This window comes from Peromyscus californicus, unplaced genomic scaffold, assembly GCF_007827085.1.
Source record: "Peromyscus californicus insignis strain IS unplaced genomic scaffold, ASM782708v3 Scaffold_4__1_contigs__length_199733344, whole genome shotgun sequence".
NCBI classification, from domain to species: Eukaryota; Metazoa; Chordata; class Mammalia; order Rodentia; family Cricetidae; genus Peromyscus; species Peromyscus californicus.
The window spans coordinates 30215484-30287572 of NW_026294562.1; the positions used below are offsets into that span (position 1 = coordinate 30215484).

Below are 72089 nucleotides of genomic sequence, written 5' to 3' on the forward strand. Positions count from 1 at the left end.
TTGCCACCTAAAGATTGTATTTCCCAATCCCTCTTGTAGCAGCGATTGGGAAATACATGCTAAAGTTCTGACCAATTCAGTCTAGACCTCAGTGTCATGTAGTAGCTTCCAATAACTCTCCCTAACAGGATACTGGGAAGTGACTTTCCTTCCTCTTTATACCTCCTTCATCCTTCTATTTGGAATATAAATCCTGGACCGTGATGTTGAAACCATGCAAGTTAAATTAGAAGGACTAGATGTTCAAATGTGGTGTGAGCCCAGCATCCTTTTGCCTCTTGTCATTATGGGGCTTATTTAAATGAGTGCTGTTAGGTATCCAGGTATTAGCAGGCTTGGAAGTCACTGAGGATGGGCCTCTTCATAGTCAACAGCTTGTAAAAGCAAAAATGAAAATGTAGGACTCGGTTTACTGGTCAAAAGAATGGACTATAATAGGGCTGGAGAGGTAGCCGTTTAAGCCTTAAGAGTGTGTGGAGTTCTTTCAGAGAACTTAGAGTCAAACTCAGTTCCCAGCACCCACTTGGGGTAGCTTACACAACCACCTATAACTCTAGTTTCAGGGGCTCTGACACTGTTTTCTGGTATCCGAGGTCATTCATGTGCATGCTCCCTCCCCCCACATACACACAGTTAAAAATAAATAAATAAATATATTTTTTGAGAATGGAATATGAGAATATGAGTATTTTTCTCTGTCCTTGGATAGAGACATGACATTCTGAATTGCCCAAAAGGTCACTGATAGATAAGCATCTAAAACTCTGATTACTATTTAGCAGAAGGCTTTCGGTACAAAACAAGTCATACCTCTGGCCATTGCTCACTTCCACCCCTTGTGAGTATTTAACTTTATTCTGTAATAAATTCTTCCTATATTCTACTCATGCTTTGGGTATCTCACTGAATTCTTTTGATGGAGGTTGTAGAACTGGATCATTAAAGAGAGTCCAGAGCAAGCTCCCCATGCTATTGTTAGTTGAACTTACTTTCATTGCCAACCATGCCTAGCCTTTCTTAGTTCAGAATGTAGTGTCTGGAAGTGGGATGCTATATGTAGAAGAAACCAAGATATGTGTTCTTATCTTAACACAGGGTTGGCAAGCTTGTAGGCCAGATAAATGTTGAGAATGTGAAATAGAAACTGGTCAAGCAATCTAGAAGCTGAAAATGTCCTTGGTTCTGCCCTGGAGTTCCAGAAGGGAGCTCTGATTTCTTACCTCTCATTTCCTAAGTGAGAAGCCCTGCCTGGGAATTATGTACACAGGCCCATGACTGTACTCCGGTCCTGATGCTCATTCATTCTGGTGAGTAGCTTTGAAACTGAATCTCTGAAGTTTCACGGTTAAAATGAGTTATGTATATCCCCCTATTTTAGCCAGATTCTTAGGTGATTTTATGGTCTCATGTCTTGAGGGGGTAGAAAGCCAGACAGGCATTCTGGAACTTGAAAGCTATTAGGAAAAGACACTTCTTGAGGTCAACTTTGGCTTATAACTCCTTTTCCCCTGTAACACTAGAAAAGGAAGCCCCTCTTCAGGATTTAAATTACCATATGTTCTGGGTTTGGTAGGGGCCCAATAAGGCAAAACTACTTCAGTCTGGTCAACAGAATTCAGATTCTACCTCTGGCCCAGGGGAGACTGACATTCTCAGCTACTCAAAGTGTTCCATAGTGTTGTCTCCTCCTTTTAAAGAGATAATCTAGTTGGGGTTGTTAACCACACGACCAGGAGCCCACCCCTAGGAAAACTGGTTCATCTGAAGACATGCTAAGTGGGGGGTGGGGTGGGGACTAATTATCCTCTGTATGAGATAATGCACTTATCCTTCCTGAAGCCTTCTCTTGGTGCAGACACTTGGAGTGCTTCCGTGAGGGTGAACTATGGAGCCTGTCCAGTTTTCTGAGACCTGACTTGGCGAAGTGTAACTTCTCTCTTTCTCTTTTCCCTCTTTTTTTCTTTCAGATACTGCCCCAAATCCTAAGCACACTTTCCCTGGCACTCCGGGTTTTCTCGGTCTTCGTCTGAGGCCCCCTCTCCTGTCATGTGGCGGCACACCGACCTCCAAAGATGCCGCGCCTGTGTTCTTGAACCAACTCAGAAGCCGTGACTTTTGCTCTTCTTCCCCTCCATCTTCCTTCTCCCGGCATTCGCTGCGATTTACAGCTTCCCTGTCCTGTTGCTTTCTCTACAACTCCAACAGTTGTTACCGAGCCTCCTTCCCAGTAAGTCCACTTCTAGACTCTTTCATTCAGGAGACTAAAGGCTTCAATTTCCTCAGTAACAACATGAAAACATTTTAGGCTTTGCTGTCCCTGTGTGATCAGACAGCCACAAATTCTTGCTTTTTATCTTTTCCCCTAAACAGCTTTTTTTTTTTTTTTGATTTTTAAAAAAAGAAAAAGAAAGAAAAGAAAAAAAGAAGAAGAGGAAAAGAAAACATTCTTCACTAAGCCCTTTACAAACGGGAACCATTTTTAGCTCAGGGATCAACAAACAGGATTTGTTCCCAGAGGACAATTTCCTGATGAATTCTTCCTTTTCACTAAGGATTAGCAGATGCCCCCAGGCAAATGTTGACTTCTGCGCACACTAACCTGTCTGAGGTCTCTTTCTATTTTGGTTTCTGGGTATTTCTTTCACTTTCTTGGTTGACTGGAATAGGACATAGACTCTCAGAGGTCACACCGTGAGGTAAGGACATGCACGTGGAGAGCTGAGAGCTAACCAAGAACACATGGTAACTACGAGCCGTTTATATTCGGATGCGTCCTGAAAAAATGGAAGTTTAGTTTTCAGGAAAGAAAAACATTAGCAAGCCATGTTGATAATTTCTAAAACTTTATTATGGAACTGAAAAACTCAATTAAAGTCATATCACCATCCTGAAACCCCACAAATTGCATCATTTCTCATTTCATTTGATTTATGATTCTAAGGTGACCAGTATATTTGTATTTTCCAAAGCAATGATCATTTTCCCAATAAGAGAATAATACAATTTTACTACATTACTTGGATCATTTAGTTCTATAAAACATTGTACTCCAAGTACAAAAATAAGTGCTATATGCACATTCTTTAATACTGTTTTTTTTTTTTAGTTATATTTCTTTTGGTACTTTAGATAAATCCATATAAATAACAAGAAAATGAAAAGAAGCAAGAGATTGTTAACACCTGGAAATTGGAAGTACAGTTTGCTTAAAGCTTCCTTCTCATTAAAAGATAAGAGATAATAATATCTGACTATATTGCAGCCACAAAAATTAGTTTAAAGAAAGAGATTTCTGCATGAGAATGGCACTAAAAATACCAGTGATTAAATATTTACCCAAGTTAATGATGACCGATTTAAATAGACATGTTTGCAGTTTGAGCTCCCAAATACGTCCTAGGAATTATAGTGGAAAACATATTTCAAAATTGTGTGTCGGCAAAATGTACGAAGACCGCACTGCAAATCATTTACTGCCAAAACATGGAGATATGGCTTGTTAAATAAAGTTTTGAATTTTATAAAAACAAGCATACTTATAAAACAGAAATGCTTAATGACCCAAATGTTTTCAAGTAAACAAGCCTGGTGCCGACTGATCAGCACCTTAGATCACTGTGCACATTCTTTACAGCCAGAGTTAAAAGTTTTCCAGAAACTAAACCTTTGTTTTCTACCTTTGTGTAGTTTTTGGTATTTTTCTGGGGAGAAATACTTGAAAACTCATTTGACTTAAAAAAAAAAAACAATCATCGCTCATGTTGGGTGGGAGTGCCGGAAACATAAAGGTTCAGGGTAGAATTGGTTTATTTTGGGGATCCTGATCGAGCGGTACAGCTGCCAGCAGACCCAGTCATGTTCAGTTTGGAAAGCGTACAGCGTGCCTGGCTTGGATTCTGTGCCCACTGCAGAAAGGAGGAGAAACACGCGTGTCTGCATTCCTTGCTTCTGGAGGAAGGGTGGGTGCATAGTAACAGACACATTCGGTCGTGAATGAAGAGGTGGGGCCAATCAGTACAGCCTGTAAAATTCTCACCATTAGTAAAAGCGATGAACGGAGGGCGAGAATTTCATGAAACGGAACACAGCCAGTAGACACCATTTTCCATTAAAAAGTGTTGAAAGCCTTGTATAGGAGAAGGGGGGAGAGTTTCGGTGAGGAAGCTGGAGAGAGACAGGAAGAGTGACGTTAAATGCAAAGGAAATTGTGTTTGGGAACATTTGGGAAGCAGAAGGGAAAAGGCAAAATGGAAACATTTACAGGAGACATTCTTTCTAGTTTGAGGTGTAACGAGCTTAATTGAAGGAAAGGGAACCAGCAAAAGCTCTGAGACTCTTCTGGTGCTCTGGGAATCTTGGGAGGGTAAGCAAACATTCCCAAGAGCCATCTTTTATCTTATCCCCCGTCCAGTCTGGTCTAGATGGTCCTGGTTCCGTTCCGCCAAAGGAAGGTGGGACTCAGTTCCACAGCCCAGGGACAGTGAGAGGAAACTGGGGCTCAGACAAGCAGGTGAGAGGGACCCCGGAGGGAGGGTGGCTCTCAGAGGACTTGGCAGAAAGGTGATACATTCCTTCAATTCACTGTGGTCCTGCACCAATCAGCGGCTGAGCCAGTTAATTCCAGCTGAACCTGAACTCAGAAGAACCAGAAGTCACAGTCTAAAGACTACAAAACCAAACCAAGAGAGTCACCTCAAAGCCTAAGTGGGGGAGGGTGTTGCCCTAGGGAGATATCTGAGATTAAGAGGGAGGCACTGTTGGACTGGAGAGATGGCTCAGTGGCTAAGAGCACTGACTGCTTCTTGAGAAGACCAAGGTTCAATTCCCAGCACCCACATGGCAACTCATAACTGTCTGTAACTCCAAGATCTCACTCCCTCACACAGACAGACAAGCCGGCAAAACACACCGATGCACATAAAATAAAAGTGAATTATTTAATTCAGTCTCCAAAACGATTGACATTTCCCTGGATTTGATTGGAATCGGCCTGATTTTAGATTCTAGAATTCCATGAAGGAGTTGACAATATTTTCTGTACCTTTGTGTTTGTTTGCCCTTGAGTTCTACAGACTTTCACAAGGGCCACTTCTTTTTTTTTTTTTTTTTTTTTTTTTTTTTTTGGTTTTTCGAGACAGGGTTTCTCTGTGTAGCTTTGCGCCTTTCCTGGAACTCACTTGGTAGTCCAGGCTGGCCTCGAACTCACAGAGATCCGCCTGGCTCTGCCTCCCGAGTGCTGGGATTAAAGGCGTGCGCCACCACCGCCCGGCTGGGCCACTTCTTTTTTAAAAAGGGAATTCTAGTGCTATGTCTCCTAAATCAATAATACAACGAGAGCAGTGATTGTATTCAGTACTGGATTTTGACTTTCTGTTTTGAATATACATAATCTGTATCAAAGCGTCACATCCTTATAACCTCCATTTCTGGCTATAGAACTTCCCCCCCCCCTCCCATCACTATCAGATGTTCTGAATACTCAGGAACATTTTGGCAAGTAACACTTTTACTGAACTCTGAAGGGATGGTCTCTAAGCAACCACGATGGGTATCTTTCCTGGAATAGTTTCACTATAAAAGGATTCAGTCATGGTAAGGGCTCCTACACACACTGAAAGAAGATCAGAAGAAGAGCAGGACAATGATTCTTGGTCGATTTAATATGAACTGGGTAGAGAATTCAAAGCTAACCTAAACTTAATATAACTGTTTGGAGCTGGTTGTGGCATTGTGTATCAGCAATCCCAACACAGGGGTGCCAGAGGAAGGAGGACCACAAGTTTGAGGCCAGCCTGGACTACAGAGTGAGAAAAACAAAACACATTCACTTTTGTCTTTGAAAGGACTTTTTGGCCAATTTCTGATTATGACAATATGATAGTATGACTGATTTACTTTACCAGTGTTTGAGTTCAGCAAAATGAGTCTGAGATGAAAACAAATAGTATGGACAAGTCAGGATTTCCAGACAAGAAAACGTCATTTTTCACTCCAGTACTCAGTGCTGGCATGGTTTCTGTGATCCGGGCGGCCTTGGGCAGGGTAGGAATTTTGAAGAAAAACAATGGCTTAAGGTGTTGAATAAATACAGGGCTTAGATTTGTCTCAAGTGTATTTGAAACACATCATATTGATGTCTAGGAAGTCCCCAGAGGCTGCAGGAACAGGAAGATGCTCATCTCTGATAGATTGAGGGGAGAGACTTTTCACACCAAAAATGATAATGGAACCTTCAACATTTCAGACAGTTTTCACGAGCTCAGGTCTGGGATTATCCTACATTGTAGACGATGGTGAATACCTCTTTATGAAGCCTCCTGCTTTTTTATGGTCTCTTTTGATTTTGTGAGTGGTGAAGCAGCTGTGAGCCAGTAACTGAGACAGGGGGTTTACTGTCTGTGCCTTGCTATTGACTGCCTAGCTCTGCCTGGCCCCAGCTCCTGGTACGAAGAGAGCTTACACCAATTTGTAGGGTTTTATCACTTTCCCAAGACACTCAGGATCCTTGGAAGAACAACTTTTGCTGTCAGTGGCTCTTCAGATTTCTTTTAAGCTAAAGGCTCCTTAACATTTGATTTTGTTGAAGAATACTATTCACTTTTCATGAGTAATACAATGAGTAAGTCACACAGTCTCAGGAAAGGCCTTGCCTTGGGGAAGGAATGGCTTACGATCACGAGAGATCTAGTTAGAGCTTTGTATCTTCTACTGAGCATTCTGTGAGTCTTATTCTTAGAAGAAAAGGATCTTCAGAAGGCTCCATATGCATCTCCTCGGGTAGTCACTGCAAAAGTAGGGTAGACCTCATAGGTTGTATATGCCGCTAAATCTTGTCCAAGCGTCACTGCTTGCTTGAGCTGGGCTGCAGACACAGAGGCAGTGGCACTGGGGACAGCATATCCTGGAGGAGGAGGAGGAGGAGGCAGAGAATATTTTATGAAAAGAATTCAGATTTCCCCCCTTTTGGGTACATTGCTTTAGCAATATGAAGAATTAGCATGTTGCTTAAAACAAATGATATGTATGATGAAAGTGTGCTCTGAGCAGATGCAGTATATGGACCCAGTTGTGTAGAATAGCATTGGTGGTTTTTATTTGTTTTTTGGGGTTTGGTTTTGCTTTTTTAGGTTTTTGACCTTAAAAAGGGTCTTTTTTTGTAGCCCTTGCTAGCTATCCTGGAACGCTCATGTCAACCAGGCTGGGTCTGGAACACATGGAGATCCTCCCGCCTCTGCCTCTTGAGTGCTGGGATTAAAGGCAAACACCACCCAGCTGGAATAAAACAGGAAGATTGAAGATGACATTCTCCAGAGGGAATCAACCTTCCCTGTGTCAGGCTTACTTCACATCAGCAAATAGAGATGTCGGAGAGAGGATCCAAAAAACAGAAAGGTGCCATATGTTGCTGGCTAGCACTACAGAACGTGCCCAGGGATGTATATACAGGAATGTAGACGTGAGGCAAGCTGTTGAGGTGTTAGCAGGGCATAGTAAGGGTGGGGTCTATGGGTCTGGTTCTGCTGAACACTACACTGGCCGAAAAACTTAAAATATTAAAAAATGTCAGGGCATGGTGGTTCATGCCTTTAATCCCAACACGCCAGGGAAGTAGGGACAATGGCAGGAGAATCTCTGTGAGTTTGAGGTCAGCCTGGTCTGCATAGGGACTTCCAGACAGCCAGGGCTACAGAGAGAGACCCTGTTTCAAATAAATAAACCAATAAATAAACTGCTTTCACACAAGATGAATAACTAGAGACAGAGTATTCTAGTAGAGGAGATGCTGTACTGTTTTTAGAGTGGCTTAATTATCACCTCAAAAACAAGTAATTTTTTAAAAAAAGATTTTTTTTTTGTCAAAAACTGCAATCTGGTTTATTTTTATCTATTACAAATGCAAAAAAGATCCCTCATCACATGAACCCTGAGAATTACACTTTTGGTTTTCTGTAGAAAAGTAACACGGATTACACTATAAAAAGTCTTTGAAATTGGCACAAAACGCTGTTGTAACGATATAACACCAGTTTTAAAAGTTCAGTAACTAATGGCGGTAGCCTTATATGGATACATGGAGAACTGTAAAAGCTATCTCATTTGACCAATGAAAAAGATACCTTTTCTTTCTGGTTTTTGGATAAAAACTAAAGCATGCTTTCCCTGGCACTCTAAACTTTCTCATTCTTTTTCTGAAGAAGTCCCACACACTTCCTTTGCTGTGTGGCTATTTGTGGCTTACTTTCCTTCATCCCCATTTCCCTCCTGGAAGCTGCTTACCTGTTGTCTGTCTATCTATCTATCTGTCTATCTATCTGTCTATCTATCTGTCTATCTATCTATCTATCTATCTATCTATCTATCTATCTATCTATCTATCTAAACCTCTAATGTAACTGTCCTCAAGCTTTCTTTTGAACGCATTTTTAAATTCTTATATTAAACAGACTAAGAACCTTAATGGGAATCTCAATTTCTCTGGTGACACCAGGTTCAGTGATAGACTCTGTCTCAAGGGACGAGATAGAGGGGTTAGAGAGATGGCTCTGTGGTTGAATGCATACTGCACGCACAGCGGGTCAGACTTTGATTTGCAGCACTCATGTTGGGTGCCCAAGTGCCTGCAACCCCAGCTTCAGTGACTCTAACACTCTGGCCTCTTCAGGAACCTGAACTCATGGAAACACACACACACACACACACACACACACACACACACACACGTAAAAGTAAATCTTTATTTAAAAAAAAAAGAGGTGAAATGTGATAGAGGAAAGCAGCTGACCCTGACTTCTGGCCTCCATACACACTTGCATGCAAACAAACATACATATATAAACAAACATATATATATATATATATATATACATCATATATAAACAAGCATATATCTATTATACATACATGCACACATTTGCATGCACACACAGGCATACAGACACAAACAAAACACAAAAAGTAGAAACAAACTCCAAACAGCTACTAAAGGTTAGCTGATAGTGGCCAACTTGCTTAATTTTAGAAGTCCTAGGATTCTATATCTGTAATATAAAGGGATTATGTTCTCACACAACTGCAAAGTGCCAGGGGGTGTCACTGGGGGAACATAAAGCTTTCTGAGCACTTCAGTGAGTACCCAGCTCATAGCAAGAGCTCAGTTAAATACCAATTAATACTAGTACCAAAGTCTCTTAATAAGAGGGAAAAAAAAAAACAAAAACAAAAAACCACTCCAAATTGACCGGGACTCAGGGGTGTTGGTTCATTCAAGGTCACACAGCTGCTTAAAGCAGAGGCAGGTGGGAACCAGCTTTAGCTGCTCTAGCTCAGTTTCCCTGTCTCTTTTCTTTGGACACATGGTGCAAGTCAGAATTAGTCTAGGTGAGGTTCCTACCAAGGAGGGATCCCCACTCATTCCGCAGCCTGCAGTGTCTGCCACAACTGATGCCCCTGCCCAGTACCTGGGAACACAGTGGCGGGTGTGACTGTGCCCGCTGCAGACCCAGTGTCACCTCCTTCTGTGGGGATGCCGAGGGTCTGTAGAGTGTGCTCTGCAGCGTACGTCTTCGCTTCATCCACATAGGCGCTTAGCTTCGGAGGTGTGAAAGGCTGGCTGGAAAACACAGTCAGCCATTGTTATTTTTATTATTACAGGTAATTATTCAGAAACCTCAGTGCCTAGTCAAGTGAAAAACCAAGGCAATTTTAACTTTTAAAGATGATTGCATGTTGAGAGTCTATGTTGCTTTCCCCCTCCGTTTGCCATAAAAAGCTTCTACACATACACATACACGGGGGTATTTGTGAATTGATCTAGCCCCTTGGTAGCCGATGGTTTTCCTGGGGGAACATATGTAATTCTTTTTTTTTTTTACTATACGACTCTTCTAAGGTATGTGTGCTCCCTAAAATATATAAACGCAGCCTGGAGGTGAAATCCACTAACAGATCAGATCTGTGATAGAAAATTGGAAAGGTGGTTCAGAAGGTTGTGTAGTAAGCGGCCACGTCACGAGGGTCACTTGTGTGGACCCAAACGCTGCAGGAAGGAACTGTTAGAGTTCTTTGTTCCCCTTCGGTCTCTAGCCAGCCCGTATCCCCTCAGTCAGTTACTCACCCTATGAAACTTTGGGGCTTTTAGATGCCATCTAACAGCTGGCGCATACATCCCAGCTCAGCATTTTGCTATTTCATTAATTACAAAGGAGTAGGTAGCAGACTTGAGTATGCTATTTGAGTGATGATCGAATACACTTAACACATAGACTAATCTTATTCTAAAATCTCTATTACTAGGAGCTGGAAGAGGGTACGCACATTGCGGGATTCTGGCTGGCCAACGCTGGGATAGTTACTTTGTATAGAAATAACTGTCTTTGGTCCTGTCCAATGGCAGAATGCAGCTGGTACACTGGCTGTCCCCAGTTATTTTTCTGACAGATTTCTTCTAGTATCTGCAAGAGTTAAAAAAAAAAATGATTTCTTCCCCAAATGTCACATCTGCATCACTTCTCTAGCTCTTAGGCTCTGAGTTCTGAACTTCAGTTTCAATTAATAGAAGAGAAAAAATGCCACGTGACTTAACGACTCATAAAATTTAAGTTGAACTCAATCTGAACTCCATTTAAACTGCGAATGTCTATTATAGTTTATAAAATTATTTTCACACCATTCACTCCAATAGTTTTAGTTTAGGCCATCACACACACACACACACACACACACACACACACACACACACACACACGTGCACACGCACACACACATCACACATAACACACATTCACTATAAGCTTAATAATTCTTCATGATGTTTTGTGTACTTATTCCAGTTTTTAGGAAATTGGTGCTGTAGCACTGTGTGGGTGGATTTGCATATTATCTCCCCCCAACCGCCCCGCCCAGACCTTGTTCACAGTGTCTTAGGAAAGTTGACCAGAGGAGGTATTTTTACTTGGTGCCATCTGTCATAGGGTTTTTAACCTCATTTTTGGAAAGTTTTGAAAATGTTGTTTTCTTGATTTATTTCATTCATTTTTACTTTATACATATGAGTGTTTTGCCTGCATGTATATGCTTCACATGCATGGTACCCTCAGAGGCCAAAATGTCTGGAACTGGAGTTACAAACAGCTGTGAGTCACTATATGGGTGTCAGGAACCAGACTTGTATCCTCCACAAGAGCAGCAAGTGTCCTTAACCACTGAGTCGTCTTTTCATTCCTTGGGTCAGAATTTATTAATAAACACTAATAGGTATTCACAGTGGTGATTTCTTTAAAAAAATTTACTTGGCAATGTACTACTTTAAACTACTTACGACAATCTGTTTTTATTATCCATCTGCATGTTTATTTACTGCTGTAATCACCCCAAACTGAATCTTTTCTCAAAAGATTCATGTTTTCTTTACCCTAAGGCCAGTTTTGGTGATGCTGAGGTTCTGATCCTCTGTTCACAAGCAGAGTCAGTATCTATGTCTCACAGGACAAGAATGGTGCAACAGAACACTGCCCCCTGGCTCTCCAGAGCCTCTTAGTCTCTTAACTTTGTTCTCATGTTAACCCAGCTGCTCTCTGTCATGACATTTTCCAGTTTATTAATTTGAAGATTGTGTTGATTTTTTCCCATTATAAAAAATCACTTGGTGGCATCTTTTATTGTTTATAAGATGTGAGTGTGTTCTGAGGTTTCTGAGCAATAGTCACTTAGCTTTTGATAATAGACCAGCTGTCTACCCATTTATGCCCATTGAGCAAATATACTGAGCAGAGTGGCTTCTGCAGCTGCTGGCTGGGCAGGGCAGTTCTTGAACCCTATCTACTGATTGGAGATTCCTACTTCTGGGAGATATGGGGGTTAGTTTCCAGCCACAGTGACTGGGGTGGTATGGTCTTTGATTTTTCAACTATAGCTGTAAAAATTCAAAGACAAATTAGACAAATTAGTTAAATACCTCTCATTATGGCCAACTTCTTACCTGCATTTAATGTATAAGCAGAGAGTTTTGCTCAGAATGACTATTTTCATCACGATACCTGGTTTCATTGTAATTATCTGTTTATGTGTCAGTATTATCCCACTGGGTTGTCATATGATTTATGATTACAAGGATTTTTATTATATTCATTTCTGCATTCCCAGTGTCTAGCACACATGGCACACCAGAGAAGCCCAATAAATATTATTTTTTATACAAATGGTTCTTGTTTACCACTGCAATAGACATTCTTCTGTTTATTTTTTTCTTAATGCCTGGGTAGAATCTGAAGAAGCATTACTTAAAGGTACATGAAAGAAAAATATTGTCAATACCCCCTCTTTCATTCTCAGGTCGAGCTCTTAGATGCCATCTTTCCCCCTTGCTCACACTACTGAGACTATTTCTTTTAAGCTGTAGTTCTACCTTCCTCCTGAGGGCGGGGACATTTCCCTCAGAGTCCACAGACTGTAACTCTAGACATTCAGCAAGAGTGGTTTCAGATGGAGCAGCACATGATGCATACTAATGGGATAACCTGGGCTTAACAGGGACTGAGTCTGTTTTGCTTTAATTTTCAAAAATTGGAGCAACTTTTATAACATTTGTTTTCCACTACTACTGAATGAAACACAGACTACTAAATGAAAGCAAATAGCAGTTACCATCATGACACTGCCCAATAAAAAGCATTGTGGAAGGCTTTATGTAACTGATGGCATTTTATAGTTAAAGATTTATCTAGATTCCATGGTGGAATGTCCTCTTTCTTTTTAGATTATAATACAATGATAGCATTTCTCTCTTCCCTTTCTTCCCTCCAAAGCCTTCCACATGCCCCTCTCTACTCTTAAAATTCATGGCCTTTTTTCCCCATTAATTATTATTACATGTATATATGTATATATACATATATATTCCTAAATAACCTGTTCTGTCTGTATGGTGTTATTTGTATGCATGTTTTCAGGACTGACTGTCACTAGAAAACCAATTAGTGTTTTCTTCCCTGGGAAAGGCTACCTTTCTTGTTCCCAGTTTTACTCAGTTGCCTATAGTTCTTTGTGGAGGTTGTGGTCCAGGGGACTTTTCCCCATCCACTTTCGCATGTCCATTGTTGTTGTGGTTCTTTTAATGTCATGTTCCCAAGAAAAGATCTAAACAGTCTACATAATGTTCCCAGCTATGACTCCTCATCTGGTCTCTTCTGTGGCTGACCAACCTGCTTCACTAAGCATTTGTTCTAAGCTGGGGTCTTCACTTCATTGTATTTTCATTGAAGATTTTAGTTGACCCTCTTCTTCAGTTTTCTTTGTTTGTTTGTTTTGCATTTTGGTGAATTGTGATGAAACAAAACAAAGGTCCTTTTGGTGCCAGAGTGGCATCTAGTCTCAGCAGCTCTCCTGATACATTAGGCTGAGTGTCACAGAACAGTAGCCCAAGTAAGCATCAGTGCAAATCATTTGGACGATGGTCCCTGGCCCAACTTAGCCACCTCTGGAGTGATATTACCTACCTGAGGAGCAAGTTTGATTCCTTGTGGTTTTAAAGAGACAGGATTCATCGGGGTGAGTTCCATCCCAGGTAGAAGGTCATAGAGTTTGTCTTCCCGCTTGTCTCCTTTGACCTGGTAGCCGCGACCCAGGCCTGTGTATGCCAAATACCCACGGCCGCCCAGTCCTCTCACTCCCGCAGCCCCTACAGGGACATTCATGTAAATTTCTAGGAATGTAAGAAGGCATTAAACTGAATCAAACCACCAGAAAATCACCCTGAATCTTACTGTAATAGAAAAGTTAGCCCAAGTCACATTGATTATTGCCATGAGGATGGACAGATAACCAAAGATTCTCATGCAATGAAACTCAACATCAGGTAAGGCCCACCATAGAATCTTAAAGCTCCTTGGGAAGAAAACAGTCCGTTCCAGGAGATTGATAAGTACACAAGCCATTTAAAATTTCACCAGAGAGAAAAGTATTTTAATTACCTTTTTGTCAATATTTTTTGGAGATTCACTAAGGTTCAGTATGAACTTATTAAAACATCCAAACATAATATGACCACCTGAATTATAGTTAGTCTGGTACAGAGACCATTACAGTGATTGTTGCTCCACCAGTAAGCCAGAAGGAATTTGATTATCACAGCCCCAGAGCGTCATTAGAAAAACAAGTAGAAGGCATTTTTGTCTTTGTTAAGGTCACCATTCTCTCTGCCTTGCGTTGTTGATGTGGGGTTTACATTTCCATTGAGTTTCATACATAGATTCCTTTTGATTTTTGTTTTGCCATATTGCTACATTGATTTCCTATTGTTGACATAAAGGAATAAACCATTAAGTTGATCACTCTTTGCCCATAAATATTATTCATTGATTAGTTTTTTGTTAATGCTATGTATTATTTTCCCTTGAAATGGAGTTTGCTTTTTTTCTACATCACAACTGGTTGATAACATGTTAGATATATGGATTAATTAATGATGTATTATATATATGCATAATGTTTCAATGGCATAGCTTGTTATAATACATAGAAAGTATTTTGAATAAAACCTTGATCATTACTTTTATATTGCAAATTTGGTAGGGGTGATTGTATTGTGAATGTAGACTTTTAAGTCCATTGAAGAGGCCTTAAATTTCTCAATTCATTTTTCCCTGAAAAAGAATGCAATGCAGTAAGGTAATTGTTTCCACAATAACCTGCATGGGCCTCTTCTAAGTCGCCCAAGAGTGGATTTCAGTACATCATTTATTCCTATTTTCCAGATTGCTGTCATATAGGGAAAACAGGATTGGGATCCAGAGAGTGTTAGCCACAATGAAGAAAAACTGCAGTGGAAAATACCACATGGCAGAGGCAAACTAGCTACATTCATATATACATACATCTGTATGCACATTCATACATATACACGTATATAAATTTACTGAGCTCAGAAACCTGCTCAAACAGAGAATCTGTGTAGGATTCAATTATGAAATATTTCCTGTCTGACAGTGAGATTGAGTTTGGTTTCTATTTTGAATTTATTTAGCTTCCTATATACTAAAGAAACATTAATTTTTAATAGTTTGGCTTTTTCAATGTTATCACACACACACAGCCAGATGTGGTGCACACCTGCCATTATAGTTCTCAGGAGGCAGAGGCAGACATTGTGAGTTCAAGACCAGCCTGAAACATATGTTAAGCCCTTGTCACCAACATACAGATAAACAAATGAAATAATAAAGGTATAACACACATATCTGGAAGAGTGTTCAGATGAGAGTGTCTCATATATATAACCATACAGATGTTAATTAGTGATTGGCATACAAAAGTGGTGTCTATCAAGTACATACGTGCCTTCAAGTGATTTTGCTATTGTAGTAGTTTCCATTGGACCATGCTTCTCTCCCTTAAAAGTTCTGTAATCAGTCTAATCAGGTACATATTAGTACTAGATGGTAGTCTAATAGAGAGGAAGAAGTAATGGGTATGGCGCTAGGTTGAATTCTGGGTATATTTTATGGGTCCATGCAAGGATCTAATTTGTATACTAGGCTCATTTGCACCAATTTCTGACAAGTATTTTTCAATAACCAGTTGTAATGTGGAAAAAGTAGATTCCTAAAAAAAAAAGAGAGATAATGATATATTTGATTTTTCACAAAGTTTTCTAGTCTTTTTCTCCCAGTGAATCCATCCAATCTGTCTAAGGCTCTAGAACTATAGTTTATAGTTCATTTGAACCACAGTTTATCATCATTTGAAATTGAAGAGTTAAGGTAAATCTGGCACTAAATAGTGTTACCTCTGATAGAAGGGGCCCGGATGAGGGTCCTGTTGCTGAGATGCCCTTTGGGAGCTGGGAAATGAAGACTTGGAATGGCCGCGTAGGCTTGGGGGGTATAGAAGACAGGAGCTCCAAGGTAGGTTGTGGTGGGGTCATAAACATGGCCCAGAGGGTAGGTGTATTCTCCTTGCAGCATGGTGTTCCTGCCACCTGTGCCCCGGGTGTACCTAACGTAACTGTCCTTGTCCACTGGCTTGGCCAAGGTCACTTCAATTGGGGAACCATCCAGCACCTGTTTCAGAGAGCAAGGAACAGGCAAACTGAGAAACAGTTCTGACTACTCAGTATCATGCCACATGCCTGCCAGCCATTTGCTGTATTTTCACTGACTTGCAATTCTTCATGTTTTTGTCTCTTAATTAGGTTCATGCTTCTGTATAAGTTGACTGTTCTCTGAGTGGTTTTGTTGGTAATTGCACAAGATGCCAACAGGTTTAACAATGCTATGTTGACTACTGAATTTATAATATAGAGACAATCAATGAGATATAAAATTATTCAATATTTTCTATTATGTATGATATATGTTTTTAAAATTACATAGTTACGGAAGTATAAGAAGTTCGAGATCTTTATGGGTGGAAAACAAATTACACAGCACAATAAAATGAAGGTGATGGAAACCATTAAAGATATCTTATCACTTATCAACATCATAGTGATGAAGTCCTGTCAGGCCTTTCTGAATGGCTCATTAGAGCAGCTCCATAATAGGTGAGTATTTCCTGGGGAGGGAGAGGAGCCTAGGTAGATCCTAAACTAGGTAGAAACTGAACTGTTGCCTTGTCTTTCTAAAGCAAATGTTTGCCTTGTTAATGTACAGGGGTGGCAAGAGTTGGGGTATAGGTGAGAGGAAGACCAAGAACTCTCAGGTCAGGTACAAATTAAAACATGCCCTCAGGAATTATTGCAGTAGCCAGGCAGATGGCATACACTTTTAGTCTCAGCACCAGGGACGCAGACAGGAGGATCTCTGTGAGTTTGAGGCTAGGCTGATCTATAGAGTGAGTTCTTTGACAGCCAGAACTATGTAGAGATGCTCTCTCTGTCTCACAAAATCAAAATAAATAAGCAAATAAATAATTAAAAAAAGAGATAAAAAAAGGAAAGAATCTTTGCAGTGCCTGGGGGGAAAAGCCTGGGTTTGGAGGTCAGAGAGCAATTCTCTTTGTCCACTGTGTGAGTCTTGGGGATTGAAATCAGACCACCAGATTTGATATAAACACCTTTACCCTCTGAGCCATCTTGCTCGCCACCCTGTGCCATTTCACTGGTTTCCTTGAATTATAAATATGATTAATACCTTACAATAGACATTCAAAATCTCACTTTGTCTAATAAACATAAATACCCATAGGTATACTAAGAAGCCTGGGGATTTTTTTATGTTATGCTTAAACAGTAGTTATTAGTATTTACTAATAATATTTATTAAATTCATAATTAGCTATGTATTTGTAAGCGTTGTTATAGAAATGTCTAGGTACAAATAATAACAAAATTTCCTTGTTGGATAAAATGTGTTATTGGCTTGAGCTATTTTTGAAAGAAAGCAGTACGTTCAAGGTTATTGATAAGTACACAAGCGATTTAAAATTTTGTTATGGGGAAAAGAATTTTAATTACCCATTTGTTAATGTTTTTTCTGTAGATTCACTAAGGTTCAGTATGTGCTTATTAAAACATCAAAACAATATGACTGTTTGAATTACAGTTAGTCTTGGCATAGAGACTGTTACAGCAAATGCTGCTCTTTCTGGCAGTAAGTAAGAAAAGAATTTGACTATCCTATCCCATGCCTTCCCCACCATGATGGTCTGTCTCTTAAACTTTGAGCCAGAATAAAACTTCCCTTCCTTAAAAAGAAAAGAGAACAACAAAAAATGGTAATAGCTTGAACAGTTTTCCACTGGAATTATTCTGATATATTACTTAGCATTGGGTTTTGTGGGAGGCCATCTCCCACCTTTTACAGGGTTCCTATGAGGAGGAGAGAGGCATAAGGAATTTGTAGACAGAAAGATAGTGGAGATGAGACAGACAGAAACACAGGATAGCTTTTGGAGGACCTGGGTCAAAATCCACTAGCCACTTCTGTCTCTTCAAAAGGGCTTTTTATAACAATGACAAGGGGTGGGGCAAAAGACCTCCCCGTTGCTAGATCAAAGCATATTTCACAGCCAAGTGCAGACCCTTCCAAACACCTGGTAACCACATACATGGTCAAGCCATCCCCTTATGCAGCCCTGCTGGGTATAGCAAGCTCAGACCTCACTAGGAAACCTTTGTGAGCTCCCACAGGGTTTACCATTGTTGGGCCTTCTTAGTAGACACTACGTACATTTAGGCATGTTTACTAAAAGAAAGCTAGCTTACAAATTGATTTTGAAGTAGTAACATTTTAATGATGCTAACACGATAATCAATGAAAAATAATGTTTTGGTCATAGGTACATTTAAATATGAATTGATTTTACTTTATAGTCTTTATAGTCCCCCTCCTTTTTTTAATACTTCAGAGTTGCCACTTTCTTCCCTAGAAGACTTATGATGATGATGGTACCTGAGGCTGTACACACCCCGGGCTTCCCTGTGTCTTAGTCTATGCTAGGAAGCCTTTTTCTTGTCCTTGCGATCAAATCCCCATCAATGTCCAACCTGCATTCTGCTCTGGGGATTACTCCATATAAGGTCCTCTTCAGGGTTCCTGGGGCCCCTGCATTGTCATTGGATTGGCCGACAAGGAACTCTGGGTATGAGGATAGGGAATGAGACAATAGTAAATTTGGGGTGTGTTTTCCTGGCGACTTCCCTGAGAGGTCATCTTGGGCCCACTGTATTCATTGACCAAAGGCATTTCAGATAAAGCCTCAGGATGGTATGATTCCAGATCAATGTCCCTTTCAAAGGGACCTGCTCTCTGCAGCTCTGTCTCACTTTAGTATTTTACTAGACTTTCAACTCTTTGACAAACATCTTTCCTTTGATTAGTTTGCATCCTGGACACTACTAGCAGATCAGTGGCCTATAGACAGTTTTTTAGTGCTTATTGGATTGATGGAAATACTACATGGGTCTCTATAGACAAATGAACACACAAAGAATGGAGAAGTTGATTTTCCCCTGACCCCACTCTTGATAAGGAGAAGGATTCTAATCCTCCATGTTGGGAAGAACAAATGCTGAGAGCAGAATGATATTTTTTTTTGACCAATGGTCATAAATTACTATATTATAAAGTGGGATAAGTAGAGATAATTGGGACTTGGGGGATATGGTGGTTTGAATGAGAATGCCCCATAAGCTCATATGCTTTCATGTTTAGTCTCAGTTGATGAACTATTTGGAAAGATTAGGAGGTATAGCCTTGTTGGAGGAGGTATGTCACTGAGAGTGGCTTTGGGATTTTAAAAGCCCACACCAGGGCCAGTGTCTCTCTCTGCCTGATCCTGCAGATCTGGATGTAAAGCTCTCAGTTACTTCACTAGGACCATACCTGTCTATCTGCTGCATGTTCCCTGCCATGATGATAATGGACACAGTTCTGAAACTATAAACAAGACCCCATGCTGTGGGATATCTTTCTGTACACTGTGAATATGTGTTGCTCTCATTGGTTGATAAATAAAGCTGTTTGGCTAATGGTGAGGCAGAATAAAGTTAGGCCATACATTCAAACTGAAGACAGAAATGAAGAAGGGTGGAGTCAGGGGAGATGCAGTAAGCTGTGGCCAGGAGAAGCAAGATGTGAGAGAACAGGTAACATCACAAAGTCATGTGGCAATGCATAGATTACTAGAAATGGGCTGAATTAAATTATAAGAGCTAGCTAGCAAGAAGCCTGAGCCATAGACCACACAGTTCATAATTAATATAAGCCTCTGTGTGTTTACTTTATAAGCAGCTATGAAACCGTGAGTGTGAGAGATTTGATTCGTCCAGAGAAACTTCTGTCTACAACCCCAATTAAATGCTTTCTTTTATAAGAGTTGACTTGGTCATGGTGTTTCCTCACAGCAACAGAACACTAACAAGATTGGGGGAAATATCTTGAAAAACTTCAGTCCCTTCTTCCTAAGAAAACTGAGGGTTAGTGACTTGTCCAAGTCAGAAAAAAAAATTGAGTTAGGATTTACTACATAGCTACCTCTTTGTTCTCTGCATCTTTTTCTGTTATTTCTCTTTTGCGCATCACCAAAAGACTGCTGTTGGTGATGGGCAAAGCTGGGATAAGATGGACTTCTGAGATTACTCTTTGGTATAACATGTCCATAACATGCTTGAATGGAGCCTGTATATTTTTCTTTTCTCCTATATTACCTTGCCATTTAAAGCTTTCATAGCTTCAACCGCATCTTCTCGGTTACTGAAATGCACAAAAGCATAGTCTCGGATCTTCTTCACCCGCTCCACAGCACCTGTAGATATAATGCCAGCATCACCATCAGCAAACTTGAAACAGTGATGTGATTAGCTTCCAAGTGTGGAAGCACCTTGTGAGACTCTTTTGTGTGTCAAGGTCTAAAATTCTGTGTAGTCAACATGAGCTTTTGCTTGCCACAAAAATATTTATAATCTTATTCATTAGAAATAGTTATTAATTATGTTTTCCAATTCCTAGATTATCAGACATCAAAGGGTAAGAATAGCAACTTTTTGAAATACAAAAAAGATAATAATAGTCTATAAAGGTAAAGTGTTATTAAATTGACTTGAACCCAGTTATTGGTTGTCTTATACACATATATTCAACTTATTTACTTCAAAATACAGTTTTATCTGGTAGGTTCAAAGCAAGGTATAGGAGTAAGAAAATGCAAGGGGAGCTAGAGCAAGGTGATGTGCTTCTGAATGGGGAGCTACTTCATGCACGCAGAGGAGGCAGGTGTATCCACTGGCTGCTGAAATCTTCCCCAGACTCTGCTGTGGAGAGGAAAAATTGTTGCTCAATAATTCATGGGAGTGAGAGAAGGTAGAATTTCCCAGCCTATCCCCATTGGTCAAATTTCACCCCAGGAGTATAACCCCTGCCTCCAAGTCTGGGTTAGTGTGGCTACGTGAAACGCCTGATTCCAAATCCTGTGGTGGAGCATTCATCCAAGTCTGCTGGGAAGACAGGGAAACTCTAGACATGTGGATGGGCACCCTTGATTAATACCTTTAAGTAGAAAGAACGTTGCTTCTGGAAAAAATGTGAATTCAAAATAACTTATGTCTGTAGTATGGAAAGGCTGGAAAAATTATCTACTAATTCTAACTTGTTTTTGCATATGCACAAGGATTTTCTATAAGGACACAAGTTATACCACTGTAGAAATAGCAAAATTAAACAAGATCCATTTTCTCAGAAACGATTAAATATGATACATTTATACTAACTCCATTTAAAGAGAGCAGAGTAGGTTTCATGTACTAACATGGAAGGATCAAAACCCTACTGTCTGTTTCTAAAATTTGTAACAAGATAAAATATGAGTATCTGTTCTAAGTACCTCAACTGACATATAAATACACACAAATTCAAGTACACCTGTATCCAGAGATAGCTGAAAAGGTGGAGATCGGACTGCTAAGAATGGTTATTTCAGGAATGGAGAGAAGTGTTGGGGAGAATGTAAATATCTTAAATATTTATTCTACTTTTAATTACATGCATATGCGTGTCTGTGTCTGTGGTTATGTGCCCGTGAGTGCAGGTACCTGTGGAGGCCAGCAGATCCCAGGGAGCTCAAGCTAGAGGCAGTTGTGAGTCAGCTGATGTGGATGCTGGGAACTGAATTGGAGTCTTCTGCCAGCTTTTACCACTGGATCATCTCTCCAGCCCCAAGAATGAAAACATTTTAATTGACATAGTTTTATAAATATTAGCCATTTTTATTTAGTTTATTGTGTAAAAACATCCATCAAGCAGCATACCCTGTTTTCATGTAGAAGGACTACTGTGTACCTTGATGACAATGTGTGAAAAAAAGTAGTTATACCAAGATGCTTGATGCTATCTTTTAATTGTAGCTGATCAACTTTGTTTTCAAAGCAAACTTTCTTTTTAATTGATGATTAAGTGGAAACTTATTTCACTACCACTTGAGCACACTGGTTATTGTTCAGCTTACATTAACCTGGGTGTCTTTTAAGTGTCTAGGTTTTCTTCAGTTACCCAGAGTTCTCAGAGTCAATGTGATGTCACACTGTTCTCAGGAAGAAGAGGAAGAGGAAAAAAATCCTCTCCCTATCAAAGTTCAGTTCTCTCAGACTCAAGGCCACTAACACATTTAGTGCCAGTACTCTACCTCATGGTTCAATGACTATGAATTGCCATCCATTGGAACAGTGGGTGACATGTCATCTAAGGATAAATTTTAAAACATTGCAGTAGTTTGATTCTCTCTTCCCTTAACAGTCATCCATCGGCTTCTTGTGACAGTCATTATACAGAGCAAAATAACATGGCTAGACTGAGAAAATTAAATGAAGGTGCGTGAGCCCACAAAGCACAGGGCATATAACCAACTGAGCTTTTATGTCAGTCTGTTTGCCACTTAGGCTCCATTCCATGGCTTGTCTTGGTAAATGAGAAGTAAAGAGTTAGCCAGAATGGCCTCTGTCCTTCCACTCCACTCTGCTCTTCTGATCTATAGTTTTCCTGAGGAGGGAATAATGTTTGCTTTAGCCACAAAAAGTATTGCCTTTGCTTACTTCTTGCCTAGTGCCAAGGATACAAGAGCTAGTCTATCAGTAAGTACACACAGAACCAAACTATTATATCAGTATTTCCATGTGCTCCCAGCACTCACATTAATCATGTAGCATTTATGTTGATAATAGATTTGGGTGTTCTGAAATTCTTGCTAATATTCCAGTCATTATGTATGTTTTGGAGCAATAATATTCAGACACCTCTGCTTATGGAAAGCTTCATTTGTGAACATCTGAGCACAGAAAGTAAATTAGAAGGCCGGGTGGTAGTGGCGCACGCCTTTAATCCCAGCACTCGGGAGGCAGAGGCAGGCAGATCTCTGTGAGTTCGAGGCCAACCTGGTCTTCAAAGCGAGTTCCAGGAAAGGCACAAAGCTACACAGAGAAACCCTGTTTCGAAAAAAACAAAAACAAAAAAAAACAAAAAAACAAAACAAAAAAAAAGTAAATTAGAAGGTAGGGGTTTGGATAACACAACATGGATTTCTCCTGTCTATGAACTAACCAAACCTAACCATACTTAGAGACCAAACAAGAACTAGCATATTCAGGGTTAGATGGACTTAGATTAGCTTCTGTATACTAGCAATGGCCATTTGCCTCACTTTAACATACTTCTTCTTAGTTCTTGCAATCATTTCTCATGGGTAGTCCATCAGCAAAGAACTAGATCTGTGATCAGAACACAGGAACTAGAAAGACAGACTCAAGGTATAGTCACCCACCCAGTAGTACTAGCTTCACCAGGGAACTGAAGAAATACAGATGTGTAGACCTAAGCCGATGAGGTAGGTAATCTGTGTTCTCAGCAGCCCTCCAGGTGAGTCTGTTACTGCTGACCAGTGTAAGGAGTCAGATCTCATAGAATGACTATACTTAGAACTACAGCAGACACCCTAGATCACATAAGGACAAAATATTGATGGCCCTGGGTTTTTGTGGCAATTGTCATTTGTTTTCCAGAGTATTGATGTAACAGTTTTCCCAGGGAAGTCAGGGTTCATATTATACAGAGTCATATTTTCAGGCTCCTCCAAAAGATCTAAACTTTAAACAGAAAAATTTAATATTTTTCTCTTTCCGCAAATTTTCTAATATAGCCTTAATATACTATATCCTTGCACTGGAGAAGAAATTTGTGGTTTTAATTTTCTTCTCTCCATAGGACAGATATCTGCTAGTTGTTTATATTCTCTTGCAGAAGGTGAAGCAGGATGATCTATACATCATACACATCATTATAGAGCCTGGGGGGTTGTGCTACTGGCCCAATAAGTACTCTGGAAATGAGGGAATGTTTTAGGCTGAAGATAAAGAAGGATAATATAGTAATGCTGGGGGTGGTAGTGGTTGGAAACCTGGGAGGAGGTAGGGGAGGACAGAGGAAGAAGGAGAGAAGGGACAAGCTGACATTCATTATTTTCTTACAGCTTCTAGGGTACCAGTGTCTAGGCATATCTATCATATATATGCAGACTGGACCAATAACCACTCACTATGAAAAGAAATAGTCTTTTGGCAGTTTCTCATTCTAACCTCTTTAAAAACAAAAGCAATATTTTAATTAGATGGGAAAATAAGTATTATTCACTCTGGGAAAACAAAGCATAACCCAGAATGGATGAAACATACATGTACACATACTAGTTCCTGGGCCTACACAACTCCATCAACTTTCAGCATTCGACTATACGTGACTTCTCTTAAACACCATTTTTCTCTGCATTCCAAGAGCAGGATGACTTAGCTATCACTTTTCTGTAAATTCCTTCCACACACAGCTCACATCTGTTAATTCCTCCCACGGTGCATGGCATGTTGGAGCTACTGAAGGAGCAGCAGCTGCATGAATGAATGAGTGAATGGAATGAGAACGGGTGTGGAGGTTCATAAAGTTGTTAAATCTGGGGTCCGCCAGCTGCTAGCTGTGTGACTATTTAGCTACTCTGGGCTCTGTTTTTCATGTATTGAAAATACAGACAGCATGAAGGAACCTCCACGGTAGGGTCATTATGAAGGATAATTGGCATGTGATGTGAATATGCCCACTCTAATTCCAGGGAATTTTTTTTTTTTGTAATTTCTGTATTACTTATGGATTCACAGCTGTTGGTTCGTAGGCACACCATGATACACAATGTCAGGAAAGGCAGTGTTCTTGTGGCTGAAGGAAGATAAATGTTTGAGAAATCTTTAAAAGGAAAAAAAAATGGTACTCCTGTCAATTATCTGCAGAGCAAATTATAAACTTATCATCCAATTATACACATAACATCGTATCCACTTACAGTTGTAAACAGACAATCTGAGAGTTTGAAGACTGTCAGAGGCTTAACATGATAGCACCAGAGCCCATGCTTGTCAGAATCTATAGAACTTGCCAGAAGCCCAAGAACTCTCAGTTGTGGGAAGATGTTTCTATAATAAACACAGGCTGGTGTGACTGAGTATGTTCCCAGACATACTGATGGAAATGACTAGAGATGCTTTGGGTTGTTATCTGGGGTAGGTTGCTATTGCTGGCATGCAGTAGGAATGGACCTTGCATTTTGCTCAATACTCTGAAATCTACCAGACTGATTCTTATCACCAAGGATGATTTGTTCCAAAATGTCAGTAGCAAAGAGGTTGGGAAATCTTGAGTTGGTTAGACCTCCAGTAAGAGGCAGGTGTCACTAACATAGTAAATATTTACTTAGTTCTTAGTCTGAGGGTTGGACAGAGGAGCTAATTAAAGGAAGAAGGACTCACAGAGTAATGGGCGATGGCCTCTGGGATGAGTGTTTTTAAAGTACGTTTTGAAGAAGTAATTGCACATGTGTCCTACCTGGTTTAATACTGTTGAATTCTTTTTCAATCATCTCTTCCGAGGTAGACAGCATAAGGTTCCTTACATACAGGATTTTCACTGAAGACATTGTGTCTTCATCAACTTCGACTTCTGGCTCTGCCCAGTCTACTGCAATAGGATGTCCCCACAGCTGAATTCTTCCTGTCGACAATGATCAGAAGAATAATTAATTATTTAGAAATCACAACATCATCTCAGTTGATGCTGATGGTCTTTTAAATTGAACTGACCGTTAAGGTCTTAAATGACTAAGACCACTAAAAAAGATTATTATTGATTTTAAGACATTCAAATAATGTAAGAGTTGGATAGAAAAGACTTCTGTGTGACTAGTGGCTTATCGTAATGATTGAATGTAAAGAGAGGTAGGATGTGGTTTGAAATGGAGAAGACGGGAGGAAGTGGTGGGCACATTGGACTCTCAGGACAGCTTTTATAAGGTAAGGGTAGTTTTTAAGGTGAGATAATAAAAGGGGAGAACAGCTAAGAGAGGATTTGGGGCTCAGACACAGAGTCTGACTCCATGAAGCATTAAGAGGTCTCTTGGACAGCATCCGCTGTAGTTGGATTATATTGTCTATTAGCCAGAGACCAGTACTGAGATATATAAAAATGAGCAAGGGTGGGGGGGGGGGGACAAAGCATTCCTTGTTCTCTGTCCCTCATACTTGGTCCAGTGCTCAGACCAACTGTGTTCCTTCCCCATCTTCTGTCTGAACACGGGCACTTTGGGATCTCATGGAAAACATATTTTTAAAAATCGTAATTCAGAGAAGACTAAGGGAAAAGTTGATAAGAAATGTGTCTCGCCGGGCGGTGGTGGCGCACGCCTTTAATCCCAGCACTCGGGAGGCAGAGCCAGGCGGATCTCTGTGAGTTCGAGGCCAGCATGGGCTACCAAGTGAGTTCCAGGAAAGGCGCAAAGCTACACAGAGAAACCCTGTCTCGAAAAAAACCAAAAAAAAAAAAAAAAAAAAAAAAAAAAAGAAATGTGTCTCATATAGAAAGAGTAGTCATTATCCAAGTTAGCACACATTCCTGTACTCCTACAGTGCTAACTTACTGGACATTTCTCACTGTACTGTGTGTTTCCCATGAGCCTCTCAGTTCTTTCTTATCATGACCTTGTGGAAGGAGGGGGTGATACCCAAATTTTATAGCTTCAAAGTGGGTCACTTGACAAAGGAATTTCCCTTCATTACTCCTCTCCCCTTTGAGTTTTGCCACACAGCAACCATATTCCTGGAGGCTCCATGTTGAAGTGGTGGGGGAGGATGAGAAATCAACTCAATTTCCACATTCTATGGGAAATCTGGGTTGTGCTTTCATTCATTGATTGGAAGCAAGCTGTATCTTGTAGAGAGCACAGAACTTGACAGAACAAAATCAGGTTTCATTAGTGTTGGGAAGGATTTCTCTGTGTAATTATTATACGGGGAAGCAAATATCCATCCTTTTATTCCTTAATAACCAATCATGATCTTTGACAGAGGTGCCAAGAGCATATAATACAGATAGCATTGTCTCTTTAATAAAGAGCACTGTGGAGCATCTGGCACAATGGTACCTGTGAGGCTGAGGCAGGAGGAAATCAAGTTTGAGGTCAGGCTGTGCTAATAACACAATTTAAAAAGCACAGCAAAATTAGTGGGTAAAGTGCATATCCTAGTCCACCTGTAGAAATCAGGGCTTTATTCGAAACCATATAAAAACACTAAGCTGGGGCTGGAGAAATGACTCAAGTGTTAAGAGCATTTGCTGCTCTTTTAGGTGACCCGCTTTCAATTCTCAAAACCTACGGAGTGGCTCACAGCTGCCTGTTAACTGCGGTTCCAGCGGATCCAGCACCCTCTCTGGCCTCCACAGGCACCAGGCACTCACTTAGTACGTAGACATGCATGTAGGCAAGACACTGCCATACACATAAAACAAATAAATAAAAACAAATAGAATTACTAACTCAAATGGATAAAAGACCTACATGTAAGACCTGAAACTTTAAAACTACTAGAAGAAAACTCAGGATAAGCATTTCTTCACATTGATCTGGGCAATGTTTTTTCTTTTGGCAATGATTCCAAAAGGCGCTGGTAATAAAGTAAACAGAGGTAAACAGAGTCAGATGAAACTAAAAAGATTTGCCTGGCAAAAGAAACAAGGGTTTGAAGAGATAACCTAAGGAGACTTTTCAGTAGAGGAAAAAAGTCTGAATAAAATGGCAAAATATTAAGTCCAGGTCACTAAGAGGCTGTGGATGCTCCTTGTCTGTGAGCCTTTGATTTGGAAGCTTTGGCTACTGGCTAGTGCACTATGGGAAAGCTTCAACATGGAAAAGCATCCATTACTTTAATAGATTCAGCAATTTCTAGATTTTACACAATCTTTCTCAACTCAGAAGCTAGCATCCAAATGTTGAAATTTTCTAGAGGACTAACCCCAATACTATTTTGTTTTGTATTTAAGAATGTGTGCAGGAATTTAGGACCCAGAAATAAACTGACAAAACCATTGGTACCTAATTATTGACAAAGGTGTCAAAAACATGCAATGGGGGGGGGGCGGAAGAAAGGAAGGGAGGGAGGGAGAGAGAGGATGTGGTCATATTTTATTTTTGCTGAAATGTGGTGATATTTTATTTGTATGTTAATAAATAAAGTTTGCCTGGAGATCAGAGGTCATAGCGAGCCATAAACACAAGTCAGGCAGTGATAGCACACATCCTTAATCCGATCACATGGCAGGCAGAGTCTTTGTGTGGTCAAGGACACAGCCAAGCATAGTGACACACGCCTTTAATCCTAGTACCAACCATAGAGACCTGGAGGTCTGTATAGACAGGCAGTGAAGAAGAAGTGAGGTGGCTGGGCTAAGAGCCAATGAGAAGGCAGAACAGCAAGGCAATAAAGGCACAGGTTAGACAGGAAGAAGCTCTCTCTTGGGAAGCTACAGTGACGTGGTGAGCTAAGGTTAGTTGGTGACTCTCACTGTTTCTTTGATCTCTATGGCTTTCAACCCTGTATTTGGCTCTGTGTTTCTTATTTAATAAGACTTTAGAAATTTGTCTACTGAAGGAAGAAAGGAAGGAAGGAAGGAAGGAAGGAAGGAAGGAAGGAAGGAAGGAAGGAAGGAAGGAAGGAAGCCGTTTCAACAAGCAGTGCTGGAAAAACTGGATATCCAGAAGAATAAAATTTGATTCATACCTTTCTCCCTGTACCTCCTCCCCTCTGAAATCAACAAGAAAAATCGACTCAAAGTGAATCAAAAACTTTATTTTGAAACCTGAAACTGCTAGAGGAAAACATAGGAAATACACCTCAAAACATGGATGCAGACAAGAACTTTCAGAACAGAGTCTCAGTGGCTAAGGAACTGGCCCCAAGAATCAACAAATGAGATCATAAAAAATTAAGAAGTTTCTGCATGACAAAAGAAACTATCAGCAGAGCAAGCAGGCAGCCCATGGGATGGTAAAATTCATTACCATCTGAAATACTTCAGAAAGATGGCTAATATTCAGAATTTGTAAAGAAAACTGCAAAAACTAAACACTCCCCCAAACTGCATGTCAGCAAACGTGCTAATGAACAGAGGCAGTTCTCAAAAGACAAGAAACAAAACAAAATAAGACGACAAACAGCAAATGGCCATAAATATTTTTAAAAGCATTCAACATCCCTCATACCAGGAAAACATATACTAAAACTGCTTTGAGGTAGCACCAGACTGGGTAATATCAAGACATCTGACAGTAAATGCTGGCAAGCGTGTGGGGAAAGAAGAGTCATTATTCACTGCTGATGGGAATACGAACTAGAATAACCATTATGGAAATCAGTAGGGAGGTTTCTCAAAAAGTTAAAAAGAGAACTGCCATGTTATCCTGCTACAACACTCCAAGGAATATACTGATAGAACTCCGTATTCTACTGGAGATATTGGCGTGTTTGTTGCTGTTCTATTCATGACATTAAGGAACAAGAAACAGCCTAGATATTCATCAACAGATGAATGGACAATGAAAGTATGGTACGGATATGCAATGGAATTTTATTCAGCTGTAAAGAAAAATGAAATTAGGGAATTTGGAGAACAATGGATGGATCTTGTGCTGTTTAGTTTTGGTCAACTTGATGGAAACTAGAGTTATTCAGGAAGAGGGTGTCTCAATTAAGAAATTGCCTCTATCATGTTGGCTCGTGGGCATGTCTGGGGAGCATTTTCTTGATTGCTAGTTAATAGAGGAGGACCTAGACCCCTGTGGGTGGGGATGCCACCCCTGGACACGTGGTCCTAGGTTGTATAAAAAAGGAGGCTGGACATGATCCAGCAAGCAGGCCAGTAAATAGTGTTCCTCTGAGACCCCTGTTTCCATTTCTGCCTCTAGGGTCCCGCTTTTGGTGGGCTGTGTGAAACCTTTGAGCCAAATGAACCCTCTCCTCCCCTAGTTGGTTTTGGTCAGTATTTTATCACAGCCATAGAGAAGCAACCTGGAAAGTCTGGTATTAAATAGGGGGACCCAAACTCAGAAAGACATAAACTGGGTTTTCTCTCACATGCAGACCCTAACTTGGAATGTGTATGCACGTGTCTGTAAATGGGTGTAAATGTGGGTAAAGTTTGAACATCTAAAAGAGAGAGAGAGAGAGAGAGAGAGAGAGAGAGAGAGAGAGAGAGAGAGAGAGAGAGAGAGAGAGAGAGAGAAAGAAGGTTAAAAAAAGTTCTGAGGATGAGTAGGGCAAAATAACATGTGTGATATGAGAGTGGAGAAAGGCTAGGAAGAGGTTATGTAGGGGAACCAGAGGAGGTAAAGAAAAAGAAGATGAGGGGGGAGGGGGATCTAATAAAACACTCTGAAAATGTCACAGTAATATCTAATGCCTGTGTGCTAATTTAAGAAGGAATCTATGCAGGGCTAGGACATAGCTGGATTCTAGAGAGCTCCCTCTGTTAATCAACAGTACCTTAAACAAAAAAAAAAAGCACAACCAAGAAAAACTGTATAAGGGCAAAATAAACCCAGACCTTTGTTGCTCAGCCCCCACCTCCAATCTGGTGGCTCTCACAGTGATCATGAGGCCACTCTAGATCAGTGGTTCTCAACCTGTGGGTCACGACCCCTTGAGGGTCCCATATCAGATACTTACATTACAATTCATAACAGTAGCAAAATTACAGTTATGATGTAGCAATGAAATAATTGTATGATTGTTGGTCATCACAGCATGAGGAACTGTATTAAAGGGTCACAGTACTAGGAAGGTTGAGAACTGCTGATCCAGATAGTTTCTGCCATTAATATGAATTCATGTTCGCATCTGACTGTGTTAAGTTTTAGTGAATATTTTACAGTCAGCTAAGGACCTTTGAATATTTGCCTGCATTGGTCTGATCCAGACTGTTGTTGGGTTATTAAACTCTGGAATTGATGTGGGTGCCCACATGTGTGGCTGGAGCACCTAGCAGAGGTGTCTGAGAAGAATGCTTATGTTTCTTCTCTCCAGGTAGATGGCAATGATTTAGAAACTGGGAAGCACATTGATAGCATGCCTGTCAGTTGCCCTTGGGATGGTGTACTACAGGCTGATGTGTGTCTACAATGTGATAGGTTGAGCAGAGCCCAATTCTAACTAGCCTGTGAGCTTAATCTACATGCAGCTATATCTATGATGAGTTTGTTTAATCTTTTTTTACCCTTTTTTATTTTTATTTTCTTCTTTTTTTTTATTCAATTGTTTTCAGATTTGTTTAATCGTAAGAAGACTCTTCACTGAGGATGCTCTGTAGGATTGCTATTGATCATTGTTCTCCTGATGAACTGATGTGTAACTTTCCAAAGCACATCTGTGAAAACTTTAGGGAACTGAATCAACTATGAGAAAGATGAGCAAGATGAAGAGCTTAAAGGCAGCCTAGCAAGGAAGCTCAAATACTGCAGGCAGAGGCCTGCAGTCTGCATGGAGCACACAGCACCGCTCAGGAGGGATGCTCACCTGGCAGTAGCCTCCTCCTAGCCATGGCGGCTGCACGGTGACTTTCATATTCCACAAAGGCAAATCCCCGGTTTTTGGTTTTATCTGCTGCGCTTGGGTAGACGATGACATCAACAACTCCTTCTGTGACCTTTTTCATCTCCGATAAGATTTCTTCTCTCTTCTTGGTTTTGGGGATTCCTCCCACAAACAGCCGGCAGTTGTCCACACTGGCACAGACCCCTAGGAGACGCCCATTCCTAAGAGGGGAAAAAAGCAGTTTTTATAGGTAAGAATCCGTGTGTAATGGAGCATGGTGGCAGAGGATGTTTTGATATAGACTAAGCCCACTCCCTTCACCATCCCCTCCCCAGCTCAGTTTCTCTGGCAGTACCAGGGCGTGAAACCAGGGCCTTGAAGTATGTCATAGATTTGGCCACTGATCTATATATTCAGTCCTGACCCCCAATCTAAACAAAATTGAAAAGAGCCAGCAAGATTGTTCATTGCGTAGAGGTGCCTGTTAATAAGCCTGTTGATCTGAGTTCTACCTCTAGACTCACATGGTGGAAGGCTAGAATGAATTCCCATAAGCTGTCCTCTGACCTACACACTCATGGTACACATGCGTACACACAAAGTAAATAAAATAAAATAGAAATGGTCTCTCGTCTGTAATACATTTTCTTATGTTAGCTTAGTTGTCCCAGACAAAAGAGCCTGCAAGATGAGCAAAATAAATGTTATTTCTGTTCTATACACAATGAACTTGAGATTCCAAGAAATTAAATGATTTGGTGAAGGTCTTATTGACTCTGAGGGGTGAAACTGGCCCTGGGCCTCTGTTTATTCTACCTTGTGGCATTAGTAAGGTGAAGGGTGCCTTCACTGGCACAGATAGCAGACAAACTTTGAGTGTACATAACTGTTGACTCAACAGTGCTCCTCTGGAATAGACCCTAGCAAACAGAAGTGAGGACCCGGCTGTAGGTATGAAGATAATCACCATCAATTAAAATATCCAAACTGTGAATGAGCAGTGTGGTGGTATTGTGTTCCCCAAAATATTGTGCACCCTAATAAACTTACCTGGGGTCAAAGAACAGAACAGCCACTAGATACAGAGGCTAGAAAATGGTGGCACTCACACCTTTAATCCTAGCATTCTGGAGGCAGAAATCCCTCTGGATCTCTGTGAGTTCAAGGCCACATTTGAAACAGCCAGGCATGGTGACACATGCCTTTAATACCAGAAAGTGATGGCAGAAAGCAGAAAGGTATATAAGGCGTGAAGATCAGAAACCAGCAGCATTTGGCTGGTTAAGCATTTAGGCTTTTGAGCAACAGTTCAGCTGAGATTCATTCTGGATAAGGACTCAGAGGCATCCAGTCTGAGGAAACAGGATCAGCTGAGGAATTGGCAAGGTGAGGTGGCTGTGGCTTGTTCTACTTCTCTAATCTTCCAGCGTTCACCCCAATAACTGGCCTTGGCTTTGATTTTATTAACAAGAACTTTTAAGATTCCTGCTACAGAGCAGTGTCTCACAAGACAGAGATGTTCTAAAGCAGCTTTGTTGAGATAATATTTTCTTGTGTCTGGGCATTGCCTTGTTGCATACCATAGTATTAGCCCTGGCTCTTTTAAAATACTTTCCTGGTTTTATGTGTATGAGTATTTTGTCCACACATATGTACAGAAGAAGGTTTTGGATCTCCTGGGACTGGCATTTCAGACAGTTGTTAACCACCATGTGGGGACTGGAAACCAAATCCAGACAGTCAGCAAGAACAGCCAGTGCTTCTAACTGCTGACCCATGGTTCTTGATCACTCGGTGCCAATGAACAATTGTCAAGTCATCCAAAAATGTCTTCTTCTTTCTAAATGTCTTTTAAGAGAGGACATTGTTGTTTCTGGCTGAGAAGCTCTAGTGACGAGTAGACAGACTTTCATACTGAAGGATGCTTTGAAGCCACTAACAATAGTAACATAGAAGCATGTTTGGCAATTAAAAAGCACTCTACATCACACTGCTCAGGTTTTTTTTTTTTTTAAATAAAGAATATAAGAATAAATACATGGTGCCATTCTGTTTTTAAAAATATGTAGAAAATCTGGAAAGACAATCAAATTTCAACATATTATCTTAGGCAACAGGGTTGTGGATGAATTTGCCTTTTGATATTTTCTATGTGTTAAATATTAGGCTGTGGGTTTTATAAATAGCTCGAGTTACTGAAAACAATGAGGCGTCCTTAACAAAAACTCCTTGTTTGTCACGAGTGAAAGATCTTCTTTAGGTGAGTATGAGACCGGTCTGATTTTCTTGGAACTATTGGCTCTTGATTTTCAGGGGTCACTGTCTGATGATTGCTTCTCTTTTGCTGAAGAGCCAAGGGCAGGAGTCAGACTTGACAAACCCGTCTCACTGTGCCAACGTTTCACAGAGAATGGAGTTTCTTGGGTAGGGGCTTAATAAAGTGGTCTTCCTGTTGTTGTTGTTGTTGTTGTTGTTGTATATTTTGTTATTTCATTCTATTTTATTTACACAGGAGTTCAGGCTAGTCCCAAACTCACTATATAGCCAACTATGATCTTGAACTCCCAATTCTTCTGCCTCCCTGTCTCAAGTGCTGGGATTGCAGTTGTATACTGGTTTATGTGGTCCCTGGATTAAAATTCCAGCTTTGTACATGCTAGGCTCTACCAAATGAGTTTCATCTCTAGTCTTAGTTATATGTATTTTAAATTTTCCTTAAGAAAGCATAAACACCCCTCTCACTTATTTAGAGATCATATTTTTGATGGTTAGTGGGCTGTTCTGGTATCAGTTGCTAGCAGGAGGAGTCTAGGGTTTCTTAATTGTGTGACTGGCCAATATCCTTTCCCAGAATTGCCTGGAGACAAAATACAATTTCTCACAAGCTTAGGGCATGACTTTAATGTCTCCAGAAGCCGGGCACTCAGAGGATGTTCAGTGAATATTTGATGGGGAGGAAGATGATGTGATAACCGTGGGTCTTTTCTGGATAATAGCCTCATCCATCCCCTGAGAAATAGTGGCTGACAGCAAATGTTATTGTTCCTTTCTGGGAGAAAGGTTTTTTCTCTGGCAGATGGACCAAGGCAGAGTGGGATTTCTGACAATTGCTCTTGGCCTCTTCTTCTGACTAGTTCATGTTGAATTTATCCCACCTCCTCCTTGGTAAAGGTTCTCTGTTCCTTTAGCTTGCTTCTGGCTTCTCATTGGAGATTTGCCTGTGATCTTGGTCACTTTCTCTTTCCAAATTCTTTATCACATTTTTTTCTCATTCTTTCCCCCCCACTTACCACTACCACAATTGCCAGTTAGCTTACATAGCACCTGGTTCTTTGAGGTGCAGAGATTTAAGTACTTTATCTTAGTTTATTTCTAGGACATCCTGTGAGTTTTATAGAAAAGACAGTGAGATTCAAGAGGAGACTGTTAATGAACAGCCATCCTGGAAGCCTGAATGTGTTTATTTTCCATACCTTATCTATTTTCAATAGTATTGGCAGGCCCCAGTGGGTAACCATGGGTTGAGTAGATACAGCAAGCTATCAATCTACTACACAACCAAGTCCATGTACATTTCAACTCAAAAGGCACTTTGGGGTAGCTTTGGCTGATAATGTGTCCATATTTCACAGAAGACTGAGGGATAGGACTCTTCCCCTCACTGAAACCATATAACTAGGATATCTGAATTCTGTTTGAGTGGCTACCTTAATCTATCTGAACTGCTTTTTAAAAAATGGTATAGTTTTTAATTTGTTTTTTAAGATATTTGTTTATTTAATTTTATGTATGTATGTGAAATACCTGCATGTATGTCTGTGTACCATGTTTGTGCCTGGTGCCTATGAGGCCATAGATGAGGTTAGATCCCCCAGAATTGGAGTTACAGACAGTTGTAATTCTCCATGTGGGTGCTGGGAACTGAACTCAGGTCTTCTCCAAGAACATCAGGTGGTCTTTAACCACTGAGCTATCTCTCCAGCCCCTGAATGTTTTTATTTGTGGTTTCATTATAACAATATGCTTTTTAAAAATAACTCTGATATTAAAAAGCAAGGTTAAATTATAGTTTTGCATAGCCCTTTCCACATTTGTCAGTGTATATTATTTTTGTATTATGTTTCAAACATCTCTGTGTGAGGTCACCAAGTACAAGGATAAAAGTGATGTTCTGAGAAGTCAAAGGATTTTACCAAAGGTTTCCTGACTGTGAATACAGTCTTCTACACACCACACAGATTTCTTTTGGGTTCGTAGAAGTATGTGTGGAAGGGAAGGCCTAGTTGCTCTTCCTCTCAGATTGTTCTAGAATCCAACCTTAGGATCGATTAAAGGTTGCCACACCCAGTCATTCTTCATGTAGCTAAAGCTGGATGATGGCATTGCAGTCCTTTAATCCAAGCACTCTTGAGGCAGAGGTAAGGAGATCTCTGTGAGTTCAATGCCAGCCTGGGCTACAGAGTGAGTTCTAGGACAGCCAAGGCTAGTTGTTAATTGCTTCACAGAATTATGAGGATGCTTGTAACTTAACGTACTTTCGTATAAGTAGGGAAACCATTAGAGAGAAGAAAGCCACTCTGTCAGTGTTTATCAGATTTAAGATTCTGTCAATTTTAAGTTTCATCTGCATTATAGAAGGGGGTTAAATGTGGAAAACTGGATCCTGGTCTTGGTTACAATGTTCTGAAGTTTTCAAAATTCTTTGAATTGTCTCTGCAATTAAACCCAGGAAATGGATGAAATCTTCACTTTATAGATCAAAGTTGGGGCTGGAGAGCTGCATTAATGGGTGGAGCACGTACTGCTCTTGTAGAGGACCCAATTTGGTTCCCAGCATCCATGTAGGATGGCTCACAACTACCTGTAAGTCTAGCCATGGCAGATCAGATGTCTTTTCTAGAATTTGTAGGCATACACACATACGCGCGCATGCACGTGCGCGCGCGCGCACACACACACACACACACACACACACACACACACACACACACACAATTAAAATAAAGTAAATCTTAAACAAATGAAAATGGGTTGCAAAGAAGCTCAGCTACTTGCTGGCCCTTAAGTGAAGGTTGTTGATCCAGAGATTTGCTGTTTCACTGGTTCTCCCAGATGGCCCGGGGCTTTCTTTAAAAAAGGATTTATGGCAGGTTTTGTCTCAAGTGGAGTTTAGAACTCAGTTTTATAAAAACAGATTATTGGTTTTACAGCACCAGTTATGTCCTGGAGCCCTCCTGTGCCCCATGCTTTTAAATGATATAGAAATGCTGTAACTCTGACCCTTCTCCCGCCTCCACTTTCATAAAGTCACCCTGTATCTTTCCTTGGGTGTCTAATGTGCATCTTTAAGATCAAATGCCTCAAGTAAACGTTTTGCATGCTTCCCACTTTCCCCCAGTTTCTCTATCCCAATGGCACACCATTCTCACAGATACTTGGATCTAAATCCCATGTTATAGCCCCCAGTTCTGGATGTGCTCACACTTGAAATTCCATATCCAGTCATCATGGTCCCCTCTTCCAGCTTCCCCAATATGTCTAGTTCTTAACCCTTTTTGTTCCCTTTGCTCATGATCCCTCATCAAGTCGCTGTCACTCCTTGTCTAGATCCAGAACGTGCCTCACCCTTCTGCATGGTTTCCCTCTTTCAGCCCCTGCTCTACCACAGTTGGCTCTCTGCCCAACAGCCATAACAATGCTTTAAGACACATAAAGTTGATTAAAATTCTTTTCTTATTCCAAGTCTTTCTATCAATAAATTCAGATTCTTCAGCAGGGCTGACATTCTCCAACTGCTTTTAACCATCTTCTCTCTTTCCCCTTCTGGATTTTTCTTCCTGTCTGTCAAATATCAAGTTTGTTCTAATTTGAGGAATTTTGTGTTTGCTATTTGTCGCTTTTCCCCCTTAATAACCTGGTTTGGGGTCTGACTATCTTGACTGAATTTTTCACCCAAATGACAGATCAAATTTTACTTTCACAGACAGTATTTTCTTAAAATGGCCAAATTCAAGTAACATTTTCTTCACACAACCTATCCCACCTTGGCTTTATATTTTCAAATTCTTTATTTCATCTTTTGCATTTGGGTTCTATGGGGACAGAGAGTACCTTGATACAGTTCTAATCTCCTGAGCAGTATTGAGTACATATTAATGAAATTAGTTAATTAATAAATTTATCTCTGTGAACTTTAGCACCTCATACAGTCATGAAATTAAATAAATGTTTAGCTAGATCATTTTCACCAAAGAAAGATATAGCTTTTTATTCCTAGTTTGGCACATTCTCTATTAAATAAATGATAGAAAACAGACGCAGGTGAATTTCTGGATTCAGCTTGAGTCTAGAAGATGAGGAACTTACCGAATTTCATAGTTATTAAGTTGCTTGATTGCATTCTTGGCTTCCTGCTTATTTGAGAATGTCACAAATGCATAGCCTCTGTTGTTGCCATTAAAATCCATCATCATTCTCATTTCATAAATTTTACCAATCTGCGATGAATAGAAACAGAATATTCCTATTTACATATTTATACTCCCAGATGTATATGTACACACACACACATGTGCACACACAGGCACACACAAGATACTTGCTGAACTGCCTTCTGCCATGTTTGGCATTTGCATCCATGGGGAATGGTTTGCATACTTTTATGGTGGCTTCAGATTAGTTATCTAACTCGTGGGGAAAGCCAAATTAAATAAAGAAAATATAGACAAATGGCATTTCAGTCTCAGCTAACAAAATGTGCTTTTGACTGAGCAAATGACCTTTTGTCATACAACTTGGAGATTTATGTAATGTCCTGGGGAGCCCAAGATGCATTTGTCATCTGAAGTACAGTTTCTTTATAGATTTGCCCATGCCTTCTGATTTGTCTTCTAATGTCTCCATGGATTGACCTTTACTTGGTTATAGTCTGCCACTGACATTTAAAACAGGAAGCAAGGATACTCATTTGGGATCTTGCTAAACTAACTTCCTGGCTGTCATTTCCCACTGCCATGATGTCAGAATGAATATAGTGTATTTCATAGGGAGGTCTCTTACGTTGGCAATTTCTAGGTTGAAAATGAATGCTAGCCTCAATACAACTGACAGAGGACCAGAACCTCAGCAAAAGAGCGCTTGCTCTCCATCCCTTCTATTACCCTTCTGCTTACCCTTGCTCTCCTTCTTCTGTGCTCCAGCTATCCTGAACTAATCCAAGCTAAGTGGTTTATTACCCCTAGCTTTTGTAAGCAGGGTGGTTCAAATATGTACAGTAGGCATGTGGGAGGAGATGCCAGTAAGCCTGCCCATTACTTCAGTTCTTGGCTGCCCTCTGCTTAGCCTTACTCTACTCAACTCCAAAGAACTCGTTCAGGAGCATCTATTTCTTCTTGATGAAAGAATGAACATTTTTTTCCTGTTTCATGTGTTACCCATTCTCATTTTCATGTTAAGAATTTAAAAAGTGTACAGGATATTTGGTATGCTATTTGAGATTCTGTGTATAAAACCAGTGGCTCTGAACCAGAGGCTGTACATGGTGACAACTGATTTTTGTCATTTAGGGGAAGAGCCAAATTCTCATGCTAAATGTGCTTGCTGGAAAAGTATACCTGGCAAAGTATTAAAAATTAACTTTAAGATTGTACTTTTTTTTCTATAATTTTGAGTTTAGTATCAAAATGCCATTTGGAACTAGGGAAATATTTTCCTTAGTAATCATATAAAGACATTGACTAATCACGTTCTTAATCTGTTCAGTGCATTACGTAAGGTAATCAATTCTACTTGCAGAAGAAAATTTTATTTGAATCAATATATATAGATACAGAATTAAGCCATGACAAGCATACATAATTCCTTATATGAAATGCTGTACTTTACAAAGTCATATTAAGATGTCAAGTTGGAGCAGTATCTTGATGGATTGCTACACTGTTCTGTATTGTTAGATATATTGAATTTGCAGTGATTCAGCTACCAGGAGAGAGATGGGGGAAGAGATATGAATTTGAGAGTTGTCAGCAATGGTCTTTCAACTTATCAGTTCAACAAGACAAAGAGCTGGGCAAAGGCACTAATAATAAAGAGACAGTCATTAATGGATGGGAAAATTTATTGCTGTCCATGTTTGGTGTGAGAGATGTGGGAGAGAATCATCAAACTGGGCATGTTGAGTGTGAGAGATGTGGGAGAGAATCATCAAACCGGGCACGTTGAGTGTGAGAGATGTGGGAGAGAATCATCAGACCGGGCACGTTGAGTGTGAGAGATGTGGGAAAGAATCATCAAATGGGGCACACTAGACGGCCAAGTGGGTGAAGTACTTGCCGCATAAGCATGCGGACCTATGTAAAGCCAGATGCAGTAGCACACATCTGTAATCCCAGGGCTCCTGCAGGGAGCTGGGAGGCTAAGACAGGAGAAATCTGCAAGCTCATGAGCCAGCTAGCCTTGTACTATGCAGTGGTGGACAAGAGAGCTTGACTCTAACAAAATAAAATGTGAAGACAAACACTGATTCTGTCCTCTGATCACCACACGTATTGTGTTGCCTTCATCCACACTCACGCACACGAACATAAATACACACACACTATATACATACATTTTACGCAGAGATTTTTAAAAAGTTGAAAAATAGTAAAAGCAAACTAAAGAGGATAATATTTTTCTCCTAAAAGAAGAAATTAAATTTGGACTCACTTTTTCACACAATGGTATGAGTTCATCCTCAAAAAGGTCCCGGGGAAGTTTTCCAATAAAAATCTCACAGCCCCTTTCTGGGGGTGCAGCATCCCAGCCTGGTGGAGGACCACCATACTTTCTTTGTCCATTCTCCTGTGTGTCCAGGGAGGATGGTATATGAAGGAGAGAAGAAAACATCAAAATCTTTAGTTTGTTTTCCTTATTTAGAAAATTCATTTTAGTTTAGGACTATTTTAGGAAATATTTGTCATTGTCAAGTAATAGTAGATGACCTTCTAGAAGATAAAAATTAAAGACTTGTCTATGTCTGTGTGAATCTTAACACTTGTCTGTTCCAAAGGCTTGCTCAAGATAAACATGATTGACATTTGTAAAGTGCTGAACTATATGAGAAGTTATTCAAGGATGTCTTTACACAATTTCTCATCAGTTACAACGTTTTAGAGTGGTACTATGCATCCTAATACAGAGGAGTGATTCAGAACCCCACTACAGGTCTAAGCAAGGAGACAAAGTCTGTGGCTCTGTGTCTTTTGTTTTAAGAAATTATTTTTGTCATTTCATTTTATTGTAGTAGAATACCTAATTCTGTTTTGGCTTCTCAACAATTAAGGAGATAAGTAATTGCTTTCCTAAGACAAGCAATGTAGAGACCGTCTAAATAGAAAAACACGAAGATCAACACTTGGAGATGTGAACAGGCTAATTTGAAGGATAGCTGCTGGTGAAGGACTTAAGTCTGTTTCCAAAGATGACAGTATGGTAAGATGTTCCCTAACACTGACTCTTTATGTGGGGAGCAATGATGTTCTCAGTCCAAATAGCACTAACTTCTGCGTTTCTCTCGGACCTAATAGATGTTCTTTTTGGAGAGGAATGTGACTTTGGAATCTGTTTTCCTAGGGGTTAAAGACCAAAATAAGGGCACAACCCAGCACTGCTGATCTGCTGTAGTTCATTATTGGAGGAAGATAACCAAGACACAATACACTTCAGCACAATTAGAACTCCAGATTATCACATTTTATTGTAACTATTAAAGGGCCCGGTTGTTGGCACTCATTAAAAAGTCACCATTAATACATTAGGTAGTTTTGTGCCAGAATGCATAGTGTTGTATAACAAACATAATATACACAGTGGAAAGAAAAACACCCCAGTATATCACTCTCCTCATCCTCAAAAGTAATTACTGGCATCCTCAAAAATAATCCGCCTTCCCAAATGTTTTTGTGTATACTTTTGGAAGGTATGTTTTAGTTTAAAGACATCATTTTGTGAGGTGGCTGCTTATTGTTTAAAATTAAATAAAATAAAGCAACTTGTCGCATCATTTTTATGCTCTGCCTATAGCAACTCCAGTTTTAAGTGATTTTTTTAATTTATTTTCAAAAACGTTTTTTTTATTTCATCAGCAATGGTGTTTTGCTTGCATAAATGTCTCTGTAAGGATGTCAAATACTCTGAAATTGGAGTTACAGACAACTGTGAGCTGCCATGTGGATGCTGGGAATTGAACTCTTAACCACTGAACCATCTCTCCAGCCTCAGTTTTCAATTATTTTGTCAGAGTTTGCTCCAATGCTCTTTGCATCACAGTATTTAAAAGATGTCTGTGGTCAGATTCACCTTTTTATTGAGTTAATTTATATGATGCTGCTTTAAATAATAAGACATAAGGATGCATTGCTGCTGTGGGATGTTCTGTATGGCAAAAGTGTTGCTAATTAGTCAATAAATAAAACACTGATTGGCCATTGGCTAGGCAGGAAATGTAGGCAGGACAAGGAGGAGAATAAAGCTGGGAAGTGGAAGGCTGAGTCAGAGAGACACTGCCAGCCGCCATGATGACAAACAGCACGTGAAGAAGCTGGTAAGCCACGAGCCATGTGGCAAGGTATAGATTTATAGAAATGGATTAATTTAAGCTGTAAGAACAGTTAGCAAGAAGCCTGCCACGGCCATACAGTTTGTAACCAATATAAGTCTCTATATTTACTTGGTCGGGTCTGAATGGCTGTGGGACTGGCAGGTGAGAGAGATTTGTCCTGATTGTGGGCCAGGCAGGAAAACTTAAGCTACACATTGCCTTGGTTACTTTTTGCTTCAAGCCATTGGGCCTGTTTTATCTTACTAAATCTTTAGAGCTTTGCTGTAGAGTGTTTATAATTTCTTACCCTATATTCTTAAAGGTTATCTAGCAGCAAAACTTTAATATCCAACAAGCCTGAGAAATGACATACTTTGTCTGAGTAAAACAACAACAACAACAACAAAAAACCCACCATCCCCCTAAGAATGTAGTATCTCGATCTCAACCGAGAGTTTCCTAAATATGTCAATTTGATGTCTGTGAAATTGGTCAGAGTTTTATTTTCTGGTTTTCTAGCTAACACCTGGATATCAGCTACAGCATGCCACATAGCATTCTAGCCTCAGAGCGGTGTCATGGCACAGGAGCTATTGCTGTCCCATTTTACAGGAGATACAAGGTCAGAGAGTAATTGCTGAGGTCATAAGGTTGTTATGTAGAGAAGCCAGGGTTTGAACATAGGAAGTCAGCCTGAGTTCATCAGCTTGATCCCTACATATCACAGCCTTGATGTTAGAAAGCCTAGGGACTTAAACAAACACAGACAGACGTTCAACTCAACGCATGAAAATATTTGTCCTGCCATTAATCAGAAAAGTGCCCTGCCTCACTTAAAACTCTTTTCAACTTCTAGTCATTCAATTACACAAAATTTTGGGGAGAACATATCTCACCCTGATTATATACAAAGGGGCGTATTATTAATGCTGATCACCATTCCCTCCCTGGGCCAAATCTAGCCATTTGGATGATGGCTATCTCTCCTACATTCTTTCCTGTGCATTTCAGATATTTATAATACCTAACTAATTGTTAGAATACACAGAGTAAATTTGGCCAATATTTTTACCCCTCAGATTGAGGGAATCAAACTCATATTCCACAATGGCCAAATGGCTCTTCTGGAATCTTTGATTACATGAGTTTCCTTTAAATTGAAAATAAATGAGCAATGAGCAGAGTGACCTTGTTAAGTCTCATTTCTATTGTTTTGATTGCTATAGTTGCTAAAAATAGCAATGTGTATGTTATGGGTATGAGAGCTCCATTTGCTTATGTGGTTTGGAAGCTTATTAATTGTGTTTTCATGGTTTCTATAAACACATGAAAAATATGCCCAATAATAGTCTTGGGGATTGCAGAGTCCAACCAATTTAGAGATGCCCTGAAGTTCATGCAATGGGGAACATTTGCCCTGGGAACCACCCACTACGCTTGGAATGCGCCAGCAGGAGAAGTTCAGAGCAATTTGAGGCAGGCACTGGGCATTAGTCACAGGGTCAGAATAACTGTCCATCACTCTGAAAGGACTGATATTTCAGGCCCTATTTTTATAGTTGAGGAGTTTAAAATAGGTAAAGCCAGACTAAAACTGTGCCTTTCTCTTCTGGCTGGTATCCTCAGGGCCTTATTTTCCTCAGCAACCCAAACATATTAATAGTTCAGAAAAACAGACTAGAAATATTTTTTAGAGATTATTTTTTTTTTTATGTGAGAGGATGTTTGCCAAACTCTGGAAACTTTTACCTCTCTTTATAATCAGGTTTTCAAAACTTCCTCTGTTTCTACACCCATATAACTAGATAGAAAACTTTGGGCTGTCTAATTAAAAATCGAAGACTCAGTTCTAGCTATGACTCCTGTTTCTTTTTTAAGTATTGCATACTGAGGCTGCCTTGTAACTTAGTTTAGGTCAAGCATGTTTAGAATTTCCTCCTCCACAGATATTTTACATTGTTCTTCATGATGAAATTATGGCTACCATCTTCTTGACTTCAGATAAAACTAGATAACTTTGTTTAATAGATCATTCTGAGCAATAAATCTTAGCATTCATGCTTAAAGTAAACTGTTTATTTTGTCCACCATGCATCAGAACCTATTTTCCATTGAGAAAATCTAACTCCTAGAGGATTTAAAAATGTCAGCTATTTACTTTTCTAGCTTTCCTTGCAGCTTGGATGGCTGTGGTTTTTGAAAGTAATAAAATTGAGTTCGGTACAAGATTTGTAATAGTTCAAATTTGAGTGTTGAGCATTTGCTGGTTATGGGTACATTTTCTCATCATTATAAATCTGTGATGTGCTTTTGTGTTTCATTCATAAAAGTTTTCCCTTACCTGGCTCCCAAAACCCAAACTTTCATTGGCATCTAGGGGTAGAGCCTTGTGAAATTTAAATACATGTACATATGAGCAATGCATATATATTACATATATATCACATTATACATATATATGTATAATGTGATATATATGTAATATATAACATATTGAGTTCATTTGGCATTGTTCACATGTATGTATGTAACAATAATTTAAAAGGAAGAGATCAAGAGTTTGAGAGGGAGTTGGGGGTAGGGACTTGGAAGAATGTGGAGGCAGAGAAGGAAGGGTAGAAATGTTAATACAGTACTCATTTATGAAGTTCTCAAAACATTTTAAATAAAAAAATCAAAATTTTAAAGATATAATACTTCCTTAACATAAGATTTTCTGTTTGATTAGCTAGAATTTTCTCCTGTTATTTGCACATAAAAGTAATGGCAACAAGATAGCAGTTCATTATGGTTGAGTCAGGCGTTATGTGAGTCTTTGAATGTGTTAACTCACACAATCTTCCCCATGTGTGAACGAGGAACCGCAGACACAGAATGCACCTGAATTTATACACATAGTATTAATGGAAGAGACACAAGTGAATTCTAAGACCACACTTTTAGTCACAACATCGTTTTCCAGGGTTCGTACATTATCAGCCCATATTCTCACTTTATGGGAAACAAACAAAGTTCAGAGACATTACATAAATTGTCTACAACTCCAGCATTTTAGCTTATTGCAGGAAACACTATACTGGAGGTCCCATGTTTCTCAGTTGAGTGCGCTTTAGGACATATTTGTTATTTAAAATGTTTTTGTCTGTGTTCTTTTCAGGTTAATCAGCTTTTTGCTCTCTGTGCTGCTATGCCCGCTTTCTTTCCCAGCTTCAACAAACAGGGAGACCAGATGGGTTCTCCTTGTGTGTGAGCCCATTTGTAAACAGGGAGATCATTTTTGCATGACCCCTTACCTAGTCACTATTAACTTCAATTCTTTTAATGACTCGAGATTTTTATAAGTCTGTAATATTTTTCTCTGGTTCTCTTTGGCTCTTTGTACCTTTTATCTTCTCTCTAAAAGAAAAGAAATTGCACATCTTTTCTACCCAAACTGCTTTAGGAACCTGTGCTTTTTTCCACCTGGCTGTTTGCATTTATCCTCACTCCTGTTACTGCAGATGCTGGCCTATTCATCTGTTTGTGGTGGTGTTTCTAGCTCCTGTAAGCCTGCCTTACCCAGAACAATGATTTTGAGGGTCAACACCTCTGCATGGTTTTTAGCATCAGCACCAATGCATTGAGAACATTTGTCTAGATTGTACCTGCTAAGGGTCATGAGTCTACAGTGTATATTCCCAGCTGTCAATTTGCAAAACCCACTGAAAGATTTTATTCAGACAGTATTTTCTTTTATAGTCTACCTGTAATATAGGTCTCTCATTATATGATAGGTGAGTTTTACAGGCCTTAATTAAGATATACTAAAATGTAAATTCATTGCCTTCGGTCAACAGACTATAATGCTATAGTAGATATTTGTCTTGTTAATTCTATATAAAAATAATTCTATATAAAGTTAATTTTATACAGGATCGTTATTTGCCTGGTTTAGTTTTTTATTTCTCTTGTGAGACAGTGTCTCACATACTACTGTATAGTCCAGGTAGCCTGTAACTGTTATCCTTTTGCCTCAGCCTCCTGAATACTGGGATTAGAAGCATATACCACCATCTCTGACTAGATTGGGAAGGTTTTTTGTATGTATATGTATAGTTAACCTATATACTATCTATGTTGGTATTGTTATCCTTATTAGTTAGTTTTTGTAATCCATACAAGGTATATGCAAGATAATGTGAAATATTATTTGCCTGAAAGCTGTTGAAGGTCCATCACCTTGGTAAATAGTCCCATCTTCATTTTAAGTTATTAATAATATCTTAAGGAAGAAGGCAATCTTAAAAAATCAAATTGATCCTTTTAATAAAATCTCTTGATACTTCTTTTCCTTTGAGGAGCATGTGTTGTTAAATATTTGAAGCATTAAAAAATCAAACTTTCTGTAAAAAATAACTTGTACCTTATAAAGGTTTTGGCCATCCACAAAGATACTAAATTCAAGAATAGACAAAAATCAGAAATCAGAAAACATATTCTGAGCACCTGTATTTGTTTCTATATAAGAGAACATGTAAAGCGTCAACTGGCTTCAGAGGCCTGCTGGCATCCTGTAGAGCAGTTTCCATAATGATGGACTGTGAATCATGTGTTTCCTTTTGGAGGGCTGGGATTGCTGTGCTCTGCCCACCCATGGTGGTTCTGGACATGCATCTTGATGTATTGCTCCAATATCCAGGTGCCTCTAATATTTTAGAAATAAATTGGTGGAAGTCTTGGCAGACACAGTTCTGTGTTTTGGGCTCTCACGACCTGTAATTTAACCAGTAGCCCCCGCTTGTCAGACTACAGACAGTGACTTCCATGTGTGCTTGTGTCAATAAACATGGAGTGCTGAAAAATTTGGCATCAGCAAAAAAAATCTCAACACTGAACGACCAAAAATGAATTTAAAATCAAATGCATGATGAATCCTAGGTGTTTCGTGGAGGGCTTACCTCTCTATTGCATCCTGAAACTCTGCTGCAGCCTTGGTTGTAAACACACAGCATGTGCACTGCCCATTGTGAATACCATCATGCCACAAAGTGCCACTGAGCGCCACCCAATATACCTGGGCTCAGATTCAAAACTTCATATGCTACAAATTATAGTGTTTTTATACTTATGTATGAAAATTTCTCATTTGACAGAAACATAATGGTTTAATTATGGGAAATGACAATATTTTCTTACCCTCATCCCTCAGCATGTAAGCATTACAATTAGTATGTCTTTGGATTTTTTTATGTCAGAATGTTTGATTTTAAACATTTCTGTTTGAATGACTGACTCAAGTGTCATAAAATCATCATTAGATGAATTTTGGCTTGCTGTTGGGACACAATTTCCAAAAATTTCTGAAATGGTCTGACCTCTGCCATTTTGTACTATGTGCGTTTATGATGATGAATTCTCAGCATTGGTGATCACAAAATCAAAATATCAATCAATTCAGAAAAGCATTAACAATGCTCTGTGCCTTTCAGTACCAAATTTTCAGCCAAGATTTAATTCTTCGTGCAAAGCAAGCACATCAACTCCGGGATCAAGTTTGCTTTCATTTTTGATCAATGATAAAGTTATGTGTATATCAAAGAATACTTTTTGAAATAAATAGCACTTAGGAAACTCTTGAAATTGTCTGAAAGCAAAGTCCAAAGTTAAAATCCCCTGTCTGTGTCTCTGAACATTTGGGTCAAGAAGTTCACACTAATTTTTAATTTGATGAAATAGAACCCCTCTTTGCTTCTAGTCTGAGGGAGAGCACCACAGTGCGTAGCTTGTGATGATGCTGATTCTCTGTTGAAGATCTCTAGTGCTAAGTTTCTATTAGGGTATTTAAGGGGCAATTCATTGCTATTTGAAAACAGCCACAGGAACACATTCATTTCATGGGATGATGGGGTTCCCACAGATGTTGGACCCACTCACAAAGGGGTTCACAGAACTGTTCCTTTATTTGGAGGCTTTCACACCACACCAACATTTCTATCTAGAAGAAGCACGGCTCCTCTGAGCTCTAAAATAAACTTGGCCTGTGAGTGGCTGGAGAGACACGTGTGCAGAAACTCATGTCTCCAAGAATTTGACTGGTCCCACTATGTGTTCACAGAACTAACATACATGGTCTAAGTCCTTGGATAGCCCAGGAAGGAGGAGATGGAGAGTACAGACCACAGAAGAGAAAGGACTAAGAAGCTATGTTTTACCATGAAGTCCAGTTTCTATCTCTGTCTTTAGGGTTTATGTGCAGTGATGGAAAAGACTAACTCAATGCTACTCTGATTTTTCTACCTGTCCCTTTCTGAGCCAGTGTAGGTGAAGGTAACTCATCACCTCCGTGGTCCCCACGCTGACCACTTCTTTTATTGTACTCTTTGCAGCCTTTTGCTGAATTGAACTCTTTATCATTATTTGATGACCTTTGCCTTCTTTTACAGTTTCTGATTTCATGTGTGTGTTTGTTATCGGGTGTATGTGCAACTTCTTACATCTTCTTCCTGCTCTATGTGCATGATCATCTTCCTACTCTTTTACTTCCAGTTCATGTACACTCTTCAGGTGACATGAATCCCTGCAATCAGCATAGCGTTGGGTCTTGTGTTTTTTCATCTAGACTGTCTTTTAGCTGAAAACTCAGTCCATTTATATCCAAGTTAATTACTGATTTTTTAAAGACTTATTACCTCCATTTAGTTGCTTTGTATATTACTTATTCATTCCTTTTTTACTGTTTCCCGTTTGGTTAAGTGATTTTTTCCCTGGTAGTCTATTTTCATTTCTTTGTTTTTAAATACATCTGTAATGAGGTTGTTCTTTTGTTTCATTTTGTGTTGTTTTTTGTGTTTGTTTGTTTTGTTTTTGTTCTTTGAGACAGGGATTCTCTATGCATTCCTGGCTGTCCTGGAACTCACTCTGTAGACCAGGCTGGCCTCCAACTCAGAGATCTACCTGCCTCTGTCTTCTGAGTACTGTGTAGTGAGTGATGCATAAAAAAGGTTAATTTTAATTTTATGTGTGATTCTCAAATATTCTATGCATATGGGTCTTTTACTGCATGAATTTCTGTGTAACATGTGTGCCTGGTACACACAGAGGCCAGAAATGGGCGTTGGATGCTTTGGTCCTGGAGTTACAAATGCTTGTTAGGCACCATTTGGGTGCTGGGAATCAAACCCTAGTGCTCTTAACCACTGAGCCATCATCTGTCTCTCTCTAGATTCCTGTAATGAGTTTTTAATTTGTGATTAGCAACAGGCTTATAAAAATAATTTTATAGATTTAACGTATTATTTTCAACCAGTAACTATGATCGTGTTTTTAAAAGATAATTGTTGATGTCGCAATTTATACCTTTGTGTTACATATTTCTCATTGCTAATGTTATTGTTATTGCTGTCAGTAGGACTGTTACTGTTTTGCAGAACTGGACGTGGACTGATCTTCTAGCATATTCTGAGTTGGCCTGGATGTTTACCAGTGAGTTTGTATGCCGTCAGCAGTTTTCATGTCACTCTTAAGTATCATTTTGTCCTGATGATCTCTCTTTAACATTTCTTGTAAGAGAAGCCTGATGTTGACGACTTCTGTCTGCTTCTGTTTGGGACACTCTTGACACCTCTGTCTGAAGGGTGGTTTACTGGACGCAGTATTCTTGGCTAGCAGTTTGTTCCTTCAGAACATTGGCTATATAGTTTTACTCTCTCCCAGCTTGTCAGGTTTCTGCTGCTAAGCACAACTAACTCTCTCATATCTCAATTACTAGTCTTCTGCTGGTATTTTATTCTGTGTTTTGGGCTCTCATGACCTGTAATTTAACCAGTAGTCCCCGCTTGTCAGACTACAGACAGTGACTTCCATGTGTGCTTGTATCAATAAACATGGAGTACTGAAAAATTTGGCATCAGCAAAAAAATATCTCAACACTGAACGACCAAAAACGAATTTAAAATCAAATGCATGATGAATCCTAGGTGTTTTGTGGAGGGCTTACCTCTCTATTGCATCCTGAAACTCTGCTGCAGCCTTGGTTGTAAACACACAGCATGTGCTCTTTCAGGATCCTCTTTTTGCCTGACCTCTGACAGTTTGATACATCTAACTAAAAGGAGGGAAGTTAACTTAGGCTGGGTTGCCTTTCAAAGGGCATTGGTAATCAAATTAGTTTTATGGTGACATAATGCCATTCTTTTTACTTTTTACTTTATGGCATATATATAATATTTATTATTATATAAATATATAAATATAATAAATATAAATATATATATAAATATAAATACATATATTTGCTTAGTATCATTTACAAATTAAAATAAAAGCATATAATTCCATTAAAACCTTCTTAATCAGAGAGCCTACATGTAGTTTAAGGGTAAGAATTAAGGATGGGGAATTGTCACAGTAACCAGGCTCATGCCTGGTCAAAGGGAAGTGAGAGCCAACTTCATCATTTTAAATGTGGCCATCTTTGAAGCAAATGTCTTCACTTCCCAAAGGAATTATACATTTGACAAATATTTTGGTTAAGGTGTGGTTCCCTCTGCCAGGGATGTTGGTATCTTTGTGGCTTTTTGAGAGATTTGCTTGCTTACATCTCCTAACAGTGACATCTTATCTGGAGGTCGTCATCTGCTTCTGTCATGCAACCTGGTTTATGATTCAAATCCAAGGCACTGACAGTCCTTGATTGTCGCTGATTTTCTTCCTTGTTTTCTGTTTTCCAATGAGAATAATCTTCATAAAGGAAGAAACTACATTTCTCTGTGGAGTCAATCACTATATCAATAAATAGAGGGATAAAGGCTAGGTTCTTGAGTTAGCATGGATGGGGGAAATAAAGAAGGTTGCATCTACTTTCCAGGACAAATGGCTAAGTGGGGTGTCTATTGAACATATCAAAGCAGACCTGGCTGCCATGTTCTCCCAGCATCCCTCAGTCCCTACCATTTACAGGGTATGGCTGCCACACTGGCCCCCTACCCTAATCTTCTCTAGCCCAGGGAGTGACTTGTCTCTGTGTAATCCAGCCATGTTGGCTATGCCAGTCTTTTTATCCTTTTACCCTCTTGGCCTCTTGATCCAGGCAACCCCTCCTGGCTGGTCAGTGATTCCTCTCTTGCTCTCCCTCTCCCTCTCTCCATTCATGGTCCAGTTTAGTCTGGCAGCCATGTCCCTTGTAGACTCTTTCCTCTGCCTGCTTTCTCCCTTGTCTCTACAATAAAAATCTTCTCCATGCTTTAGGAGTAGTCCTGTTCTCCTCCTTTTTATTTCTTCTTCTTCTTCTTCTTCCTTCTTCTTCTTCTTCTTCTTCTTCTTCTTCTTCTTCTTCTTCTTCTTCTTCTTCTTCTTCTTCTTCTTCTTCTTCTTCTCTTCCTCTTCTTCCTCCTCCTCCTCCTTCTTCTTTTCTCCTCCTCCTCCTCCTCTTCCTCCTCCTCCTCCTCCTCCTCCTTCCACTATGATCTTTGAAAACATTATTTTTTTTTTAATGTTGGAAACTTTCCTTAAGAATTGTGTATTAGCTTATGGGACAGACTTCCAGGGTTCTAATGTTGACATTTGAGATCAGCAAACATGTTTCTGCTAAAGATCAGATAGTTGACATTTTTTTTTTTTTTTTTTGGTTTTTCGAGACAGGGTTTCTCTGTGTAGCTTTGTGCCTTTTCTGGAACTCACTTAGTAGCCCAGGCTGGCCTCGAACTCACAGAGATCCGCCTGGCTCTGCCTCCCGAGTGCTGGGATTAAAGGCGTGTGCCACCACCGCCCGGCGATAGCTGACATTTTAGGCTTTTTAACAAAATATTAACCCTTTGAAATGTAAAACCCGTTCGTTCGTATGCAGCATTGAGTTTAGATACAGACTATAGCCACTCTTGAATTGGTCATTTTTTGCCAGTCTATGGTGCCTAATTCTAGGGCAGTTATCTACCTACAAAGAGAAGGTTTGGACTCTATTAATATGACACAAACATTAAACAAAGATTTTCTCAATGACTCCAGATACCCGCCATCTAGATGAGATAGTGAAATTCTTTCTATGAAAATTGTCCAGTTTTCCTAACTGAGTAATTATTGTAGCTTTTTTTCTATTTTAGGATACTTCCCCCACCTCAAATAATCTACAGTAACTGTAGAAAGATTAGAAAATAAAGAAAATATCAGACGTGAAAAAGTGTACTTAATCAGAGAGAATATTTTATTTTCCAATTTTAAATTCATGTGTAGATAATTTTTAACATGAAATTTGAAATGTTCAGGTTTTAAAACTAAATGTTGAGGTGTACATACTTTTTCAAGTCATATGATTTTTTCCTTTGACTCTCAAAACAATATTTGCCAGCTTTAGAAATCTAGGAAACATAATTAGAAGTGGAAAAATAGAAAGGAAAAAAACCCTCAAATAACCTCACCACCCAGAAGCAAAAGCTGATTACCTTGTAACACTGTAGTACAATTTCCAAATATTTCTACATCATGTAGTGCTGCTATGGAGCTTAAAGTTTAACTTGTTAGCTTTATATAATTTTTAGAAGTAACAATTATTTAAATCTTTCTGTTTAAAGGATGTGGCATCGAGTTTTTCAGTCTCTAAAGAACTTTGATAAAATGTTCAGGCACAAATATCCAAGGATATGCAGTTATATAAAAAGAGATGTTACGGCTTACGCTTTTAATCCTCATAAGCACACCACGTTGTTGCATCAGTTGCCACATTAAGGGCTAGCTTATGTTATTAAGTAACTTGTAAAATTCTATTTTTGATAACTGTATTTGTCCCGCTGGTGATAAGAGCACACAGTACCGTCACCTCTGTGTTTTGAATTTGAATTTGATATCACACTGGAAAGACACAGAAGGGCAAGTCCTTTGAATCAGAAGTTAACTAACATCTTCATTTTGTCTAGAGATTTAAAACAAGCAAGCAAGCAAACAAACAAACACACAACAAACCCAATACTGTCTTCTGTCTTCTTTGGTATCAGTCATTCCTTTATTCCAGCACAGGAATGCTGAAGTATTAGGAAGACGAAGGAGATTTACCTGAATCATAGAGCCTGAGGTTGTGTCTTGATACACAGGTCTACTCTTTGACCTAAATCGTCCAGTTAGCTGTCCATGAGTACACTGAAATGATACTGATTACAAAATCAAGGCTAATAGTGTAGGGCTGGACTTTACTGACCTTAGGGTAAATTAAGGTCTCCAGCAATTAGGAAACTTGTTCATGATTGTACACTTAGCTTGTGATAAGGAGCAGGTGGGAGTATAGGCCTTCTGATTGTGTCATTTCCCACATTTTACAGCCCAAATCAGGAGAGATTTCTAATTTAAAACTATGTATTGTGTACACATTTTAAAACATATTGAAATGTACATATGTACACATATATGTATACACACATATTTTTTATCACTTTGATTGGAACACCTAGGTCTAAGCAACTAGTTTTTGGAATGCTAGGCTTCCATGTTATCAGAGAACTTCAGACCCAATAATCATTCTGCTAACAAATATTGCTTAAGTTGTGCTGCGAAGTTTAAATTCCAACAAGGTACTTTTTGAATGCCTAGAGATATCCCCACAGCTTCAGTTCCTCAGATCCCTGTGTCAGAACTGGTCAAACAATCCCCCCTTCCTACTCTCTTTTGCTTCATACATTCTGCTGCTTCAAAGCCAAGTGAGAAATTGCAGTTAACAGAGCAAGGAATAGACCAGGAAATAGAAAAGAATTTCTTTTCCAATTTGATGTATATAGGAAGGGGCCAGAATGTTGACTCTAAATAATTACACTTGACCTAAATCTCAGCATTTTCAGGAGGAGTCCTTTATTACCTGAATATTACTAAAATATCATGAGGATTACCCTACCCTATATTCTATCTTGGGGGGGTATGCCTGCATAGAGAGGAACGTTAAATGGACAGTTTAGGCTGTAGGGGTTTTCCCTTGAATTTTGCTTGTTGAAGAAAGTGCCTAGGCAGCCATAGTTTATTTAACCATTTCCTTACTTTCATCTACTTACATTTGTGATATCAGAAAGGTAGACTACTTTTATGTACTTAAAGATTGACTAATAGGTTTTAAAAGGGTTGAATGCTTTTCCTCTGCTACATCCCCCGAATAAAAGTTTAAGGCTTGAGGAGAGCTAAAATTTAAAAAAAAAAACTAATATAAAATCATTTTTGATTATATAATATTTATGGAAGTATTTATTGATAAAAAGAAAGAAAAAACATCTTTTTTAAAAAGAAAGACCATCTTTAACAGCTAACTGTGCCTGAAGACATGTGAAAAACAAGTTACATTAAATATATTTGTTTTATAGACTAAATTCTTTAGAATTATCTGTGATTATTTTAGTGTAGTGGAAAGATAAATAAATATTTAAATTATCCATTAATTTTAGAGATAAGAACATTTACAGTTCATTGATTCTAAACTAACTCAAATTTATTGATTCTAAAAAAACTCTAAAAGTACTGTAGCAAATACCTCAGTGTCTCCCTTTACTTAATGAAACTTGAAAAGTCCACTATGGAATAATAAAAACTTATGAAATATTTAAAAGGCCTGACTAACACTCTTTATTGGGATGAAAAATATAAATACTTGAGGCATTATATCATGTATAGCAATGCATTTATGATTTATAGAATTAGTATCAGTAAACCTAGGACATTTCCAATAATCTAACAACAGTACAGCTAGTAAAAGCAGGATGTGGCATATTTTATCACTGCTCACACGTAACATTTGTATTCCTAATGATAGGTAGATCTGAGTTCATTGGGAAAGTATGTGGGTGAAAAACCAATAGTCAGTGGATCCAAAGACACTGTCTTGCTACAAAAGGGGCATTATGTGTTCTAATGGGATAATTTTTATGTATCTAACACTAGCTTGCTCCTTAATGTGGCATATATTCACTAAGAAAAGTTATCACAATGACAATAATCATGTGCAAATAATTCCTAACAATCAGGCCTTTCTTGTGGCCTTTGTTTTGTTTTGTTTTGTTTTGTTTTTCAAAAGGGCCAACGTGAACAGAAGTTATTGTTATATGCCTTAGACTGGACAAGATGAAATAGCTGAGCTGACAAAATATTACCTTCTTGGAAGCCACGTCTTGGAGTCTTCCTTCAACTGCTGGGACCTTTATTTTTCTACCAGTTCCTCTAACATTAGCTAAGTTCATCTTCACTAAGAGCTGGGGATTCTAGCTGCTTTTTCATATTGTAAAATGTTCTTTCAAAACTGCAATAGTCTCTATGGCTGTGGATAATGGTTCCCTTTTCAAGCAACAAGTTGAGGTTGAGAGGATAGTCCAGGGGAGAACACTTCATCTACAACGTCACCTTCAGAGCTAAAATAGGTTATTTTCTTTTCTTCTGTGAAAGACAGCTCTGTGAGAGTTGTACAGGGGCTGCTGGCATTCTGCATCAAGGGACATTAGTGTTTCCAAGACTCTGGATTCAATGTTGAGTCTCTGTAGACATCACAAGAAGTGCCTACCTGGACCAAGCTATATCCTGTGCGCTGGACCAGTGCGCGGAGGGCCGCTTCCTTCTGGGTGCCGCTCAATCCATCCCCGGATTTGTGATTTGATTCCATTGAGAGTGATTATCAGCAAAAAATCAGGTTAATTAGGGTTGCTCACTGAAACCAAATTTAAGATAAATTAAGTAAATTGCTACAGCCAAGTCCACATTTGCCCTTCATGTGAGGGCATCTTTAGGAAAGGTCTATAAATGAATCATTCATGTTATTACTGCTAGCAGCTGCATTCAAATAAGGCTCACCAAATTTTTTTAAATCACACTTTTATAATTATATATAATTTTAAAATAGTCAACCTTTAGAAACAAAAACTGAAGAGTATGCATTCTCTAATTAGAACATAGTCCACTCCTTCTCAGTTCAGTTCCTTTAAGATGTTGCTAAATATACAAATAAATTAGTTCATCAATTAAAAGGATGCGAAGGGAGAGGGCTTAGCAGGTAAGAGTGCTTGGTGCTCAAGCATGAAAATCTCAGTTAAGTTCCTTGAACCATGTACAGTTTGTAACCCTAGCACTGTGGTGGCGTTACCAGAGCTTGCTTGCCACTAACCTAGTTCTGGGTTCAGCAAAAGACCCTGTTTTGAGAAAAATGAGGTGGAGAGTGATAGAGCAGGGTGCCTGATGTCTTCTTCTGGCCTCAGGTGTACACTTGCACATCATATACATGTGCACACAACACACACACACACACACACACACACACACACACACACACACACACACACACATGGAGGGAGGGAAGGAGGGAGGGAAGGAGGGAGGGAAGGAGGGAGGGAGGGAGGGACAGAGAATATGAATGATCTGTATAGATCTGGGAAGAAGAAGCTGTAACTAAATCAGTTATACTAAGGTAGGAAGTCGAAATTCTGAGGTTGAGCTTCATCCATCTATTCTATGTGCTTCCAGAGACATTTGCCTATTTATTCTACAAACAAGACTGGTTAAAGGATTTTAAAAGTCATAGGTTTTTCTTTTCTAAACATTATTTCCATCAAAATGGTAATACTTCATGGTTACATGATAGATTCCTTTGTGTGTGTGTGTGTGTGAAAAACCTACCTTGAGTTTGGGTTAGTAATTATTAAAGGTTAGTGAAAGAATTTTGACATCACAAAAGCCTCACAGCTCCACTGGAGTTCATAGTGAAGTTCTGAAAAGTCCTTTACAGTGTCTGAATCTCAAATCACTGACGCTCAGGACATCAGAATGAAAAATGTCAAGGGTCTTCACTAGCATTGCCCAGCTACCATTTAACAGTCACTGATCAATGTCTCCACATTCCCTAGGGCTGTATTTTTCTTAGCAATAAACTCTTAGTTCAAATGTGTATTGACTACTGAACTTAACTATATAAAAATAGGCTCCTTGATCTAATTGTGGTAGTCATATCTGTAATCCAAGTCTACTTGGTGGGGGGGTGCAGCCATGAGAATGATGAGTTCAAGGCTAGCTTGGGCTACGTAAGGAGACCCCGTGTTAAAAGAAAAAGAAAGTATCCCCTTTTATTCTTCTGCTTCCATCCCAGGAGGAGCTCTTTGAGCCTCAATGTCTTCATATATAAAATTAGAGAATAGTATTTCTTATTTCATAGTTCTTCTGAGGATTAAACATTAAAATAAATATCAACTACTCAAAATGATCTCTGGTATTTAACACCTGCAAAGTGTTGGCTATTATATCTCTACACAACTCCATGTGGTAGATAAAGTCCCATGTCATCAGCGTGACACATTCTCTTCAGTACCACAGTCTGGGTTTCCTTTCCCCATCCTTCATGTGTCCTTCCTCTGAGCACCAGCATTTTCCCTTAGCCTTCCAGGCTCACTGCTTACAACTTTCCTTTCCTACGTCTTCCGACTTTACCGGCTTTATCGATTACATCTAGATTTGGTTGGAGGGTTGTTTTTTTCTGTGGTGTCTTCTTTGACAACTTCCCTGGGTAACATTAGGTGCCCTCTCCTTAGTGCTCAGGAAAGCCTGTACAGCTGATATTGTCGCACACGGTGCTATAAGGTTCCCCTGACTATTGTTCTCACTGAACTGCAAGCTTGCTAAATGAAAGGACTGTCTTGTACATGTAGCTTGCCCTGAAGACTTGATGTTATACCAAGTGTTCAACAGACATTTGTGGAATAAACAGATCAACAATTTTATAGATTATAGTGACTTACATTTAATCAGAAGTAAAATGGGCATATAAATTAAATGTCCTAGGACTCATTATTTCTTATGATTTCGAGAAACTTTTTGTAGTTCTACCCTAGAATAAACTAGTTTTATGTGAGAAATTGATTTTTGATGCTTTCTGCACATGTCATTGCTGTGGGATGTTCTGTATGGCAAATGTGTTGCTCTGATTGGTTAGTAAATAAAACACTGATTGGCCAGTAGCCAGGCAGGAGGAAGTATAGGCGGGACAAGGAGGAGAATAAAGCTGGGAAGTGGAAGGCTGAGAGAGAGACACTGCAAGCCGCCACAATGAGAAACAGCATGTGAAGATGCCGGTAAGCCACGAGCCACGTGGCAAGGTATAGATTTATAGAAATGGATTAATTTAAGATATAAGAACAGTTAGCAAGAAGCCTGACACGGCCATACAGTTTGTAAGCAATATAAGTCTCTGTGTTTACTTGGTTGGGTCTGAGCGGCTGTGGGACTGGCAAGTGAGAGAGATTTGTCCTGACTGTGGGCCAGGCAGGACAACTAGCTACATGTCATATTTATGACAGAGACAAGAGTAAATATTTCTCAAGGGAAGAATAATTAAAACTAGACATGTTTTCTCCTCTATGAATTTATGGTTTTACATTTGCCATATTCATTTCCATTGGATCCAGCAGGACCTAGAAACTACAGTTCAAGATTTCTGCTTCCCTCAAAGTTGAGGGAGGTTTGTAATAGGCCTTCAATCACCTAGCTAGACTGCTTAATACAGTTTAGTCAGGGTTTACTGGTGGGAGGGGTCAGGGCTACTTGGTGGCCATGAGGTCTCTGGTGTCAGTGAGACTTGGGTCAGGGACAGTGGAAAGAGGGAGGAGGAAGAAAAGAAAGGTATTGTGGAGAAAATGATGACTTTTCCAAATCTGTACCTCTCAGATAGAGATTCATGCTGTTATGCAGTTATAACTCTGGTCCATTACAGGGAGAGGAAAATTATTTGATAAAATTTGGTGCCACCAAGAATAGCAAGTTACAAGGGAAAATCAGGATAGGCTTGAAAGTGGGGATTGTTCCTTGGATTTTATTGTCCTGGAGGACCCTGCAGTGGAGACCAGGGAGACAGAAGGAATAGGGGAGCAAACTTCACTTTTGTTTCTAAAGTCTCTCAAAACAGAAAACAGTAAAGACATGAGACAAAAGCTGGAAAAGTGTGAGAGGGAAGCAAGAACTTGGAACGTAAAAGCAGAAATGACAGGCAGAGGACAAAAGGGGGATTCAGAGAGTGGAGGGCAGTGGGCATCTTTATTAAAAGTTCAATGAAACAATTATCCTCAGCTTTAATGAAAAGATCAACAAGTATTGACTTCCTCTATATATTCCTGTCTTTGGCAATTTAGAATTTGGAAAGAGTAGCTCTGTTGCTATAGTTACTGTGTCATCCACTTATTTGATGCTTTGGAAGAGGTGGGATGAGGAAGCTGAATGGGGAGAAAGACTACTTGTAACCTGGTCAGTAGTCAGTAGTAGAGAAGGGTCCTTTTCACTGAGTAGGAACCTCAGGGCTGTGGTGACGTCAGATCCCATGTGCATTTGTAATTAGTGAAGGCTTCACTTGCTGTTTGGATGTCTCTAAGCCATATTCATCTTTTTCTAATGTTCTATTGTGGCCCAGTCTTAAATGATACAGCTGAGACATATATAACCCTTATGAAACATGTTCGAGTGGTTTTAACAAGAAATCCAGCCCTTTAAAGTACCTCCTGGGAATTTCCCAGAGTTCCATATTGTGCAGAAATGAAGGTTTTGTAATAAAATTCCATGGACTCTCTGGATGATGCAAAGTAAATAGAACGAGATAGCATTGTTGTAAAATCACAAAGACTACTGAACATTAGGGATCTTATGAATTTGATTCTCTTCACTAAAGAAAACACATATGATTTTCATAGCAAATGAACAAGTGATACTGAGGAAAATGATATCTACATTAGTTTAAAAATAATGAAGCTTTTTTGAGTTGGGAGTAGAACCCAATTTCCTTGCATCGGTAAAGATACAGCAAATGCATCACATTAGAGAGGTGCAGTATTCCTTCTTTTTCAGAATAAGTAAATCAGTTCTATAAAACTAGATTACAGCTAATCAAAGCACACTGTAAGGGAAAGTGTACACGTTCTCTAAGAGCACAAACAAGAGGCAAGGAGAAAAACTGACCAATAACAGGAAATAATAAGAATAAACAAGGAGAAATGCCTGAAGCCTATGGAAAAAGAGATAAAATCCAACAGAGAGCCCTAAAGATCTGTTTAAGCAAAAAGTTTATTGTGCAATGAAATCTGTTCTTCCCCACTTTAATGCATTGTCACTCCAATTTAGATTACACTATTTTAAAATTTGAGAAATCAATTCCATAATTCTTCTGGCAGTAAAAAACATGCAATGAATGCCACAAGAGGTACTGAATACATGGAATGATCTGGAACCAGCCTAACCAACAGTAAGAAATCAAACAATCCCAAGAATAGCAAATCACTGGCACAGAATCAAAAGGCTTGAGCCATAGTTTTGTTTAAATTGGTATTTGCCAATAGGTGTTATTTCAGATCATAGGGAGGTCGTGGACAATTTGAGAAAGAGATAGAGTTGCACTATCACCTCATAACCTATGTTCAAGTTCTAAGAGGACTAAAGAGATAAACTTTAAAGACGTTACATAACTACTAGAACACTGGAGAACATTCTACTCTTGTGGCACAGAAGATCTTTCACAGTAAGTGTAAAAATCCACAACAAAAAGACTGGCCGATTTAACTACATAAAAATCACAAGCATGTGTAATTGCAGTGGAACCTTAGTAGAGACTAGAATAAAATGACTGACATATCAATAGTAGACACAAATGATATCTGTAAAATGCAAAGAGTACTTTTAAATCATTAACAGAGAGACTCCCAAATCTGTGGACAGATGACCAAAGGGCACAATGGGTCAAAAGAAATAAAGATAACTTCAAAACCTGTACTGTACACATGATAACCTTTTTTTTGTTTGTTTGTTTTTCAAGACAGAGTTTCACTGGGTAGCCCTGGCTGTCTGAGAACCCACTCTGTAGCCCAGGCTGGCCTGGAACTCAAGAGATCCACCTGCTTCCTGAGTGCTGGGATTAAAGGCGTGTGCCACCAACCCTGAGTTTACACACAATAATCTTTAGTGAGCAAGTTAAAGAACTAAATAACTTCTTTTTGGCTGTTATATGGTGAAAATTTAGATGATAAGTAAGAATAATAAACAAGGCCGACATACACTAAACATGTATTACGTGCCATGTTCACATTAAAACATGATTTACTTTATCCCCAAAAGAACTCTATGAAGTAGGTGTTAACATTTTTATGATTAGGGTAGAAAGGAGTAAACCCAGGAAGAGAGAAGCTAGTTGATATGCCCAAGATGCCCTGGGTGACAAGCAGCAGACAAATAATCTGAATCTGAATGTCTGGAGGCTCAGAGTCTGTGTTTTTAATTACTGAAAATTTCCCCAATTGTCTTTTTGTTTTTCCACATAAAAGAAGTTGGTGAGGGTTGAAGAGAGCACAAGGTCTACCTTGCTTCCTTCAGAGTAATTCTGTGAAGAACACAGGATATGAAGAAAAGTCAGAAAGCTCCGTGAGTCTGCCTTCTTCTCCACAGGGGCACGTGGGCTTGTTCAGCTAGAGCATTACATAATTTGGTCTGGACTGAATTAATTGTATTAAATCCTTTGACTAGGCCATAGTAGATTGTGTGATGATGCCCATGGTCCAGGGCCTTACTTCCTTTACATATGGTCCAATGTGAACACATGGTCATTATCAGCCCTCTGTTATACACTGACCATTTCTTATCCAAATTCTAGCAGAGTGTAGTGATTTCATGGTTTACCCTGGGGTATATCATTTGGCAGTATTTATTTTTATTCTTCAATTTGAATTAAAGTTCTAGTTTCTTTCCATGGCTCCGGAGGTCCTTTGGACTATAGAAGGTAGATAGAAGGAAGTCAGCTATGGACCAAATCCCTGATGTGGTAGTGCAATATTGAGTCACTACAGCTACAGGACCTTTGCACGACACCAGACATGACTGCTTTGAGAGTGGGTTTTTCCCTCTACTATCAGTTATACTTGCAATTCCTCCTCCTCACCCTGCCTCTTATTCTTGCTCCAGCTCCTTTGCTGAGTCTTATGGCTAAGAATTTGCTGATTCCATCTAATTTTTTTGAAGTGCTGATAGACACAAGTTTCTAAGGAAATTTATTATTATTATTTATTTTGCAGAGATGTTTTGTGCCATTAATACTCTATTTCTCACTAATGAATGCTTAAGATCCATACACCATCTGATTTGGAGTCTTTCCTGGAGTAATTTGAGCTAAATAAACCAACATACTGAGGAATTAGCACAGTAATAAAATATGTACAGAGAAAGATATATGGGGGTAACCACTGGCACTATTGACCTAGCATTTACTGGAAGAAAATGATGAGCAGATAACTCATAGACATGATATTTGTATGTATTTTATATATGTACAAATGTGTGAATGAACATAGGTGTACACATTTGTTCTAAATCAAGGCTTTAAAGCATATGTAGTGAAGAGAGAATATGTTTTCTAATTCGTATTTAAATTTTTTACGGTGTCAAAATCAGGAACAAGAAACAATCTAGTTCCAAAAAAGTTTACCAGAACTCTTGGGAAAAATTAGACATAACCATCTGGTCAGTTGACCACCATTTTTGCAAAACAATCCTGATATGTATCTTTTTGTTTGTTTGTTTGAGGATGAATAAACCTTAGGTAACAAGATTAATCTATTTTTATTTTAAAAATCTGTTTAAAATTGTGTAATCTGTGGTCCAGTAGAAAGACTTGTGCTTAAATCATAGTATAATTAAACAGGTATTGGAGAGTCAGGCTTTATCTGCTTCAAAGACACCTCACTGCTTATCTGTTTGAAATTTCCGTTAGATATCAAAGAGAAGCCCTTTAAATCCCTGGGATTTAACTTGAAGGTAAATTACACAAGGAAAGACAAGAAGAGGAAGCATTAACTTCTGTACTTCTCAAAACGGGACTTTGAGATGTAACTGTGTTCTTAAAGGTTAGCAAATGCCATTCACAAGGCTGAACCTCAGCCTCCTCTACGTTGATCTCCCTCTCGGAAACAACATCACCCTAGTCATCTGTTCAGAGACCATGTCTACTCTGATTGAATTCCTTAACTGTGACTTCCATTACTTGCTTTAAGACCTTGTCCTCGTACCCTTAATTACACATTACCCATACTGGTCCATTCTATTCCCTGGAGCGTAACCGCATCAGAGCCAGCTGATAACACGTATGAGATAGTGGGGACCGTCAAAGAAAGAATAGACTCCTCTTTGAAGTTAGCTACTGTCAGGTGTTATCCTGACTCACAGTGTGTGTGTGCTTGTGTGTTTGTGTGTGTGTGTGTGTGTGTGTGTGTGTGTGTGTGTGTGTGTGTGTGTTCCTGTGCCTAACAGTGTACTAGGTGTCAGAACTGAAAAAGAATGGAATCGTTTTCCTGTCTTTAGAAAGCTAGTAATTTACTATAGTTAATAGCTTTTAGGAAAATGAGAGACTTCAGGAAAAAGGGTGTTTATTTAATCTCACTTTGCAAACTCTGGAAACAGTTCCATACATTGTTGATTTTAGGGATAAAATCATCCTTGCATCCAACACTGCACTTAGAAAAAAATGAAATTATATGAGGCGGTGGCACGTGTCATTAAATCAATGCTCAATGTGTGAGTTGTTATAGTAACCCCAACTTCTTCAAGGGTGAGCCCAGCATTCAGATCTAACAGAGAAGTTGGCACCCACATACCATTTACAACAAGGGGATCAGCCTTTTGTTTACAGGTGTGGTCAGCTGCTCATTAATGTAGAGCTGGGGATTGAATGAAGATTGCTCAAGTCGGTGTTTAGGACTATTGGAACAAGACAAACTGCTAGAATTCTCACTAGCAGAATGGCACCACTGCCCCATACAGAAGGCAGCATTTTCTTGGTGTCCCTTAGTGGATACTGATGTGGAATTCTTCCCATGCAGTCCTGACACTCCATTTAGCCCTGCTTCCAGCCCATCTTCCACACTTTGTCTTCTCTTCCGGGGTATGCACTTCATGAAGTCTCTATGCTTGTGCTAGGGACCGATTTGGGGGCAGGATAATGTATTGAATGCCTGCATTTTTGTCAGACTTATGACTAATAGCCATCTGCTTCACCAACCACCTGAAGTTCTATAAGTGGCTTTAACTGCTGAGTGTGATTTCTCTGGCTGTAACTATGTAGATAGCAAAGCCTGAGAGATTTGCACTCTGATTTAAAGATTCGTCTTTCTACTTTGCCTGCTTTAATCATTACCCAAGATCCTTCAAGTCATTCTATGCCAAAAAATCAGGAGATCCTGTCAGTGATAAAGAGAATTTATCCCTTGGAAAAATGCCACAGAACTGGGAGGAGATGGCTACAGGCTCACATTTTCAAACTGGGCATGAGGATTCTGCAAGTTTCTCAGCCCCCTTATTCCATCCTAAAAACTATTCTGTGTTTCATCTCATGGCTTTCTTCTCTCTTAACCATTTTCTTCCATTAAAGCATTGTGTTCTTGGCATAAAATGTGATAAGAATTATGGCTTTAATATCTAAGGTTGGCTCACACTTGGTTGATATTATCTTACACAGTTCATATATAATTTTTGTTCTCCTTTGCAAAACAATCTTGATTTTGGTAGAAGTTAAGCAATTGGTCCAAAATCAGATGATTGGGCCAGGATTTGAGTCTAGGCATTCTCAGTCTAGAACTTTCTGTTTTAACATAATATTTCCCTCTGAAATGTCAACATTATGTATTATTGGACTTTAATCCTTTAAAATTTTGAGATAATGAATGATTATTATTATTATTATACAACATATTTAATTTTATGTATTATTTCAAAATGGCAAATAGAATAAGTTTGTAGACATTATAGGTTTTTAAAAATTTAATGTTCATGGGTATTTTGTCTACATGTATATTTGCACAGGCCCAAAGAAGGTATTGGAACACTTGGAACCAATGACACAGATGCTTGTGAGCTGCTAGAAATTGAACCTGGGTCCTTGGGAAGAACAGTCAGTGCTCCTAACAGAGCTGCTTCTCTAGCCCCATTATAGGTTTTTGAATTTTAATTTATTTAGAGTGTGTGTGTGTGTGTATGAGTATGTGTATACAAGGAACACATTTTTTATGGCATGCATGTGGAATCAGAGGATAATTATCAGGAGTCTGTTCTGTCCTGCCACCTTGTAGGATATGGACAGCAAATTCAGGAGATGAGTCCAGCCCACAAGTGCTCTTGCCAGCTCCGTTATAAGTTTTCCCCACTAGGGTTTCTTTTTTTTGTTTTGTTTTGTTTTTTTTTTTTTTTTTCGAGACAGGGTTTCTCTGTGTAGCTTTGTGCCTTTCCTGGGACTCACGTGGTAGCCCAGGCTGGCCTCGAACTCACAGAGATCCACCTGGCTCTGCCTCCCAAGTGCTGGGATTAAAGGCGTGCGCCACCACCGCCCGGCCCCCACTAGGGTTTCTTAAAGGACTACATAATAGCATTTCTCAGGGTGACTCCAGTTCAGGTCACCGTATACGCAACATATGTTTGTTACAGCAAGAGAGTGAGGGACATGCTGGGCTCCACGTCTGGCATATGTGATACACCCTTGTGGAATAAGAATTATTTACTCTTAACTCTTCACACAGACACCTGCTTCAAGTCCATCATTCCACTCTCTCCTCCATGTCCTCTCTCCTCCACTATCCAACTTTCCTTTTCCTAACTACACATAGCTTTGTCGGGTTTGTCTCTGTTTAGGCTTTGTGTGATAGCACCCACACTCCACCTCCCAACTAATTTGTTTCTCCAGAAAACATCTGGCAGAAAATTCACTTGTTTTTTGCTAAATTAATCATACTCCATTCAGGTCAATGGAACTCATACTTGGAAGCATTTGAGTCTCAATGTAAAGTCCCAAAATGAGTGCAGTCTCATCCAGGACTCCCTGTGCAGACATGGGGCCAGTTATTCTTCCTACTGGGGAAAGGGTGTGTTCTCCTGGGAGATGCTATGTCATCTTCTTGCCAGACACTACCGAAATTTGGATGTAAGGTAGCCAAGCCTTTATGACAATGGGTTCATGTTTTCAGTGTCAGCTCTGTGGCTGGTCCTGCCACTGTGTTAACAGTACCTTTGTGTGAGCACACACACACACACACACACACACACACACACACACACACACACGCACACACACACACAAACTTCTACTGTGAGCAGAAGCTCTTAGTTCCTAAGTCACAACTGGGTCTCCTTTAACTGAGTCTCTGTTTGTCTATGACTCTCACCATAGAGAAGAAGGTGAGATTTAACGATGAGATAGGTCCTATTGATATTGGATGTTCTATGAGCCTGTCTCCTAGAATTTGCAGAGAAACAGGCGGAATTAGAAATGTGTACAGTGGGTGTTAATACAAAGCAACAGCTCATTTGAAGGCTGGAGTTTTGTAATTTGAGTCTTACTGTTTTTAAAAAGCATTTTCTATTATTGGGACATTCACTTAGTTTTTCTCTATCAAAAGATCTCAAGTTTCTTCCCATTCCAAGATGCAATACTTTTCAGAATCACCCATCTTCCCTTGGTTTGCAAACTGATGCATGTGGTGTGGCTTCTTCATCTTTCTCCATGTTCCTAAGCCTTAGTTTCTTTATTGGAAAAGTGATATGGCAATAATATCTATTTTGCAGAAGGATTAAACTGGTTCACCAAAGTGCCAGCATGTGGGAAGAGCCACGGGAGAATGTTAAAGTTAAGTTATTGTTAATGCTACTATTCTCATAATTACAGCTTGACAGTTCTAATTGGTTAGGAGTAAATGTCTGCATCCTGCTGGGAGTGTGTGGGTGGGTGGGGCAGCTTCAGAAAAGAGGATTAAGAGATTCTTCTGCCAACACAGTACATTCCTCCATGGTATTGGATTTAGATTTCTGACTTGCAGAACAAATAATTAGAAGCAATAGGGTTTGAGTACATCTAATAAGCCTGTTTGCTTCATGCTAACGGCCCCTGCTGAGTAGATAAGTGCTATGCAGGAGCCCAATAAAACAGCTAAAGGGACGATTGCTAACACTACTAGAAACAGAAAACAATTACATCTGTCTGTAATGCTTTGCAGTCTCCCAACAGTCTGCTAGGAGATTTTATGATTGTCTGCTCCTGCATTTCTCCCACTTTATTATTCCATAGAATCAGAATGGTTAAGTTTGTTTTAGGGCTGCTTTCTTCTGGGGCCTCTTTGGAACTGACTTTTCATTCACATTGATGTGCCCTTCCTTTATTATTTCATTTAGCCTCTGAACTGACTGGTAAGTCAGTTGATGTCTACTAGAACAGCCAAACACTTAGGGGTCAGTACTATTCTGCACAAACAGGTGAAAATATCTTTAACCATCTCGAACCCATGGAACGATAAACTACGACTCAGTTACCTTAAACCAGAACATAATAAAGTGAGCATGAAGAAATTTGATGTCCAACTCATTTAAATTCATATGTATGAAATATTTTTAAAATGTTTATTTGTTCCTGCTGCTTGTAGAAGCAGTAGGATGCTAAACAACAGTGCCATACCGTGTGGGATATTTTTTTTTTTAAGGAATTGCTGTTTAGGGAGGCCCTAGAAGTCTGCACAAACAGTACAGGTCCCTTTCTTTCATCTTGGTTGCCCACCAGAACTAGATGATAAGACTCTGTTGCTGATGACACCATATACCTTGGTCGTAAGATATAGAAAAATCAAGCTGGAACTGAACTAGACGCTTCCACTCTGCGGGATAGCTGGAAGGTGCCAGGAACTGCTGCTCAGACTACTCGAGGAGAAAGTGCACTGGTGGTCTTACTCCACTGTCTACTTAATGGACTACTATTCCAACCTATCAAGAAAAAGAAGCTCACATATGCACCGGTGACATGACTGTTATGGAGCACTCCCAGGCTATTGGGAATTTGAGGCTTGCTCCACAAGAGAGAACTCGTGCTTGGTACTGTAAACTTGGTTTAAAAAAACAAAACAAAACAAAACAAAAACTAAACAAACAAAAAACACTACCATGTCTAGAGAGGTCATAGACCCTAGGGGCCAACATACTAGTGACCTTTAGTTAAATAGACACAGTGTTAAACTGCCTTCTGTACATGTATATTTATACACACAGATAAAGGCTAGTCATGAACCTAATGAAGTGGCTAAATGACCTTTTCACAGGGGTTGTATACCAGAGATGCTGTATATTAGATATTTATATTATAATTCATAATAGGAGCAAAGTTACAGTTACAAAGTAGTAATGAAAATAATTTTATGGTTTGGGTCACCACAACATGAGGAACTGTATTAAAGGGTCACAGTGTTGGGAAGGTTGAGAACCACTGTCCTCATGAGAAAAGCCTGTCTTTTCCATGAACAGGAGTGAATGAAGAGATGCGGGAGTGCCCAAGATTCTGAGAATGTGGTGGTTGAAGGCTCATCCCTAAACAATACACTCCTATTACTCCAGCTATGGCTCAGGGATCACTGGAGAAGAGGGCATCAGAAGAATGGAGGATCCAGAAGGTAGAGAGAACAACTGCAGAATGTCACTCTCTAGAGATGGCATGGCCGTTGTAATCGTGAATTCACAGCAGCTCCAGTCACTCGCACTAACTAGGCCGTCATAAGACAGGCACTGTCAGTAATCAGTAACAGATGGGGAAGGGGCTCCTAGGGCCCTACTCCTTACTTCTGAACTGATCGATTGTGGGAGAGAGGGAACCATTGTTTGCAGTTGTGTGCCCATTGCTGAGCCCACTAGGCTCCAACGGTTATTTCCAAACTCCCCATCATAAAAAGAGCCCAGGTCAAATGCAGTGGGTCATGAACAAAACAAAGTGACTTGATTGTGACAAAAGGATTATCAGGACAGGGGCGGGAAAGACAAGAGAGGGGAGTGGGAACAAGGAGGGGTTTGGGGGAAGGATAGATAACGTTAGAGATGTTTACAAAAGAGATATAGGGACCTGTTTTGTAAGCTTCATACACACACACACACACACACACACACACACACACACACACACACACACATAAAATATTCAAATTGGAGTTTCTCTACACAGAGGATGATGTTCTTCCCAGAAGCCACAGGCCACGGGGGGGGGGGGGGCGGGGGGGGGCGGGGGGGGGAAGTCCCGTGATAGGTGGTGTACATTCCCTTGAGCTGTTGGTCAAAAGTATCGTATTGTACCTACAAACAATGCAAGCTATTGCCTTTGCTCTTGGTTGCCCGCCAGAAATGGATGGGAAGACTCTCTTGCTGAAGACATCACACATGTTGTTCTCAGGACATGGAGAAACCAAGCCAGTACTGACCAGGAAGTGTCCTCCCTGCTGAAATGCTTTCATAGGACTGGAAGATGCTATGCAGCTGTGGAGAAAAAGTTATCTTACCCACGCTTGAAACCCTATGACCTGCACTAATGGCGGGCATGGGAAGACATGGTACAACAGTCGCACAAATGTTATGGGTGTAACCAGCAACTTTCTAATTGAAGTTAAGGGCCTGCCCCACAGAATAAAAATCACACTCAGTATTGCAAAGCTGTCCATGATTAGGGGACTCATAGACCTCAGGGTTGAATCTGATACTATTATTTTGCTCAACTGACAGTATCAAACATCCCTCTAAATTCATGTCTCTTTATCCACAGATTAGTGCAGCTCTCAGATCTCAGCTGAAAAGTTTTGTAATGTAGGGAGTGAACAGTAGTTAACATCGAAACTCACATCTGGTCAGAGTACAGAGAATAGTGACTATAGGGTGGCAGCGACAATTGGGGCATTTATATCACCGCTCATCACTCAGAGACCATTCTAGAAGAAGGGACAGAAAATTCATTACAGTAGGAAGTTGGGGTGGACTGGAATGAAACGATGACATGATTTACTACTGCACACATGAACTATTAGCAGCTGTGGTTGCCTGGTCTGCATAAAACCTACAGAAGACCTGTACAGGGTCAAGCCAGTCTTGACTAAGTTTATGGAGTGGGAAGGGCCCCCCACCACAACAGAGAAATTATGAATAGTTGATAGCTTCTTGGAGAGTCAGGTTTTTTTTAAGAATGTGGCTCCTCAGAGGACCATGATGTCTCTGTGGGGGCCCCAAATTACTCAGGGTCAGAGAATCTGAGCTTGCCTTACCCAACAGGACTGCACAAGGAGATGATTTGGCCACTGACATGTTTGCCAGGTATTTGGAAGGGTCTACATTTGGCTGTACAGTATGCTTTGATCTTGCAAGGGGGAGGTCTTTTGCCTCTCCCCTTGGCATATTATAAAAAGTCCTTTTGAATAAATGACTGTGTGGCTGGGTATGGACCCAGGATCCTCCTAAAGCTATCCTGTGTCTCTGTCTTTCTCCTCATTGTCTAGGTCTATCTTTCTACCTAATATTTCCTCACTCCTCTCTCCTCTGCCCAAGAACACTGTAAAAGGTGGGAGCAGGTCAGAGTGGACTCCAGCAGACTCCCACATGTCTCCTGAAAGATGCGGTCTTCTATGTATGGGAGGGAAGCTGTACCCATGAAATCTCAACAATATGAGTGTCTAAATAAGATCAGAAAAATAGCAACACCAATGGACATACCTATGTGGATTTGGGGAAATCTCACAAGGTCTCATTCCTAGATGAAGAGCTACAAGCAATTAATGGCTAATGAGGGAGGTGGAATCAGTCTTTCCAAGGACAAATGTCCTGATAGGTCATTCAACTCAAAATGGTCAACCCTAAACATATATTCATATGAGCAATACTTAAAGGGACTCAGCAGTTTGTATTCATAAATTTCTGTGGGTGTGTGTTGCTGTGGGATGGCCTGTATGTCAAGTGTGTTGCTGATTGGTCAATAATAAATCACTGATTGGCCAGTGGCCAGGCAGGAAGGATAGGCGGGAAAAGGAGGAGAATAAAGCTGGGAAGTGGAAGACTGAGTCAGAGACACTGCCAGCCGCCACGATGACAAAGAGCATGTGAAGATGCCGGTAAGCCACGAGCCACGTGGCAAGGTATAGATTTATAGAAATGGATTAATTTAAGCTATAAGAACAGTTAGCAAGAAGCCTGCCACAGCCATACAGTTTGTAAGCAATATAAGTCTCTGTGTTTACTTGGTTGGGTCTGAGTGGCTGTGGGACTGGCAGGTGAGAGAGCTTTGTCCTGACTGTGGGCCAGGCAGGAAAACTCTAGCTACAGTGTGTGCAACCATAACGATTAAAGAATAGGAAGTCATGACTTTGAGATCAAGCTGGGGGGAATGGGGAGGAGTTGGAGGGAGGGTAGGGAGGAAAAATGATGGAAATATAGCACCCAAAATTCTCAAAGATATATGAATAACTACATAAATAAAATATAAAAAGAGGTGTGACTTCTGATAGGTCAACCATACTCCCACGGGCAGCCTCTTGCCCAGAAGTGTATGGTCAGCACAAATTGGATTTGATGGGTTATTGGTTATTAAACTAAGGAAAAGGACATGAAGGTCATAGGAACGTGGGAGTGGATCTTGGAGGAGTTGGGGGTGAATATGATCAAAATGAAGTGTATAAAAATTTCAAAGAATTAACAAAAATATTTTTAAAAAGAGGAGGTGTGGTGAAAACAATCATATATACATATATATGAAATTGACAAAGAACAAATTTGATCAATGAAATTATTATTACTATTATTGTTTATTATGTGTGCATGCATGTGTGCAATGTATGGGTATGAGTATCGACATGTACATGCCAGAGGAGAAATTTTTGCGACTTAGTTCTTGCTTTTCATTATGGGTTCTGGGGATTGAATTTGGGGTTCAGGTTTACACAGTGAATGCTTTCACCTGCTGAACCATCTTGTCGGCCCTTAAATACATTTATAAACTAGAATATGCTGTGGTAATACGGTACTAGAGTATGTAATTCCCATATTCAGACCTAGTATTCTTTAAATCAATTGAGCATCCTAACCAATAATTATTTCCTAATTGTTGGAGGAAGTGAAGTCATTACTACCTAATTGGAAGTGGGATTTTATAGAATTATAATTAAATTTGCTTATTTAGACATTCAGTCTGGTTAAACTATCACGTGTTAATTCTCATTAGACATATTATGTACTGGTGCAGGACACTCTGCAAGTACAGGGAGTTTTCATATCTTTATAACTCTTTCCTCTCAATATCATTAGAAAACATTCCTCACTGGAAGAAGCAAACCTGGGGCATGTTCACATTATTAATATTGATACACACAA

General features: G+C 39.6%; 1 protein-coding gene across 2 annotated transcripts; it reads right to left on the reverse strand.

The window, feature by feature from the left end:
• Positions 1–6749: 6749 nt before the first annotated feature.
• A1cf (APOBEC1 complementation factor) lies at positions 6750–55551 on the reverse strand. 2 transcript variants are annotated; one of them, XM_052712804.1, is made up of 11 exons: positions 55453–55551; positions 40085–40219; positions 37745–37875; positions 31361–31599; positions 25347–25511; positions 20144–20241; positions 15782–16055; positions 13494–13675; positions 10315–10451; positions 9459–9610; positions 6750–6901 (listed from the first exon to the last, which is right to left on the reverse strand). In XM_052712804.1, exons 1-11 carry the CDS (start codon positions 55549–55551, stop codon positions 6750–6752), a joined length of 1764 nt encoding a protein of 587 aa, XP_052568764.1. The 2 variants fall into 2 exon arrangements, with proteins under 2 accessions (XP_052568764.1, XP_052568763.1); XM_052712803.1 differs by having other exon boundaries at positions 13494–13699.
• Positions 55552–72089: the final 16538 nt, after the last annotated feature.

What these genes read in the sequence shown, in the direction of transcription:
- A1cf (XM_052712803.1), bottom strand. Translation starts at nt 55,551, where the DNA reads ATGGAATCAAATCACAAATCCGGGGATGGATTGAGCGGCACCCAGAAG. An exon ending in CAGGATATAGCTTGGTCCAG is followed by an intron (nt 40,220 to 55,452) that starts GTAGGCACTTCT and finishes CTGGACACACAG; the next exon opens with GAGAATGGACAAAGAAAGTA. An exon ending in GCCAGCCAGAATCCCGCAAT is followed by an intron (nt 9,611 to 10,314) that starts GTGCGTACCCTC and finishes TGTGTTTTCCAG; the next exon opens with CCAGCCTTTCACACCTCCGA.